The 69632-nt window shown below is 53.5% G+C and overlaps 2 protein-coding genes across 4 annotated transcripts; both read right to left on the bottom strand.

Annotated features, from left to right (window-relative positions):
• Nucleotides 1–13964: 13964 nt before the first annotated feature.
• SEMA7A (semaphorin 7A (John Milton Hagen blood group)) lies at nt 13965–37429 on the bottom strand. Of its 2 annotated transcripts, none has more exons than XM_052659637.1 (14): nt 37237–37429; nt 23406–23557; nt 22566–22607; nt 22137–22229; nt 21836–21920; nt 21562–21672; nt 20821–20960; nt 20050–20234; nt 19059–19167; nt 18776–18974; nt 15885–16012; nt 15540–15694; nt 15287–15348; nt 13965–14972 (listed from the first exon to the last, which is right to left on the bottom strand). In XM_052659637.1, exons 1-14 carry the CDS (start codon nt 37406–37408, stop codon nt 14611–14613), a joined length of 1995 nt encoding a protein of 664 aa, XP_052515597.1. In that variant the 5' UTR covers nt 37409–37429; the 3' UTR covers nt 13965–14610. The 2 variants fall into 2 exon arrangements, with proteins under 2 accessions (XP_052515597.1, XP_052515598.1); XM_052659638.1 differs by having other exon boundaries at nt 14727–14967.
• An 11070-nt stretch (nt 37430–48499) lies between these two features.
• On the bottom strand, nt 48500–62004 carry UBL7 (ubiquitin like 7). 2 transcript variants are annotated; one of them, XM_052659669.1, is made up of 11 exons: nt 61965–62004; nt 60409–60621; nt 58489–58608; nt 55010–55092; nt 54163–54247; nt 53589–53646; nt 52716–52849; nt 52410–52459; nt 52002–52169; nt 51220–51342; nt 48500–48742 (listed from the first exon to the last, which is right to left on the bottom strand). In XM_052659669.1, the coding sequence occupies exons 1-11, from the start codon at nt 62002–62004 to the stop codon at nt 48605–48607; spliced, it is 1212 nt and encodes a 403-aa protein (XP_052515629.1). In that variant the 3' UTR covers nt 48500–48604. The 2 variants fall into 2 exon arrangements, with proteins under 2 accessions (XP_052515629.1, XP_052515630.1); XM_052659670.1 differs by having other exon boundaries at nt 61915–61979.
• Nucleotides 62005–69632: the final 7628 nt, after the last annotated feature.

The raw sequence follows: 69632 nt of genomic DNA, 5'->3' as shown, positions 1-69632 counted from the left end.
AGTTTCCAGGTCCTTGCCTGAGCCGTTGGGGTCCTTTCTGAGCTGTTCTGTTCACCCTCTGCCCTTCAGAATCCACACACCCGCTCCACTCCTGACAGTCATATGGAAAGGCTCGTGGTTCCCCCAATAGGTCATTCTGCCCACTGCCTCTGCACCTTTGACCACGCAGTTTCCCTGTGCTCCTTTTTTCAGCTGACTCCACTTGTCCACAAAGGCAGAATCAAGAACCACTTTGACCAACGTAAGGCAATACCTCATTAGTTTCCATTCTTTTTTATCAATTTTTATTGGAGTACAGCTGCCTTATGATGTTGCTTTAGTTCCTACCGCACAGAAAATAAATCAGCTCTACACCTCATTGGTTTTAAATGCCCCCCACCTGGGTTCACTGCTATCAGGGCTCTGGCCCCCACTGGAGGGCTCACCCCCCAAGGCACGATGCCATCCTGATCTCTGTCCTCACAGGGCCACAGGCCTGGCTGTGGCAGCCCCAAGGGCTATTGCTTGGGCAGCTAAGCTGGCCCGGGGGACGTTTCAGCCATGCTGAGTCCCTGGTGACGTTAAAATCCCCATCCCACATTGCCACAGCAGCAGGGCAGTCCCGAGGAAAAGACAGTCCCTAGAGGCCCTTTGCTCAAGAGCTGAAAATCGTCCCCAAAGCCCCACGGAAGGTCCATAATAAGGAAGTGAGGCCTCGGGCAGGCAGGGCGGCAGGAGGCGCTTTGGGGACGGTATCTTCTGAACTTCCCCCCACCACTCACATTTCTTCCCAGCAGCCACTGGGACAGGGCTGGGGGCTGCCAGGGGACAAGGTGAAGAGATAGCTTGAGCCTGCGTGAGCTGAGCCCCCAAGAGGAGAAACGAAGTGTGGGGGCGGGGAATGAGAGGGCAGGGGTGGGGCTTAAGAGACACGTGGTCCCACCCATCCTTCAGAGCCGGCAGGCTGAGGACCATGAGGGACAGTCAAGGCAGGTCTGAGGTCCCTCTGCCAGTGCCCAGAGCCCCTGAAGGATGTACCCCAGCCCCGGAGAGACCCCAGAGAACCAAAGACATGGAATCAGATACCTCTCGCACAGAGCCACAAAGTTCCCTGACCAAGCCAAGGCCCCAAATGGGGACTATCTTTAATAAATCTGGGGCGTGAATTTCCCTCATGCTCCTCGGCCTGCCGGCTCTGAAGGATGGGAGACACCCCCTGGGGTTGGGGGTGCATTGGGGGTGTCTCTCAAGCCCCACCTGCCCTCTCGTTCCCCTCCCCCCACTCTGAGCTCAGGTCACCACGCGTGCTGTGCTTAGCTGCTCAGTCGTATCCGACTCTTTGCCACCCCATGGACTGCAGCTCACCAGGCTCCTCTGTCTGTGAGGATTCTCCAGGCAAGAATACTAGAGTGGGTTGCCATGCCCTCCTCCAGGCCAGGTCACCATGGGGAGATGCAAAATGTTCCAGCCTCAGGCAGGGCCTGGGACTGCCAGCCCACCCCGCTGGGCACCCCAGTCAGGCTGGTCCCAGCTGTCTGCTCCCCATCAGCACCACTGCCACTGGCTTTCCAGTGCCCTGAGCGTGCTGGTGGGGGAACCAGGGCCTCTCCTGGTGTCTGGGAGGACAGGGACTGCATCCCACCCTATCCCCACTCGGTATGGCCACACCTGGTATGGCCAGGGACTTACCGTGGGGACCGGTGAGTCACTGAGTTTGGAGTAAGAGAGTGAACGCATTTTAACTTAATCCTATAAAGTATGAATTCATTGAGTAAACATCCCCCCAGCCTTGCTCTGGGGACAGTCACTAGTTCCTGGAGGCTCCAAATGTGAAAGCGGAAGAGGCCGTCAACATCGTCACATTGTTGGTCAGCCAGGCCCCCCCAGCTCACCCCCGCCCACTGGGGTTGGGCCCAGCCAGGCCTCCAGTCTCCTCCCTCAGGCCGTGGGATCTGGTGGGGACAGGAAGGCAGGCTGACGGAGGTGGCCCATAGATGGTTTTGGGCCCGTCCCCTACCCCCACCCCCAGGAAGAAGATGGGCTTGACTAAGTCACCCCAACATCATCCAACGCACCCCCAACCCCAGGGTCTCAGGGGGCAAGTGAAACAACTGAAACTGGGGGGAGGAGAAACTGGTCAGAGCGGGCCCGGGGACCCCTCCTCTTCACCCCTCACTCGCACAAAGCTGATCAGCGTCTCCGCCCCCTGGCCTGGGAAAAACCTTCGAAGCTTGGCTTCCTGCTCCCCGGGGTCCCCTTTCAGGCTTCTGCCAACTCCTCTTCCCTGCCCCCAGCCTCATGCTACCCCAAGCCTCATCCCAGAAGAGCTAAGAGCATGACATACTGGGGGTTTGGCAATCTGGGCTCTGGTCTTCCCTCTGCCGCTGTCTTCTAGGCAAATCATTTCCCCTCAGGCCTCAGTTTCCTCCTCTGGCTCAGGCTGCTGACATGGGGCCGCTAAAGATGAGGGCTCAACACAAAGGGACAGGCTCTACTGGGTGAAGCTCAGGCAAGGAGGGTAATTTTCAGATCAGCAGCACCAATGCATTTGGCATCTGACCATCACACCTCCCAGGGGCAGGAAGGCTGGGAAGGGGGCCAGGGCAGGGACTGGGGGCCACGGCATAAATGTCACATCTGAAGCCTGCCCTGCTTGTCCCTCGCAGGTCGGGCCCCCGGTTACTCCTCCACTCACCACCAGCTGCCACTGTTTTATGTCTGTGTCCCCTTGGCTCTGCCAGAACAACCAGAGGCCCAGTACCCCTGCCTCCCTTAGCCCAAGCACAGGTCTCACACCAGCTAGGTGCTCAACAGTATATGTGCTGAAAGAATAAAGGCAAAGAATATAACAAGTGTTGGTGAGGAGGTGGAGAAATTGGAACCACACATAGCTGGTGGGAATGTAAAATGGTATAACTTCTGTGGAAAACAGTTTGGGCAGCTTCTCAGAAGTTAAATACAGAATCACCATATGACTCCACAGTTCCACTCCCAGGTAGGTAAATCCCCAAAAGAATCAAAAACGTATGTTCATACAAAAACTTGCACACCAATGTTCATACAGCATTATCCATAACAGCCAAAAAGTGGAGACAACCCAGGCGTCCATGCGCTAATGAATGGGTAAATAAAAGATGGCATATCCACGCCATGGACTCGTATTCGACAATAAAGAAATTCGAAGAGCTGATACATACTACAACATGGATTAATCCTGAAAACATCCTGCTAAGTGAGAGAACACCAGCCACACAGCCCACACGTATGGTTCCATTTGTGTGAAATGATCAGAATGGGTAAATCCATGAAGACAGAGAGGCAATTAGTGGGGGCAGGAGGAAGAGGAAGTGACTGGTCATAGATATGGAATTTCTTTTGGGGTGACATCATGTTCACCGTAATTAGATAATGATGGTGGTCACAGTGATGTAAATATAGTGGTAAAGAATCCGCCTACCAATGCAGGAGACTCTGGTTTCATCCCTGGGTCTGGAAGATCCCCTGGAGAAGGATCTGGCAACACACTCCAGTATTCCTGCCTGGAGAATCCCATGGACAGAGGAAGCTGGCGGGTTACAGTACACGGGGTCACAAAGAGTTGGACACAAATGAAGTGACTTAGCACACACTAGATTGTGTACTTCAAAAGGGTTATTTTATCTCAATAAATAAATAAAGGCAAACAACCTCCCTAGGGACAAGTTGAAAGGCCAAACCCGTCTGGCTAGCTTGTTTGCTCATCTATTTGTGTCTGTCTGAAAACACCATCCCCAGGAGCCATTCTTTGTCCCAGGGAAGACCACACCCTCACACCCCAGCCCTGCCCCCAGACTCAGCCTGCAAGGAGTAGTCAGGAGGAGAAGAGACCCAGAGAGCTTTGTCAGAGGATGAAGCCCTCTCCTTGCGTCCCAGCTTCAGGGCAGGTACCCTCATGACAAAAAGGCTAGGGAACTGGCTGCAGTCTGGGCTCTGACACGGGTCCCGTCTCCTCCTTCAGTTTCCCCATGAGGAGTCTGCCTCCCAGGGTAGGATGAGGTGCGACAGAGCCTGAGGCTGGGGCACCATCCGGAAGTCCTCTCCCCTGGCTTGCACTCCAACATTGTATGGACCAGCAGTTGGGAGGCTCTTCCTTTGGTCTGACTGCAGTATCCGGCTTGGAGACATTAGTGGGCAGAGGTTTCCACTGAGTCAGCCTGATTCAACCTTACTCAGCTTTGGGCCCCCATGGAGGTCCTTGCGCTCAAATGCTCTCGGTATGGTGATGAAGCAGGATGTGGGCTCCTGGTAGCCCCCAAAGCAGCTGTTCCCTGAAATGGTCCTGGTGGGAAACAGCAAAAGGAGAAGGCCAATCCCCTCCCCACCTTCCTGTGACAGCCTTCCAGCTAGAGCAGGGAGGCTGGGCCCCCACACAGCCTGTCTCTGTCCCTCAGAGGATCCACTGGCAGGTGACCCTCCCCACACTGAGCCTTTTAGAATGAGTGGTCACATCCTCTGATGTCCAACATCGGGTCTGAGCAGATGGCACGTGCAGAGCCCTGGTCCCCGGGGACTGACCCAGGCCTGACCTCTTTCATTTTGCCAGAGTGATCCCCCACCTACCTGTAGGCTTGCCTCTGCTATATATATCCTATGTCAACCACAAGCCCAGCAGAGGAGCTTAATACATCACTACACAATGAGTGAATGAGATCAGATAAAACAGCCTGAAACTCCGGTTATTGTAGGGACATGATTAATTGCTTTTTTTTTTTTTTTTTTGCTTTGAAGTTTTGGCAAACCGCTTACCTGTGCTTCAGTTCCTTTAACTAATAAAATGGATAGTATCAACTTCATAGGGCTGGTTAGGAGACTAACTAAAATGATTCATGTAGAACGTCTAGAACAGCCCCGAGCAAATGGCGTACATTTGCTATTATCCAGTCTGTACTACTATCCTCGGAATCTTGCCCTTTGAAGACCAGCCAGGTGGTTGGCTGACCAATGCCTTTCGCTGACAAAGAGTGGAGATCAGTGACACCTTTCAGGAGATCTCTGGGCCCCTGCTGGGTCAGCCCCCTGGAGGACCATTAGCTCCTGCCCCAGTGGTGACGGGCACCTCCTCCCAGGTGTCCAGCCCTGGCTCCTGCTGCCCTTCACAAGTCTACTGCACGAAGAGCCTGGACTTAGGTGCTCAGTAAGTGGGCAGCTCTGAACACACAGCCAGTCATGTGCTGAGGTGGGGTAGGCAAAAACAGCTCTGGGGACCACCCTGAGCTCGCACGCAAGGGCAGAGCAGGCCTTCAGTGTGTCCCGGGGCTTCCTGCCTACACAATCCCTTCTTTTCCCATGTCATTGCTTCAACCCTGGGAGACCAGGAAGTCTGGGTATTTCAGGAAAGCCCTGGCCCGCCCAGGAAACCAAAGTACCTGGCCTTATCTGGCCCATTGTCCTGAAAGCATGGGAACAGAGGCCCTCTGCACCCATGACCTCCCCATGTACTCGCCAGGGACATCCAGCCCCAGCTCTCCATGGGTGGGGTACACGTTCAGTTAGCCTTCCTGCCTGCAGCCACCTCACCCTGGGCCTCCTGTGGTCCAGTTCTCTGTTCCCAGTTCCCAGACGGGTCATAGATCATCTCAGCAGGCCCACAGGGAAGGAGCACAAAGAGGGGAGGGTCAGAACTCTGGGCGAAGCATCAGCTCCACGTGGCATCTTCCTGTTCCATCTCCTCTGCTCACCTCTCTCTCTTTCTCTCTCTATAGGTCTTGTTGGCCCAGTGATCCCCACTAAATTCCCCAAATATCAATGAGGGAGTTCCCAGCCTAGGTCTTCAAGCTCCCAGTTGCCAGAGCCAGAGAGGCAGGAACAGCTGAGAAATTAGATGTGGGTCTACCCTGAGGCTGTAGCGACACAAAAAGAGCCTCACGACCGCCCCCGCCTATCTGACTATGTGGACAGGACCCCAAGGGGGAGGGCTCTAGGAATGGGTGTGCACGTGCACAGATGTGCACGTCTGCATGTGTGTACACGTGAGCAGGTAGTGTGTGTGGCCCCATGTGCTTGCTATGTGTATACACAAGAGATAGAGAAGCCCGCAGTTCCACCTTGCCCTGGTTGCCAGGGCACCTGGCTCTTCTCTCATTACGCAGACACTCTGCCTGTGTTTCTACCCACGACCTGGGGTAGGAGTGACGGTGTCTCAGGGGAGGTGAGTAAGCAGCAAGTGGGGTTCAGGAAAAGATGCATCAGGGCTAAGATGTCAGCAATCCCACACCTTCTCACTGACAGAGCCAGTCTGGGTCTTCACCCAGGTCTGTGGTTTCTTCACATCGGAAATGGGTCTAAGGTCCCCAGGATGTTATCCAGGGCACAGAAGAGCTGCAGCTCTGGATTCCTCAGGTGGCTGGGGGAGGAGAGCACCTCTGACAAGCCCCAGAACCAGGAGCAAAAGTCCTAAAACTGTCTCGACCCTTTTTGGTGGTCTCTGTGAACATTGAGCGGGGGTTCCCACCTGCTGGGAAATCAGGGGAGCTGTAGGGGGTGAGAAACCTCAAACATCTTAAGTATCTCTTTCAACAACTTCGCCTTGGCCAAGAGCAGCGTCTAGATCAAACCCACCTCTGCTTCCTTGGGGGAGGGTGCTTGCGAGAGGTGCGAGGGGCTGGGGGGAAAGCAAGAATCCTGGGTTCTAGGCCAGGTTCTGATGGGCCAGGTAGCTCTGGCTCCCTTCCTCTGGCCTCATCGGTTCATCTCACTGCTGGGGGAAGCTTATGCCCACACTGGTTGTCTGCCTCTGAGGACTAATGGAAGATGTCAGGCAAGAAAATTCTTCAGAAATAAGACTCTGGGCACCTCATGGAAAGAACTGCTCCATGACCTGAGAATTTCCCCCAAAATCACTCCCCAGAAACAGAAAGTGGCTGTGACATCCGCTGCCCCCACTTCCTGCACCTGGGACCCCGCTTAGCTCGAGTGGGGAACCGTCATGGACTAGCAGCATCAGCTGCATTCTCACTCTTGCCGCCGGAAAGGCCCTCCCCTTTGTGGGGGCCCACAAACAACATCGTTTACACTCTGACCAGGATGTGCCCCCAGCCTCAGAGTGAGGGCTAGGTCCCAGCTAGGCGTCAGGATTCAGAGGTTCCGGTCCCAGCTCTGCCAAGTGCTCCAGATTGCCCTGAGTCCCTCCTTCCTCTGGGCCTCAGTGGGGAGCCCCACCTGCCTACTTGCAGCCCTGAGGAGCAGGCAGGGACCCCAGAAGCTCAGATCTGGGAGGCACCAGAGCTTCCCATAGACCATTGGTATAGAAGGCCCATAGAGGGGAGCAGGTGCCTGGCACTGAACACTCCTCCTGGCAGGGACAGAAGGGCAACAGCCCATACAGATGGGCTGCCACATCAAAAACGTGCAGCTCCGTCCCCATGGGGCAGGACAGAGATACCCGAAGTACCCATGCCTGAGAGGGAGGTAGCTGCCAGACCTGCCCTACTGCCTTCCAGCCCCATCTCGCTCAACCAGCCCTTCCAAATGGCTCACCTCTCCCCAGGTGTCTCTCATACCATTGGGTTTTACAGGTGCTGGTTGCACTGCCTGGAAGACCCTCCCCTCCTCTGTGTCTGGCCAACATCCCGTCAAGAACAGGAGAGTGAACAGAGCACAGAGTTGGGAGGTCCAAGGGTCCAGGGGTCCAGGGTCCCGTCTGCTTAGGAGGGCAGAGCAGTAGGCAGACCCTCATCAGGCCTGACAGTGGGCACGCTGAGCTTAGGGTCCCCAGGGGCCAGCATAGACCTCGGCCAGGGAGACGGGGGCTGGTGGCTAGGGCAGATCTTGCAGACAGTCTGGGTTGTGGAGGTGCTGGCGGGCACAGGGCCCAGCCTTGCTCGATTGGCTGTGGAGGAGGCTGGAACTGCAGACTATTTTTAGGCTCCTGATGGATTGGAGAGCCGAGGATGCTACAGCCCTTGCTCGCTGGGAAAAGACTAAAGCGGCCCCGGCTCAACCTGGGGCTCAAGCTTTCTCTTTTGTCCCTAGAGACCAGAAGCTGGGGCCGGGAAGTGGGCCGGAAGTATGCCCAGTACCCCCAGACATGCAAACACCCAGGAAGGATTTCCATATCATTTGCACACTGCTCTGCTTCCTCATCAGAAGGAACAAGAAGTTCCCTTTCAGAGGACCCTTGGTGGAGCAGGGCATTCACCCGAGTTCACCTCCAACTGCCCCTCCTGGGTATCAAGAAAGGCTGGAAAGGGTGATGAAGCTCCAAAATCGGAAAACACAGACAGGAGATTCTAGCAGCTTAGCAAATACATTCCATCTGATCACTCAGTTGTAGCTCCCTGGAGAGCAGTGTTGACAAGGCTTCATTCATTCAATCCACAGATAACCATCTGAATGTCTATTATGTGCCAGACACTATTCCAGGTGATGGAGGGTTCAGTTCAGTTCAGTTCAGTCGCTCAGTCGTGTCCGACTCTTTGCGACCCCATGAATCGCAGCACGCCAGGCCTCCCTGTCCATCACCAACTCCCGGAGTTCACCCAGACTCACGTCCATCGAGTCCGTGATGCCATCCAGCCATCTCATCCTCTGTCGTCCCCTTCTCCCCCTGCCCCTAATCCCTCCCAGCATCAGAACCTTTTCCAGTGAGTCAACTCTTCGCATGAGGTAGCTAAAGTACTGGAGTTTCAGCTTCAGCATCATTCCCGCCAAAGAAATCCCAGGGCTGATCTCCTTCAGAATGGACTGGTTGGATCTCCTTGCAGTCCAAGGGACTCTCAAGAGTCCTAACACCACAGTTTAAAAGCATCAATTCTTCAGCGCTCAGCTTTCTTCACAATCCAACTCTCACATCCATACATGACCACTGGAAAAACCATAGCCTTGACTAGACGGACCTTTGTTGGCAAAGTAATGTCTCTGCTTTTGAATATGCTATCTAGGTTGGTCATAACTTTTCTTCCAAGGTTAGCTGTGAGCAAAAATGACGAAATGCCCTCACAAAGCAGGTATGCTACCGCAGTGTGGCCCACTAGAAATGTATTTGAGCCACACAGATAATTTCAAATATTCTAGCCACCTCATGAGAAAAGTTGACTCATTGGAAAAGACTCTGATGCTGGGAGGGATTGAGGGCAGGAGGAGAAGGGGACGACAGAGGATGAGATGGCTGGATGGCATCACTGACTCGATGGACGAGTTTGAATGAACTCCGGGAGTTGGTGATGGACAGGGAGGCCTGGCGTGCTGCAATTCATGGGGTTGCAGAGTCGGACAAGACTGAGCGACTGAACTGAACTGAACTGAATAGCCAAATTAAACAGGAGTTAGAAGGAACACGGAAGAAGGACTTTTATAATATATTTTATATAACCCAATATATCCAAAACATTTTCACTGCCACATGTAACCAACATAATAATTTATTAACAAGATAAATTATTTTTTTCATATTACATCTTCATTCATATTATATTACCCCAGTTTGTCTTTTTATCCTTCTAATGCATTTCAGTTCAGTCGAGTTACATTTCAAGGGCTTGTTCTAGAAGGCAGTTCTAAAGAAAATTTCTCATCTGAGCTCAGGAGAAAGGAAAGCCATGACTGATTAGGTGTCTGCTATGGATCTGGGCAGGACCTCTGAGCTGGATAAAGTTGCAGGCCATGTGTTTGCCTTTGTGTTATCAACCCAACCCCGAGCACGTATGTGTTCTTCTGAGCCCATTCATCTTGCCCAACCTGAGAAAACTGCCAGCCTGACTTTTGGGATTTTAATCAGGTGTGGGTCCAGCAATTCTGGCATGGGCACCATCCTACAGAAAGATATCAGTACATCAACAAGGATCTCCTGGAAGTGAGCCTGTGCTTTTTCCTCTCATGTGGGCTGGCTCATGGCCACTGGTGACCCTGAGAATGTGGGTTTTGCTTTTGTTTTATTCCTCAAGGCCTCTTCCTCCCAGCGTTCAATAATATCAACAGAAGAGTGTTTCCTGAGCCTGAATTAGCCATTTCAGGCGCATTCCACCAGCTCACACCCATAGACCTCCTGGCCAGACCCTAGCTGGGAAAACCCATCCCAGACTCTCCACTTGGTTTTCCAGATAGTGAGAAGCTAAAATTGGGCTTTGGAGGCAGCTGGAAATGCCTGAGGATTGGGTGTGTGTTGGGAGCTGGGGGGAGGGGGTGGTCGGGGTGTGTGTGTCGGGCAGTGGTGAGCTTGGAGTGAAGGAGGCAGGGATACAGTGTGTGAAAAACTGGGTCTCAAATCCCCATCATCCTTATCATCATTATCGTCATCACCCACCCACCCCTGCTCAAAACCCTTCGGAGACTCCCTAGAACCTACTGGATAAAGATCTAGGGCCTTGGCCCCAGGAACTGATGGAATAATTTAATCTCACTTCCAGAAGCTCGCCCCTCTTCCATCTTATTCATTCATCTAACAAGAATGTATCATAGGAACTGTTCTAGGTGCTAGAGATGCAGCTGTGACCACAACTGACAACGTTCCTCTGTCTTCCTGGAGCTCACATTACTGCAACGGAGCCTATAACACTCCAAGTTCTTGCACACCCCCAGGTCTTTGCAGATGCTCCTCCCTCTTGCATTCGTCAGTGACCTCTCCACCATCTACTCACCCTTGAAGGTGCTCTCCACACTTTCCCCGACATCTCCCCCAAAATGGGTTGGTTCTCCTCCCACCTTGGACCCTCTCAAGTACAGTCACCACCCAGCTCCGTATCTGCCTCCCCTACCAGGCTGCAAGGGCTTAAGGGCAGGGCCTGTGCCTCCCCTCACCAGGACCCCGGGGCCTGATTCCAGGTGCCCTCCCCCTAAAGCTCCTTCTTCCCCCCAGCTCAGGACTGAGCAGTAGAGACATGGAGGCCGAGTGGGGTCTAGGACTCCTGTGAGGTCATTCTGCAACCTCTGCCTAGGCCCATCCTTCTCCTGGCATTCTAGGGGAGGCACTGAGAGAAGAAAAGGTGCAGACTGTCTCCAGCAGAGGAAGGTGGAGGACCAAGGGGAGACGGGGCTGGAGAAGATCAGGTTGCTTGGGGCTATGAATGCTGAGAATTGTTAAAGTGTTTCAAGCAGCAGAGAGATGAGAAGGCAGTAGCCTTGGCCCATGAGATGGCAGGACACTGATCACCCAGGGAAAACCTTAGTGGCCCTTAGAATTATGAAGCAGAGGGAGGCATAAAGGAGTTCCCCATCCCCTGCTGACTTCTCCAGGAAAGCTGAGCTTTGGTTTTCCATCTTGCTCTCTCTTTTGTGCCCCTGGGGCAGGATGCACAAGACAGAAAGCAGGACAGGCCTGGCTCCTGTCCCTGACCTGGCCCTCAAGAGGCTGGTGTTGCTGCCGTGATACTGTGTGGATCTCCATGCTCCCAGGGCCCAACCCTATAGTCCTCCCACCCACCACCCCCATGGCCCGCTGTGTGGCTGGCCAGTCAGGGGAAAACAGGGCAGTGGCCCAGGGCCCAGCCAGCCCCTCCCCACAGGCTCATTTACATGGGATTTACATGGGCTCATTTCATGCCTTGATGCACAGGCTTCTTGCCCGCCTGGCCTCTCCTGGGGTGCCTCCATAGAGACAAAGGAGTGTGTTCTGTCCCTCAGGTCCCCTGATGTCGGGCCCACAAGGGAGCCAAGAGACTCACCACAGGAAAGAGGGCACTTACTGGGGTCCAGAGAGAGGGCAGGGACCTCCTAGAGGTTGCCTGGCAATCAGGGCTTGAGACCCACTTTCCCCACTAGCCACTCCCAGAACCCACTCCTTCTGCTCTCTCCACCATCCAGGGATTGAGGAAGGGTCAGTCTATCCTGCTGCTGCTGCGGCCCAGCTATGACCTGGAAGAAATGATTGACCCAGTCATTAACCCTGAGCTCCTTCCAAAGGCCAAATTAGTCTTAGATCCCCTTACAGTGTGCAAGAAGGGGCCTCTCAGAGGCGCTGTCCAGCCCCGTCCTCTTCCACAGGAAGAGAATGAGGCTCGGGAAAGGCCAGGTCTGCCCAGGATCACCAAGGGTGATGGAGATCCCAGGTCTCTGCCACCAGCCCAGAGCTCACTGGGGTCGCCCAAACTCACGGCCTCAGCACCTGGTGCCACCTTGGTCACCCTGGGAAGGCACGTATGGGAGAGGGAAGAACCATGCAGAACCTGTAGCATGGGGCTGGCCCAGGAGAGCGCAGGGCAGACAGAAGGGGAGCGGGCAGTTCCAGCCCTGCAGGGGTCTGTGAGGCAGCCAGAAACTGGGCTCAGATTCAGAGAGGGGAACTGCCCCTAGTCTGCCACAGTCCCCTCTCCAGGAGTTACTGCTCAGGAAAATCTCCCAGCAAATCCCAAAAGGCCTGGATCAGACCTCCCTGGCAGTCTAGCGGTTAAGACTCTGCGCTCCCAATGCAGGGAACATGGGTTCTATCCCTGGTGGGGGAAGATCCCACATGCTGCATGGCACAGCCAAAAAGAAATCTCCAAAAGCCTGCATGAGGGGCAGGAGGGAGGGAAACAAAGGAGAGGGGAGGGAAGAATGCCTGGGTCCCTCTCTGCACGCCTCCCCAGGCCCCCACCCTCCATCTCTGGCCCTGCCATAGTTCTGTCCACCATTCCCATGAACAGCCCCTAGCTCCCCTCCCCATCTCCCACCCCTGGCTCAGGGGACCCCTTTTCACACATCCTTCGGGGTTTTAAAACCTATGGGCTTTATCTTGAAGGGAGTTCAAGAGTTTCTAAGGCACAAATCCCACTCCAGCACTGTCACTGCCCTGGGGGTTGAAAAGCCAAGCTCGCTTAGCACACAAAGCCTGCCCACCAGCGCCTCCTTGCTGGAGCCACCCCCTCTGCACACACACACTGACCCCTGGCCTGCCTGCTGGCCCTCGCCTGCCCTCTCTCCTCTGGCCCAGATACTTCCCTCACCACAGGTTTCTCCCACAGGGTCTTATTTGATCAGCTTTATCTCCCAGAATGGGCCCCTTGAAGGCAGGGAGGCCAGAGGCTGTTTCTAGCATGGAGAGGCCTGCCCAGGGAAGTGGTCAGGGGGTGGAGGCTGGGAAGGGGAAAAGGCCCACTCTTGAGGTGAGGAAAGGTGGGATGCAGGAGTGTCTGGGCTCCAGGTCCTTGCCTGACAGGCAGAGCAGTGCTCGAAAGCTGTGGGTTTAGAGCTCACTCCTGCCTCACGCTAACCAGGAGCCCTTCAGCTCCAAGGATCTCGGGAGAGGGGGTGAGGCTCACAGGGGCAGGAGGTACTAAGTCATGAACAGGAACCCCCATCCTTACCCCCTGACCAAATGGTGTGGAAGGCAAGGAGCAGGCACAGGTAAATAAATAGCTTGTTTATTAGTAATATGTTACATTATTAAAGTGCATTGAGAAGAGATGCAGGGGCCGAAGCTGGAAGGCCACCAGCCCCAGGCCCTGCCCCAGGCTGGCCAGACACAGCCAGAGAAGGGCCCAGCTCTCTGCTGAAATCCATGGACAGGGCTGGGGGCAGAGCCGCCCACCTGGAGAGCTTGGCCCAGGCCGTCCCTACAGGAATTCACAGTTTAGCCTAAGTTATAACAAGTCCTGAGCTGAAGGTGGGAGGCTAGGAGCATGGAAGCACAGCCCTTGGGGAAGAGGGCTGAGGGGAGGGGAGGGGACCCCCTCCCCGCCCCCCAACCCCCAATGCCAAGGGCAGAGTCCTAGAAACCTCCCCCTGAGGACCTGGCTCCTCCTTTGAAATGAACACGGTGAACCTAGGGCTCAGTTTTCTCCTTCATTCTCCCCTGTCTCCCTCATCCCACCCCCTCCCTCAACCACCCCGACCAGGGGCATGGACGAACGTCCCCTTCAGACTGGGCTCCCAGGGCAGAGCCAGCTCATGCTTCTTTCTTCAAACCCATGCCCATCCCTGGACTCTCATCCCATTCCCAGGAGCCGTAGACCGAGGCCCCCCCTGCCCCCCCATGACCCATCCCTCCCCCAACCCCTCCCTCCCCACCCTACCCCGCATGTAGTTTTGGTATTTCATACAGATGCAGTCAGAAGTAGCTATACATGAAAGAAGCCTAACATAAAAATAGAGCTTTTTCCGTCCTTCCGTCCGGAAAGCAAACATCCTTCAATAAACATGCAAGGCAGCTGCCTAGAGGGACCCAGGGCTGATGAGGAGGTCACAGAGGGCAGCCCTGGGCCTGCAGGAATACTAGCCTCCCCGAGTCCTGGCAGGAGGGAGAATGAGGGGGTGATCTGGGTCTAGCGAGTCCAGAAGGACTCGGGCCTCAGCCCTAAGGTCCAGAGATGGGGTCCCTCATTCCTCTTTTTAAACCCCACTCTCTGGCCCACAGGCTCTTAGGCCAAGAGCATCACTGCATTTCATCCGTTTGAGGAGGAGTTTTTGAAAAATAATCTCCAAAAGACAGTCTTGCATCAAGGCCCCAGCTTCACAGTCGGAGCCTGCGCTGTGTGGCCTGCAACACCCTCGCCCCACGGGGGCCCAACAGCCGCCTGCGGCTGGCCATCTGCAGGCCCGGTGTCCCCCGTCAGGTTTACGCAGTCCCCCTGGGAAGAAGTGGTGGACAAGGAGCTCCTGGGCCCAGCCGGTTCCGGGTGTGAGACTTTTCTCGTGCCTCGGGGCTGCAGAAGCCTGCAGCACACCCGGCCCCGTGAGGCTCTAATGGACCAGCAGGCCAAGGATGAGCGTGGGCAGGACACCCAGCCAGAGGCTGGTGGCCACAGTGCAGGCGTGGCCCAGCAGTTGTGAGGTCATGGCGCTGTCCTCGCGCAGCAGCTCCCAGTGCTGAGCTTCGCGGAGGTAGGAGTCCTCCTGGGCCTCGCAGTAGTAGTGGCCGTAATGGAGGTCTGTGAGGTTCTCGATGAACAGGATGCAGCTGGGGCTCTGGTGGCTGGGCTCACAGCTCTGCTCCACACTGTTCTCGTGGCGCCAGGAGTAGGTGGCATGGCGGGACTCCATGGGGCAGCTCAGGTAGTAGCGGGAGTTCTGGGCCAGGGAGACCTTCTGCAGCGGGGCCTGCTCTGGGGAGTGAGAGGGAGGGAGCCGTGAGGAGCGGTGAGGGCTCCCAGGGCAGGCTGTGTCCTCCCACACTGATAGGGCTACAAGGCCAAGGCTTCTAAATGAACGCGGGGACACCAGCCCCCCTTCTCCTCCTTACTCTCCCCTGCCTCCCTCACCCGACTCCTTGTAGAACCCCCACACCAAGGGGGCTCCTTCCACAGGACTGTCCTGCCCCATCTGTCTGGAGCCCCCAGGACCAGATTTGGCCTCCCTTGGACAGGGCAATGGGGCACGAATATACCATCCCCACTGGACTGCAGCCTCTGATAGGTACCTGGCTTCGGGTTGGGGCACCCCTTGTGTGGCTCGACTGGACTGATGGACTGCAGCACTGGCCTGGAGTTGGAAGGAAGAGAGAGGCTAAGAAAACAGGAGGCCACAGGCCCGGCCCCTTCCCTGGTCTCACCCCCGACCAGTAGCAGCAGTGGTGCCCACTCGGAGGAGGGTCTGGCCAGAAGGGACGCCGCCCACCAAGCACCACTGCTGTGTCCACTTTCTCCTAGGAGCAGGGGGCCCGGCCAACATACTCTTGGGAGCTGTAGATGGAGACACAGCGGTCCTGGTACCAGCCGCAGTAGGGGTCGCGGGCCATGAGGCAGCCGTGACAGCCCCCGGTGTAGACTTCACACAGGTCCAGGGGAACCTGGCTCACCTCCCACTGGGAGTTCACATACAGTTTCCGCTGGAAGGGAAAAAATGACCAGTCAGGTCAGGGACCCCAACTGAGTTCTAAGCCCCCAGGCTGAGGTCCAGCTGCCTGGCAGGCCCAGGGGCCCAGAGACCCTGAAAAGGACATGCGAGTCACACACAGACGGGCTCTGTCCTCAGGTCACGTTGGCCCCACAGGGCGGGTTGAGGGTGGGGAGGCTCACCCGGTCAGCATCCAGTGACATGGCCTGGATAGCGGCCGCACGGCGGAAGGGCTGGATCTCCAAGATGTTGAAGACAAGGCCGTGCTCCCGCTCCCCCGGCTCCACCACCTTGTGGATGGTGCCCTTGTCTGTGGGTGAAGAGCAGAGGGTCAGCAGGCGGGAGCCCCACCACAGAGCCAGGCAGCCTCCCCCTGGGCTGAGCTGACCAGGAAAGACACAGGTAGGCAGGGCTATTTAAGTCAAGGCTCAGGCGAGGGTCAGAGGACTGGGGTGGGGTGGGGAAAGGACAGCAGGACTGGGGAGGGTCTTAAGGGCCCAAAGATATCACAGGAAGTTTCCAAGACTGGGCCAGGGAGGCCATCCCAGGAGGCTCTGGGCTCCCCAAGGCCATAAGGGGAAGCCGGAGCACGGAGAAGAGAACCAGCAGTCCCACGTGCCCCAGCACTGCCAAGCCTCCAGCTACACGCATCGGTTACAGTACTTCATTTAACCCCCCATCCCCTGGGAGGAGGGTATCAACATCCCCACTTCAAAGGAAAGGAAATGAGGCTCACAGAGACCAAGCAACTTGCTCAAGGTCACGCAACTGGTGACTGGAACTCAGAGCAGGCAGAACTAGACCCTTCCAACCTCTTCTGTTTCCTGGACTTTCGGATGTGCTTTCTTTGAAATAAACGTTTTATTTTGGAATAATTTCGGATGTACTGAAAAGTCACAAAGACAGCCCAGAGTTCCCATATACCCTTTGTCCAGTCTCCCCGAAGGTCAGCATCTTGTGCGACTGTGAGGTCTGTCTCAGCCGAGCAGTTGACACTGGTTTGTTATGATTAAGTCGACTACAGACTTTATTGGGATTTCACGGGTTTTTCCGCTAATGTCCTTTGTCTGTTCCAGGATCCAATCCAGGATTCCATACTGCATACGCAGTCTTAGGGGATTTTTTTATTTTTCTAAAGTCTTAGACCTGAAAAGGACCTTAGGTTCCACATAGGGGATCCCAAGGTCATATACTAAGCTGCCTGCCTCAGAGCCCGGAGCTCTCTCCATTCACTCCTGTCGGGGACTAATGGGCATCCTGACCCCTGAGTCTTCCCAATCCTACCTCCCCGGCTGTCCCAGTTTCTAGAATAGCCTACCTCACTTTCCCTCCCTCCCAATTTCCCAGGGCATCACTTGCCCCAAAAAAGCAGTCAGATGATCAGATGACTGCCTGCCGGGGACATTGCCTCTAAGTGTCCACGATCCCCCCTCTGCGGGTTCTGGGATGTGGTTCCTGGCTCCCTTGGCCTGACAGGCTTCCAGCCCACGTACTACCTTCACACCCACACTGCCCTTCACCTTCTCCACACAGCCCGGTGACAACCTCTCATAGCTTCTTCCAGCTGTAACAGCCTCCCATTCTCTGCAGAAGGCTCAGAAAGTCCTATCTCCCATCCAGCCCCAATCCTTCATGCTGCAAACTCCAAAACAGTATCTCTCTGATGGCCCTCAGGGAGAACCGAGACAAATGCCCTCATCACTCAAGTGCATCGGCTTCCAGGTCTGCAGAAAGGGAGCCTACAGCTCCCTCAGCCCAGGACCAGCCTGCCTTGTCCTGGCTCCTGCTCCCAGTCCTACATCGTCACCCCCCTACACCCCAGTGCTCTATCCTGCTGGCTGGTCACAATAGCCGGGCCATCCGCTGCTGGAGCAGAGCAAGGACAGGGGTCAGTGAGTGGAGCCAGGGAGCAGAGCAAGGACAGGGGTCAGTGAGTGGAGCCAGGGAGCAGAGCAAGGACAGGGGTCAGTGAGTGGAGCCAGGGAGCAGAGCAAGGACAGGGGTCAGTGGGTGGAGCCAGGGAGCAGAGCAAGGACAGGGGTCAGTGGGTAGAGCCAGGATGAATGGAGAAGTCAAGGGGTGGTGGATCTCACAACTCGGAAGCCAAGCCTGTGAACGGGAAATTACTCTCCCCAAGACTCCTAAGCGCCAAAACACCAATGAGGCCACTGTGACCCTGAGAAAACCCCAAGGTGAAGCAACAGCAGGAAGTCACATAGGCGGTATGTGCAGTCGCGGGGGCTGCCTGAGGCCTAGACTCTAGGACCCCGGAGGCGTTAGGCACTGGGGGAGACACTGCATTTCTGATGGCACCAGCACCCAGTCCTAAGGAAGGCCTATAGCACCCTCCCCTCAATACTGATCTCCATGGCTGCTCCCAGAGCATCTTCGCCCACAGTCTGGGACCAGGAAGTGGCTCTAAAGCCACCGCAGGGCTATTTTCTTCATGGCCAATGACCTTCTGGGATGCAGGCTCATCTTTAAGAATGTTCTATTCTGCTTCTGCAGCCAGCCAGACCCCACTCCCAGAGGGAGCCCGTCTAGGGAAAAGGAGGTGGCCCCGCAGTCCTCCGCAAGACCCTGCAAAGGCGCTGCCATCTGGAGGCCCTTCCTCATATCTCATGAAACTCTTTGCATCCCACAGCAGATGTTTCCTCTTACCTACATAATCTCAAAGACAGCGAGAGGGGCCAGTTTCCTCACTCTACCTGGCAGAGGCCCATAGGACACCTGGGACCAGGCCCTTTCACCTGACTTTCCACATCTCTTCCTACCATCCTCAGGAGTCAGAGTGCTGGACCAAGCTACACCCAGCTTTGCTCACACTCACTACATTTCTGCCTCTGAATCTGGGTACCTTCCAGCCTTCGATGCCCTCCTCCCTCTGCCCCATCTCCTCCAGGAAGCCCTCACTGATTGACTCTTTCACAGCTACACATATTAATTCCTGACAGCTCTTAGCCACTCAGTTCTCCCTTCCAGGTATAACTATCCAACCAGATGTTAACGACATTACTCTTTATACTCATTTTTACCAAGCAGACTGGAGAGGGGGTCCCGGGTAGCCCCTCACCTGTGGTTAGGTAAAGCACGTGGAAGGTCTCCCCATTGCTGGCATGCATGCGGTGGACAACCACCTTCTGGTAGTGGTATTTAGAGTGGAACAGTGGTGTCTTCAGAGGCCCCATGGGCTCCACCCTCTGCACCACCTCAGGGTGACTGTCGGCCACTTGGAAGGTCTCTGTGGGTATCGGCTGCCGGTCTGGGAGGCACTGGGCGAGGAGAACAGGTCCAGATCAGTGGGGTGGCTGGGAGATGGGGTCGCAGCCTGAGCCATGGCGGGTGTCACTGCTCACCTTGCCAGGCCGTGGGTTGGGGAGGCTCGAGTGGTAGCCCTTGAGTGAGGAAGTGCAGAAGACCTTGTCAATGTCACCGAGGGAGTACACGCAGACAGCCGAGTAGTTCCTGGGGGGACACAGAGACCACCTCAGTGGGAGGCCCAGGACCGCCCATCTCCACTCACTCAGGCCAGCCCTGCACCAGATGGAGTGTAACTACAGCCTAGCGACCAAGCCTCCTGGCCTTCGAGCTCCGTGACAGCAGGGACTCTCCTGGAGGCCAAGGCCAGCGCCTGAGTGTTAGCAAATACCACTGAAAGAAGGAGAGAGGCAGGACAGAAAGAGGGAGGGACGGAAGTTCAGCCTAATTTCTCTCTTTTGCAATATAAAACCACAACCTGTATTCTGTCACGGAATCACTAAGTTCAGAGGTCAACCCCAGGGCAGGAGGAATCCCAACACATCCATCCTTGGGATGTTAATGGCCACAGAGGCCAGAACTCCATCCTCCTCCCAGCCCGCTGGGTCCATGCACACGGGAGCCCCAGAGCAGGGTCTTGGTTTCCCCACCCTGCCCCCACCCTCCCCACACACACCCTCACTTAGGCCTGCCTTGTTTTCAATCAATGAGAGTGATTAAGAGGTGTGATTATCAGGCACAGGCAATGCCTGAGCAGGTGTGATAGCACCCAGCACCCTGAGAGGCCTCGGCAGCCTTTTCCCAGGGCCCAGCAGCCGCTCTGCGCACACAGCTAGCGGACACACAGGCCCAGTAGCCGTGAGCATGCATATGGCACATGTGCACACAGCCGTCTATACAGACTCACAAACGCACCAGCATGCACATCCTCCTGAGCACTGTGTCCGCCCAACCCAGGTCCAGCAACAGCCTTGTCCCTTGAGCCTGGAATCCCTGTGCTTGCCATATCAGCCATCCCCTTGACAAGGCATAAGTGCTCTGATCCCCACTGGACACTCACCAGCCTAGCCCCAGGACAAGGCCACTCACCAGGGGTTGGAGAAGACACCGTAGACCCTAGTGTCCTTCCACTGGCCATTAGGGTCGGGGAGCAGGAAGACGTCCTGGAGCCGGTTGAAGTTCCTATTGGTGGCAGCATCACTGCACACCAGCATGGCTTTCAGGAAGGTGTTCCACTTGGACACCGACAGTGAACTCTCACCACCCTGGTCCCCCTGGAAGGGAGGAGAGGAGGGGGAGGTCCCTCAGCACCTGCCTGGGCTGCCCCACATACCCGGGGCACCTGATGCCGGGAAGGCCAGCATCCAGGCTTCTGAGGAGGAAAAGAGGCCCTGCAAAGGGCCAGGACCTGCCAAGGGGCTCCAGGTGGCAGGCCTGGCTGATCCAGGGCACAGGGCCCACAGTGGGGACCTGCAGGGTGCAGGGGTCAGGTCCCCATCGAGCACACTGGCTCAGACACACGTCTGCCCACTCTTACACATTCACACTCACACACATGACACAGACCTACACAACCCAGCATCTTCACGCAGGTGAAACACAAAACGTCAACACATGCTTGTTCCCACGCATATGCTCGCACACACTCTCCACGAATACACACCTGTGCACACCCTCACACATGCACGTGACCCCAACCATCACTACCCATTCACAGATGCACCGACCCTCCTGTGCACACCCTCTTCCTCCCACAGTCCCACAGACTCCCTCGCACACTTGCACACACACAGGCACTCACACACTCACTCACTCCTGTTCAGGCACAGACACTCGCTCGCCCACCCTGCTCTGGCTCACCCTGCACAGCTGGGCCACTCGGGACACATTGAGCGGGGCCTCGGGATTCTTGTCAGGGTTGTCCTCTCGGAAGAAGTAGTAGATCTTGTCATCATAGGCCTGGTCTTGGTGCACGATGGTGGCCTTGATGAACTGTGGGTCTGCCGGGGACAGATATGAACGGGTGTGAGGCCGGGAGCCTCTCAGAGGACCCAGCCCCCGAGTCTGCACAAACCAACCCACGTCCAATCACACCAGGAATAAACTTCAGAACGCCAGGTCCAACACCCCAAGGGGGCCGAGACTCTGCACCCCCACCCCTCACCTGTTTTGCCCTCTCCTACAAAGATGTCATTGGCCCAGGAGCAATGACTTCATGCTGAGGGACTCGGAGGAGTCCCTGGGGGCCTCTATGTCACCTCTGCCTAATTGGTAGAAGAGGGAGTGGGTGTGGCCCCACATGAGCTCAGCAGAGGGACACGCCGTGGCTCCTGAGGACCCCACACGGGTCTGGGGCTTCCTCTGATGTGTCTCCAGAGGGTGTCAGGCCCATTCTGCCCCCACATCTTCACCTCTGCTATCCCCCGCTCCTGGCCAGGACCACCTCCTTGGCTCTCTTGTCTCAGGACTGCACCCAGCTCCCACTTTACTGATGGCCTGTGGCCCCAGCAGCCCTCAGGGAGACTCCCCAGAAACATGAGGACCCCTGAGCATTCACACACCCTCAATGGCCCGGCCCAGCCCAGTGGGAGTCTGACTCACTCTGCATGACGGTGTCACTGGTGTACAGCTCTATCTCACCCTTGATGCGGCGGAACCTAGGGATCTTCCCGTTATATTCCTGCTTCCGGATGGTGGAGTACACCTCGTCCCCTGGGCACAGTGGGAGGGCCACGGATAAGGGCATGCAGCTCTTGGAAGTCCCTCCATGGGGCCTGGACCAGGCACAGAGCTGACTGCCCTCCCCCAGCCCAGCACAGCTGCCCTCAAGGCACCCGCCTGCTCCAGCCACGGCCCTACCGTCAAATGGCCCTACCGTCAAACAGAACCAGGGAGTTCTCATCAGGGCTGAAGGGCGCATAACCTTTCCTCTCCCCAAGAAACTCCACAGAGTTGTTCACCTGGGGGAGACCAAGGGGGTGAGAAAGCCACGTGGTCCCATGGTCATTGCCTCCCATGGGTGCCAGCGGCTCAGCCAGGGTCCCCATCCTCCCAGGAACTCTGTACAAGATGAGACCAGCCACAGAGCGCCGCCCCCACCTCTTCCCACCTTGGGGGGCAGAAGCCCATCCAGACAAGGGTGAGCTGACCAGGCACACAGGGAGGGCCCTCCTCACCAGGATCCAGCAGCTGGGGCGCCGAGCATTGGTGCCACAGGCCAGCAGCCCTTCGTTCTGCTTCTCCAGGAGTGTGATGTAGTTCCCACAGTCCTGCCAGGAAAGGCAGAAGGCAAGAAGTTGGTTGGAGGCCCTGGCAGGCCTAGCACTAGGATCCTCAGTCTTGGGAAAGAAGGCTTTAGAAATCTAAGCCCAGGAGGTATCTCTAAGGAGAGCCCGAGTGGGTGCAGTTGACTCCCACCCCCCTAAAAACAGAGGAATGGTTTAGGGAAGGAGTGTCTCCTGCTCAGGCCAGGAACCCTAGGACAGGGCTGCCTCTCTCCTCCTGGACTGCGGCTCCCAAGACAGGGCCAGGGCTCCTTCCTCAGGCTCTTAGGGACTTTTCCAAGGGGCCCAGCCTCCTCCCTGCACTCCCTTCTCCCCACTCACCTGCTTGTCCCGGCAGGACCCCTTGGTGGAGCCAATGTTCACCTGGGGGAACAGGGAGGGGGGATGTGAGTCCACCTGCCAGGGGCAAGATGCCCCCAACTTCTTTCCATGCATCCTCAGGATGGGCTCGTTTGACAGATGAGCAATTAAGGCTTCAAAAAGGGGAGTGATTTACCCAAGATCACACAGGCTACTCAGCCTGAGACCCAGAGCCAAAGCCCAGAGCTCACGAGCCAGTCCAGAAATCTCACAAGACAGGGTCACGGGGTTTGGGAGGCCAGCTTCCTGCTAGGCCTCCCTAGTCAGTGCTCTCCACCCGGCCAGGCCTGTTAGCTTCATGCCTGTCTCCACATCACCCCAGCACCCAGGCCAGTCAGGACCACTTTCAGGGAGCCTTTCCCCAGACACCACTTATGGGGTATAACAGGGGGCTGACCAGTTCTGGAAGACATGCCATCTCCCCCAGATTCCCTGAAGCCTCTCACCAAGGCCAGAGAGGAGATAAGATGGGGAAAGGGACTTCCCTGATAGTCCAGTGGTTAAGAATTCACAGGCCGATGCAGGGGACACAGGTTCAATCTCTGGTCTGGGAAGACCCCACATGCCACAGAGCAACTAATTTTGTGTGCCCGTGAGTCACAACTACTGAGCCCGTGCCCTAGAGCCCGTGCTCCAAAACAAGGGAAGCCACTGCAAGGAGAAGCCCGCGCACCGGGCTCAACGAGAGAAACCCCGCACGCAGCAAGCAAAGCCCAGCTCAGCCAAAACAATCAATCAATCAGTCAAAAGAAGATGGGGAAGGAAGAAGAGAGAAGGGGGCAGGAGAGGGTCCAGGCTCACCGTGCGCACGGAGGCGTTCCTGCCCTTGGAGAAGTCAAAGACATAGACTCTGTTGCGTCCGCCCACCCACACGGAGGAGCTGCCTGGCTCATGGAAAAGCACCGTGTGTGGCTCAGTTGAGCCGAAGTCCACGTGGTCCTGCCCTGCATGGCCTAAGGAAAAGACAACAGGCAGAAAACGTTGAGGCTGGAAGATCCCAGCCTGCCCTCCACGCACACCGCATCCGCTGAGCTATGAGGGCTTGGAGCTGGCTATGGAGACATTGGACTCAGAGCTGTGAGCAGGAAATGAGAGGAGCCCTCTGGTAGGGGCTGGCAACCAGCTGTCCTCACCCCAAAGCCAAGGGCCCTACCCTACAATATGTATGACCTCAGAGTCGGGACAGAATTTAAGGACCCCGGGGAAGAACTGACCCCCACCCCACCCCACGCCCCCGCACACGCACTCTGCTGCTCCCAAGAGGGCTGGGCTTGGAGAGGAGGTCCCTCAGCTCCGCTCTGAGGCTCTCTACCGCCTAGGACAGAGCAAGCAGGCACCTCCACCTCCCGCAGGAAGCAAGGCCTCTAAGAACCCCATGGACAGTTCAGGCTCCCAGGAATCACTTTGCTCGGAACCCTCTCCCCTCCTTCAGGAGGCCCTCTCTGACCCTTCCCAGCCTACCCCACCCCCTGAGTGAGCAGGTCAGTAAGGATCAAAGCCAGAAAGGAATCTTAATGTCCAGTTCCTCCCATTTTAGAGATGGGAAAACAAAGGTCCAGAGAGGGGCAGCCCAAACTCACACGGGCAGTAGTAGCAGGCCAGGGACCAGAGCTTCTGCCCCCAAGCTGGACTCTGCCCTGGACTGCCCTGGCCTGGTTTCACAAGGATGCCAGCTCACTCCCGGGGGGATGACCAGCCCCCACTTCCCCGCAGCTCTGGGATGGGGGCCCTTCGCGGAGCATAGCCTGGGCCTTTAAGTAGAAGGGCTGATTGGGACAGTTTTACCCAAAAAAGAAACCTGCAGCCACTGCCTCCGGGGAGAAGATGTCTCATCTCCGGTGACATCGCTGAGGTCGTCCTGGTTGCAGGGCTAAATTACAGGAATGGGACAGCCTGTGGCAGCGCCCTCAGCAATCAGCCATAACTAGCATCATCCCACCTCCGACCAGCCTGTGCCCTCAGCCTGATCACTGTTTATTCAGCTGCAGCAAACTCAAGGGCAGCAGGCAGTGACACCCAAGCAGGACACCCTCAGCCCAGACAGAAAAGAACTGCCCTGTCCTTGCCTTTGCCCCCAGGCCCCCTCAGTGCCATTTGAGCCATTCCTCCTGATTCTGCACTCAGCAGGGACAGAGCGCCCTCTCCACCCTGCAACCTCCACCCTCTCCACTTTCACCCCCTTTCCTTAAGACACATTCTTGCATGGCCAGGTCACAGAAGCAAGCGGGCTATTCTCAGACACCACCTCAGCTGTGGCCCAGCTCACTGTATAGAGGCCAGAACCAAGGGCCTTCAGGAACACTCTAGCTCAAGGTCGCACTGGAGGCAGGAGATTCTGGCTCATCCAGACTGAGTGTTGGTAGACAGGAATGCTCATGAAGACGCCAGCACTGCGGGCCACAGAGAAGCGCTGAGCTCACGGCCCTTGGGTTCACCTGGTGAGGGCTCAGCCAGGGCTGGCAGGCTCCCCTTCCCCAGCAGCTGGGATAAAATTAGAGTGTTAGAGTGCTTGGGGAGAGACACAAGGTTTTCCTGACTCAGCACCCTGGCTCCGGCTCCCCTTTCACCCGCAGCCTGAGCAGCCACCACCGGCCCCGCAGCCTAACCCAGAATCGAGACAGTCTGTGGCCCCAGCTCCCCACCTATTCCTCGAGACGCCCAGGCGGCCAGAAAAAGCTACATGTCTGGGCCTGAAGACGTGGGGCTGGAACCTGAGATCTGAGGCCCTCCAGAGGCCAAAGGGGAGGAGACCCAAGCTCAGGTCACACTGGCCGCCTCCAAACAGTCGCCTCAGCTCACAGCCTCAGAGGAGGGGTCTACACAGCCAATGCTTGGCCCTAGTCGTGGAGGAAGGGGCACAGGAGGGGCCCTGAGGGAGCCTGTGTCTGGGGTCACAGGGCCATCCAAGTGAGGAGGAGATGCAGCCTGTTCTGGGCAGTCTAGTCTGATGGGACAGCTGTGGCCTGGCCCTGGAGAGCAAGCTCTGCAGGGAGGCCTGTCCCTACCCTGGAACCCAGTTGGAGGGGTGAAACAGCCACACCAAAGCAAGTCTCCATGGCGCTCAAGCAAAACTGGTACAGACCCTGGGATGCTCACAAAGTATCGCTGAGAACACACAGGGAGGGTGAAGGCTGCACGGAAGTTGGGGGGCTGCTGGGTGCATATGGGGGTGCTGCTGGGTATAGCATGACAGGACAGCCCTGCACAGATCTGCAAGCGTGAGCTCTGCTGTGCTCAAATCCTGGCTGTGGCTGTCAGGGTCAGGAGTGGGAGGGAGGCAGGAACTGCTCACCTCATCTTAAGGGGAGAAACAGGAGCCCAGGAGCATTGCCTCCCTTGACCCCGAGGCGCCCGCCCCTCCCAGCTCTGAGCCTGGTGATGTGTATGGGGGAGATGGCACCAGCTCAGCCCCAGGACGAGGCCTTGGCTCGTTCCCTACCCCAGCCCCAGCCCGGCTCCCGCACTGCCCGAGGCCCTCAAAGGGCCTGATTGTGCAGGGGAAGTGTCTGAGCGGCAGCAGCTCGATGAATACATGAAAGGAAGCTTTGTTCAGGTCACAGGAGCGGGGGCTGGGGGGCTCAGGGGCAGGAGGGCTGCCTGGAAGTGAAGGCAGCACCAAGTCTTGGAGGCCAGGATCTGTGGCCCCTTGGCACCAAGAGGGGAGGGGGTGGCATTCAAGGCTCCACTCCAGCAGGGGTTGAACAAGGCCGGGGCCTGCTCCTAAAGAGATTCAGTTTTGTATCCCTAAATATGTCTTCTTGCTTCCTTAGGAATCCAAAAGGATGGAGAAGGCAGAAAGACCTATGCTAGATGGGTAAGAAACAGGCAGGAAGAGACTTCTAGGCAGTGGAAACAGCCTGAGCAAAGGTGGGGAAGCTGACAGTGTGGTGGGTGAAGAGACCTAAAGAGAGGAGACTGGGGAAGGTGGGCTGAAGCCCCCAGTGTGGTGATGGGGGAAGGGCAAGGCAGGGGACCAAGGCTACACCAACCCATGCCCTTCAGTCTCCGGACCTGCCTTCTCTTTCCAATGAGCAGGGCCAGGATCCACAGAGCCTCCGCTCCTCCAGCATCCCTGCACCCCAGGTCGCCCTGTCTGACCAGCACCGCCACCCCCCCCCCCACCACTTCCTATCCTGGAAGTCTAAAAGGAGCACCGTCTGGCACCGTGTCTCCCCCCTCACTCCCCGGCCTGACGCATTAGTGGCTGACTAAGTGGTAGCTAAAAGCTCCCAGAATAACCAGGGGTTCAGGCAGGGGAGAGGGCTAGGGACACACGGGATAGACATGGCTCCAGAGGCGAGCCAGGCACAAGCCCCCTACCCCCATGTGATTCTTTGCCAATCCTGGCTCCTTCTCGACCAAGAAAGGACACACTCAGGCTGCCCTGTACCCAGCTAGACTCCGTGACCACCTGACCCCCCTCAGCCCCAGACAGAAATGAGGGTCAAGAAGATGGCCAGGTGTCAGGGGGGCAGCCCTCCCCCATCAGGCCCTCAGCCAGACCATCCCTGGGGCTCAGATCCTGTGGGAACCAATCAGACCTGACCCCTCTGGTGGCCCCCATCCTCCCAGCACAATACCAGCAACAGACTGTCTGGGACAAGTGTGACCTTCTGTGGAGGGGGTTTTCCTAAAGCGGGGCTGCCTGCTGGAGCACCATTCTTCCTCATCAGCGCTGGGTGCTGTCATGCATGTCCTTACTGTCCCTGCATCCTCACTGCCCGTGAAAGAGGGCTGCTCAGGGGAGGGGGGAGTGGTCACTAGAATGGGGAGCAGTGGCATTATCTGTGAAGGGAGCAACAAGGGATGGGCCCACAGTCCGGTCTGGACAAGGACAGCCTTCCAAGCTGACCCACTGACCCAACAGGCCTTGAATGCTAACCTCAAGGAGCCCTTTGAGAGCAGGCATGGGGCAAGCTCAGAGAATGGCAGGAATGCGGTATCCAGCAGGGAGTGCCTGCAGCAGGCAGCCAGGGAGGCCCAGGCATGGGGCAAGAGCCAGGCCACCCTCCGACTGGAGGCCCAACCACAGCTGTCAGGAGCCTCCTCCCATAGTCGGGCCCCACCCTGGATCACCAGACCCACCTCACACCCTCGCCAGAGGAAGAAGAGGGAAGGCCCACGCAGGGCCCAGGAATTAGCCCTCAGGCTCGCCATCCTGTGGAAGCCCACAGGTCAAGGAGAAGGGAAGGGAACAGTGGCTGAGCTGAGGGGCCCGGAGGCCAGAGAGACGGTGCCACTGGCCCAGGACACAGAACTAGGGAGACAGAGCAGGGCCAGGCAGCAGCTCAGGTTTCTGGAGCTCATCGCCCTGCTCCAGCCCAGGACCACAGCCTGGACTTCCGTGAGAGCATCCTGATCTTCCAAAGCCGGCCATCCCCTTCTCTCGGCCACCCTGGGTCATCTCCTGCTCTCTACCCTACATTCCCTTGCTGGCCAAGGGAAGAGTCACTGACCGGGTAACTAGAGGGATCACCCATCCACCATCCTTCCAGGTAGGACTCTGAATGACAGAAACCTTTCCACTGGAAGAGGTGAGGGGCTAAGGAACAAATGTTTCATCGTTGCCTCCCGCAAAATGGCAGGGAGGAGGGCCCGGGAAGCCGCTCCTTGTATCCAGAAGCCCAGCTTATGTGATGGCATGGGCCTGTGCTAAGGAAGGGCTGTGCTTGCTGTTGGGGTGCTGGCGACACTCGGTGGCAGGTGGCACCCCTGAGGCGGTACTCAGGGTCGTGGGAGGGGTGCCTCTCTTTATCAACCGTGGGAACAGTGAGCTGTGTGCTGAGCCATGGGGGAGGGTCTTCCCACCCATCAAGGTCAGCCGTGGGTGGCAGGGAAGCATACCTCATGTACGGACTCAGCCTGGGTTCTCTCTGCGCTCCCTGTGGCAGCCAGGTGGCTGGGTGGCCGTGACTTGACCAGGGACTGGGCCTTCCTGAGTGTGGCTTCCTCCTCAGTGGATTGGAGGGCCTGGTACTTGCTAAGGTCTAGGTTTTATGACCCACCGTGACTTAGCAGCAGCAGCAGCAGTGACTCTTAGAACCAAACACTCGGGGTTAAGCTTGGGGGCATTTGGGGGAAAGCGTGGGGTTGTGAGTACTGGATAAGTCAGAGACGGCTTTCTGAAGGTCCAGGCAACAATGGAACCACATCCTCATCTGCCTCCACCAACTAGCTCACTAAATCCCCCCAACCACCCTGCAAAGAAGGCAGGACAGCACTTGCATGCCCATTTTACAGACAGGAAAACTAAGGGCCCTCCATGCCACCAAGGGCTGTGTGCTCTCTGCACTGTACCACTGTTCTCGAAGGACCAGAAGGCTTGGCTTGCTGGAGAGACGAGCTGGGGCAAAGGCTTGAGGGTAAGGAGCAGTGTGGAGAATATGCTGAGTGTGTGCTGGAGGCGGGGCTGAACAAAGATAGATTTGGGGGCTCAGGGAAGGCTAGCACAGAGGCCCAGCCAGACAGGGGAGGAGGCTCCAAGCCCAGGGAAGGCAGGAAGCCACGTCCTGTCCGGATTCTGCCCAGATTCCACTGGTTCTTCAGCTCAACAGATTCTAAAAGCCCCAGAGTGAAGCTGAAGTCAGGTGGTAGCTCTTTCAAAGGAGAGGATAGGCAGAGACACTAGGCCTGCCCTTGGGCCCAGGGCCAGAGTAGGAATCAGGGAGAGGGCAAAGGATGGCTAAACCACCCCAAATGGAAGGAGGCAGGCAGGACAGGGGGCTTGAGAAACAGAAGGTTCCTTAGCTCAGCCTTAGCCTGGGCCAGAGGGGAAGGAGGGAGGGGTCAGAGAGCAAGGGCAGCCAGCCAGCATGGGCAGTTAGGGAGAGCTGGCAGGGGCCAGGCTGCCAGGGCTGCATTTCATCAGCAATCAGAAATGCCAAAGGGGGAGACGACACAGGCAACGATGATACCCCCACCTAACTGTTTCACAGCATTTACTAAGTGCTGGGCAGTACTCGAGTGTCAGATGTAGTAACTCATTCAATCATCACCGACCTCTTCGAAGGGAGCTTCTTTTATTATGCCCTGTACGTTCTACCGATGAGGGCAGCCAGACACAGAGAAGTTGTGTAACTTGCCCAAGATCACCCAGCTCACTGGTGGTGTGGAGGCTGACACTCAGGCAGACTGAATCTGAAACCTGGGTTTATAACACTGGGCTCCAAAGGTGAGCCCTTGGAAGCTTCTAGGCCAGCCTCTCTCATACAAATGAGGAGACTGAGAACCAGAGAGGGTGGAACCTGGTCAGAGGCTACTTGCCTGACCTCTATCCACGATGCTCTAAAGAGAGTGTGTGTGTAAGAAAGCGTGGGTGTGCAGGCCTGAGGGAGGCAGGGACTAGGGACCTGGGGGTGTGTGCCGCACTGCGTGCTGACCAGTACACAAGCATCCCATGATCTCTGCCCAGAATAGAAGAAGCAGAGTGCAGCGTGGGCAGGCTATAGCGAAGGGAGGGTGTGCTCAGAGACCCTTCTTAACCATCCAACCAGCCAGGCTCCCGCCCAACCTGCACTGGTTAAAAAAAGAAAACAAAACACTGCTTCTACCTCCCAACTCAAGAACCCACCGCGGGTCCCAACTGCGTGTCGCAGCAGGGCCCACCTCCTCCGCTGGGCAGTCGAGGCCCGCCCGTCTCTGCTCCTCTCTGCCATGGCTGCATCCCGCTTCTACCCCTTCGCTTGCGCTCTCCCTTCCCGACCGCCTTTCCCCTTCTCTCTGTGCACACGGTCTTACCTGGGCTTGAAGATCTAGCCTCAACCCCCCTCTCCCCCCGCCGGCTTCAGGAAGTGTCCCAGACTGCTCCAGGCCTCATGGTTCCGTCCTCCCTCTGACCTTGCTCTATACACCATCTGGCACACACCATCTTCTCTCAGATCACATTGTTTGGTGGAATTTCACCTGGACTGTGGGGTCCTGAGGGTGAAGCCCAGTCCCCAGGGCCAATGCAAGGTCAGGACAGGCAAGTGCGGGCAGCTGAGGACGTTAAAAAGAAGCAGGACTAGGGTAGGCCAAAGCCCAAGGTCAGACTCAGAGACACCTTAGGACAGGCTCCTGGGCCACCAACAGGGTACCTTCCTCCCTCACTAGGCTGGCAAAGAGCCCTGGGCCCAGAAGACAAGGATACAAGCAGCAATCTATGCCACATTCTGCCCCACTTCACGTCCCTGCTCCCGTCTAGCCTGGCTCTTCCTCCTCCACCAGGCAGTCGTCCCAGGTTGCACCACCCCACACTGACCCTTCCTGCTCTCACTTCCTGTCCCAGTCCTTGGCTGCACCAGGCTCCTGACCTCCCCAGGTGCCTTCTCTAGTCACAGGCTGCAGGACCACCTCTCCAGGTACCAGCAGGCCCTCCAAGGGCAAACCCAGAACCTCTCCTCTGCCCTCACCGGAAAAGCAACTGAACACAGACCTAGACACAGAGCGGGGACTAGCTGCCCTCCTTCGTGAGGGCTGCCCCCAGGGGTGCTGGGTTAGAGCCTCACCCCTGACTGGCAGAAGGGGTGCGGAGATGCAGCAGCCTCAGCCTAATCCCCGGCTGCCGTGACGGTTAAACCCCGATTAGCCCATGCAGCGACACAGATCAACCTGCTCCCAGGACCTGAGGCCCAGCTGCCCCGAGGAAAAGAGCAGAAGAATGCGTGGAGCTGGCGCAAATCCAAAGTCCTGAAGGGAGGAGGTCAAGCTGCTGAGGCTCCCAGGAGCAGACAGCGCTGGGGCAGGGAGAGTCTGGGTCCAGCTGAACTGGAAATGGGTTTGGGGAGCCACAGCATGAAGACCAGAGAAAGCAATGGCCCCCCACTCCAGTACTCTTGCCTGGAAAATTCCATGGATGGAGGAGCCTGGTAGGCTGCAGTCCATGGGGTCGCTAAGAGTCGGACACGACTGAGCGACTTCACTTTCACTTTTCACTTTCATGCATTGGAGAAGGAAATGGCAACCCACGCCAGTGTTCTTGCCTGGAGAATGCCTGGGACGGTGGAGCCTGGTGGGCAGCTGTCTCTGGGGTCGCACAGAGTCGGACACGACTGAAGCAACTTAGCAGCAGCAGCAGCAGCAGCATGAAGACAGACAGACAAGTGGAGGGAGGCCAAGAGCTGAGGCCAAGGACAGTCCTGGGAGGAAGACACTGCCCTGGTCCCGGCTCCGCCCATCTCACTGGGTGATGCTGGGCCAGTCCCTGGCTTCTCTGGCCTCAGTTTCCCGATATGTGGAATGAGTGGTTAGCCCAGGTGAACTCTGACGTTTGTTTTCTGACATCAGGCTCTGAGAGTTAGAGTCATCCGAGAAGGCTCCTTGGAGGAAGTGAGATTGAACCAACAGAAAGAAGGAAGTGGGGCAAGTTGGGTGCTTGGAGGAATGACCAGCAGGGCAACAAGCAGCAGGGCAATGGCCTTGAGGCAGGAAAGCATGGGGAGTGGGGAATGCTGAGGGAAGACCTACGGCCAAGGTGGGGTGGGGGTGCAATAACGGGCTTGGAGGCAGGCTGGCCATCGGGAACAAGAAAGGGATGGATGAAATGGTCCCTCAAGCCTGGGCTGGCTAGGAAAGGGAGAAGCCCAAGTCCTCTGACATTTGGGGGCCACAGTCCCTGCTCTAGGAGGACCCCCTTCCTCCCCCACCCTTGAAGAGAGGTGGCTTCCGGGGCAGCCAGGACTGACCAAAAAAGGAAACCAAGAAAGGAGGAACCAGAGCTGTCAACTAGAGCAGAGGAAGTGCTGTCAGCCCCTTGTGACACAGCTAGACTGCCCGGCAGTGGCACTGGGGGTGGAGGACAGGACGTCAGCTGGGGCCTGAGCTGTCAACTCGGGGGCCACCCACTCCTACCACTGCCCCTTGCAGGCCACTGGGTCCCACCCCGTAGGCTGAGCCTCGGCGTCCCACCTGCCCATTAGGGGTCCTGGCTCAGCCTTCCTCAAAGAAGGGTGTCCTGCTCTCCCTGCTTCTCCCAAGTGCCCAGCCTGGGTAGTGATCCACCCTGGGTAAGGAGGTGAAGGTTCCTGGAAGTGGAAGCTGGGCAGAGGAAGGCCATCTGCACCTCCCACACCAGCAGGGCCTGGCTGACGCTGGGCGAGCTCCTCAGCCCGTGAAGCATCTCTGCTGAGGACTGGGCCTCCTCACCCGGGGAACACCTGTGGTCAGGAGCCAGCAGGAAAGCTCTGGGGTCCCTGGACCTGCCCCAGCTTCCCATCAGGGAGCTACGACACAGGGAGGTCTTCCCTGCCCACCATGGTCCTTCCTTCCTGCTGCTGGGCTGGCTGTGGAAGGCCAGGTGGCCTAGCTCAGACATCCCCCTCCTACAAGAAACCCTCCTGGAGCCCCTAGGCCAGGCTGACTCAATGTTCCTCCACACAGCTCCTTGCCTCTCCTTCGTCCTAGTTGCAAATTCTGGGATCTGAAATCCTGTCATACCAGGGTACTTCCTCCTGTCCCTCCCCTCTCAAGCTGGCTCCTATTCCACGTACCATCCTGAGTGATCACCTCTTCCAGGAAGCCTTCTCTGATTGTGCAGACTGGATTAGGTACCTCCTTGACCCCCACAGCTGCCCTCTGTGACAGGCCCTGACATGTTGCATTGTAACTGCAGGTTGACTTGCCTATTTGTCTCATCTACACAGAGAAGCCTATGCACTCATCTAGTTTCTCATTCCTGGTTCCCTAGGCCCAGGACCAGCACAAGGTTGGCCCCAGCAAATGATAAATGCCAAAAATACTGAATTACTATGCCCACCCCCGGAGTTACAGACCAAATGAGCCATTTCCTCCAGCTGATCAGCCATCAACTTATGAGGGAAAATGATAGGAAAGAACAGAAAACTAAAGGAGTTCCCCTGACTTCCCAGGTTTTGGTTTCTCCTCACTGCTTGGGTTTGAAGAGACCACTACAGCCTCCACCTGCCCCAGAAAGGCAAAGGATTAGTGTTCTGATAAGAATGTGCTCAGTCGCTTCAGTCATATCCAACTCTTTGCAACCCTACGGACTGCAGCCCGCCAGGCTCTCTGCCATGGGGTTTTCCAGCCAAGAATACTGGGTGGGTTGCCATGCCCTCCCCCAGGGGGTCTCCCATGACCCAGGGACTGGACCTTCATCTCCTGCATTGCAGGTGGATTCTGTTATCACTGAGCCACCAGCTCCTTCCTACAGGGAAGCTTTGGGCTTCCCTGATGGCTCGGCGGTAAAGAATCCACCTGCAATGCAGGAGATGCAGGTCCAGTCCCTGAGTCATGGAAGATCCCCTGGGGGAGGGCACAGCAACCCACTCCAATATTCTCGCTCGGGAAAACCCATGGTCAGAGCAGCCTGGCAGGTTACAGCCCACAGCGTCACAAAAGAGTCAGACACGATTTAGTGACTAAACAACACCTGCTTTGGAAATTTGAGGAAACTGAGGCTCAGAAAAAGTCAAGCACTTGCCCAGAGATACACAGAAAATCATCAGAGCTGGGTCCAGAACCAGGCTTCCAACTTCCCATCTCTTTCTCCCTCATCATGGTCGTCTTGGGCCAGTGCCGGACATCTTACATCCCAGCCTGCTCTTAGAATCTTCATTATTCAGGAAAGGGGGACCACAGAGCCAGCAGGAAACTCCCAGTGACATCACCAAGCATCTCTCCCAGCTTAGAAACTCCCCTTCCTCCTGGGACTTGTCCCCCCCTACCCCCACCCCCCACCCCCGCCCCGTTCTGCAAGGGGAGTTCACCTTGAAGGTGATGAATACATCTGAGTCCCCAAGGGGGCAAGGATTTCCACTGGAAATGGTGATGCTTGGGGAGCCCCAGCTGTGACCTCATCCCCTAAAGGAGGTGACAACAACCCCCTACCCTGGGGAGTGGCCCCATAATGGCTCCCCCAGCAGCTGCCGAGTCAACAATAACATCCTGTGTTTTAACTGGACAAGGGAGATGGCAGAACCAGCTGGATAAGTGGACACTGCGCTCTACTTCTTGCTGTGGACAAGCTGGCTCACCTCTGACCTTGGAGATCAGGGTCTTCTGGGTCTTCTCCATTTCCTTCAACCAGGGATGGAATGGGAGAGGGGTACACAAGCATGCCCACCTCCTGCCTTCACCTGCAAACCACTCCCCTCCAGCTCCTGCTGCAGGGAAGTCAGGTCCACAAAGTCACACCCTTGACTGACCCCTGTCTCAGTGACAGCTCTAGGGGGAAAAACTCCAGAGCCCTGACAAGCTCTGAGGGTCAGAGACAAGGACAGAGCTCAAGGGCAACTGGCAGTTCTGGGCCAACCTTTCTCAGGCTGGAGAGGCATCAGCCCCCTGACAAGAACAGGCTAGGACCTTCCCAGAACTCCCTTATCTAATCATCCCCTAGGACTTGGGGGTTCAAGAGGCAGAAAATAAATGACAGAGAAAGATCCCTCTATATCCATTCCAGTCCTCACACTTGTCCCGGCTTATAATTAAAACCCCAGTTTAGGCCTCATGGAAAAGCAGCTCCAGAACCACCATTTTCCTTGGTCTAGTCATTCCTGGAGGCCGCCATCCCCATCCCTTCACCCCACTGGTATACAGGGACCTAGGCCTCCAGCAAGGCTGGGAAGGTCCTCCTCTCACCCTACTCCTGGGTTTGCCCTGCCCAAGCCCATTCCTGTCCGACTGCCATGTGTCACTCCATGGGAAATAGGAGGCAGCTGTCAGCTAGGCATACCATTACCAGCTGGTGGTCCTGGGGGACAGGTGGATGGCAGGGTTTGTCTGGCCTGTGGGGTGCCTGGCACCAGTGAAGAAGATCACAGATTGCTCTTGGCCAAGAAAGGTGAGGGGCTGGCAGACCCAAGTGGAGGTCAATAGTGCGTTACCCAACAGAGGGCACGGCCAGTGCGGCTACAATAGTGAAATGCGTGCAGCGGAGAGAGCACCTTGGAAAGTGGGTAAGAGGACAGAAATCAGTTTTAAATAGCCTCAGGGTGGGAACTAAGTGCCCGACGAGATGGGAAGGCAGCATTAAGTGCTAAAAGGTGGGTGTGCATTAAATATGTGTGTGAAAGGGTATCTTGGGAAGACTGGGGGATGGGGAAAAGCAGAGCCAAAGGCAAGGGGTTTGGCACAAGGGGAGATTTCAGAACACTCAGGCAGGGGGAGATTTTAGAACACTCAGATGTGGCCATCATCCCCTTCAAAGTGCACAAACGCCGTGCTGTCCAAGACAGCTAAGCAGACTGAGGAAAGGCAAGGATGCTGAGAAGGAAGAGAGAGCCCAGGGTGGAGCTGGTATGACTGAGGGGCGTGTTGGTGTCCACCTTAAGTGCACAGTCAGGACTCAGATGCCCCGCTCCACTTGCACCAGGAATATCTTTGTCTGGGTAGCAGAGCTGGCCAAGAAACGGCCTAAATCTTTCTCCACTTCCTAACTCAGAATAAGCTCTGGTCCCTGCCAGATCAGAGCCCCCTCTCTGCAATGTGAGCTCACACAATGCACAGTGACCTTGGGCGAGTCACATTCCATCCACTGCAGCAGCAGCTCAGGCCACTTGCTTTTGGAGTGGGTTTTTCTTTTTTTCTCTCTTCTCCGCTAAGAATACCTGCCCCAGATAATGCTCAGGCTCTGGCAATCCCTGCAAACCGCCTCAGGCATCAAAGAGCTCCCGGAGGGGCCAAATCTACCAGCCCCCCAACCCCCACTGCCGGTCCACCACCACCGCAGGGGGGCCGCGCCGACGCCGAACATGGGGACAGAGCCCAGTGGCAGAGGGGTGGGGAAGCATTTTTGTGCATTGCAGAGGAGGGGAGCTCAGTCCCTCGAGGCATAAAACCCCTCAAACCACCCAGCTGGCTTTCCGACCCACGTACAGTGGTCTAAACTGAGACGCCCCTGGGGGAGACTCCGGTCCCCCAAGTTCACATAACCATGAGGGCCTAAAAGCTGCACTCCTTCCCCAGGTCCTCTGCCTGGGGGTCCCAATGGCCGCGCCCCACCCATCGGGTACTGCCCCCACGCTGGCGCCGAGCCCTGTGACAACTGCCACGTGCGGACAAGGGGGGAGCGGCTGGTCCCAGCACTGCAGAGGCAGAGCCCGGGTGCCCGAAGCCTCTGCACCGCACCTTGTCCGGGCTCTCCACAGGGTGCCCACCCCTTTACCCGGCCCGCGCTTGGGGCCGGGGCGGGGGGCGGGGGCAGGCAGCGGGGTCTTTGTTCCCGCAGCCCGAGCGCAGCGGCGGCAGCAAAGGGTCCGCGCCCCCTTGCCGGCCCCACTGGCTCCCCCGCACGCAGCTAGAGCCCGCAGCTCTGGAAGATAGAGCCGGGTGGGGGTCCCGGCGGAAGAAAGGATCCCCCGCACAGAGGCCCGGGCGCTGGAGGACGATGAGTGCCTAGGGCCGAGAAGAGGGCCCTCTCCGTCCCCCTGAGCCCGGCCGCTGCGGCTCCCGGCTGCGGGAGGACTTGGAGCGACTTAGCTGGGCTCCGGCCCCCGCCGCTCGCTCGCCGCAGCGTTACAGCCCGCTCCGGTGTGGCCGCGCGCACATTCACACACTCACCCGGACCCACACGCTACCGGCGGGGACAGCCCGGGACCCACAGAGCCGCGCGCACGCACTCCCTCCGGTGCCGCACACTCCGCACCCGCCCCGCGCGGCACTGGATCCCGCGCCCCGCAGCTCGAGCGGCGCCACCTACCTTTCCAGACAGCGGAGATGCGGGGTCCGCTCTTCGGGTGGCCTTGGGAGGCGGCGGCCGTCCAGACCAGCTGCAGCAGCAGCCGCAGCGGGAACCTGGACCGAGCCAGAGGGCTGGAAACGCGGGCTCGCGGGGCGCCGAGGGCGGTGCATCTGGACGGAGGCGGTGTCATCCCTGGAGCGGAGCGACGGCGGAGAGCAGCCAGACTGAGCCAGCGCCCGAGCGAGAGCTGAAGCCAGTGCGAGGAGGCGGAGTCAAACGCCTGACCCCACCCCGCCCCTCCCCCGCCCCTCTTCTCTAGGCTAGCCAAGGGGAGATGTAAGTGCCCCCCCTCCCCCTCACGCCCCAGGGAAACCTACACCACCTCTTTCTGGGCAACTCCACCGGCAGGCAGAACCCGGGTGGGCAGCGAGCAAGACAGACTTATGGTCTTCCGTGATGAGCTCCAGGTTCTGTCCCCTCTCTGGGCCTTAGAGTCGCTCCCCCCACACCATAAAGGGATTAGCCTAGCCTAAAAGTCAGGCAGGACCTCTCCTGAGGGCTCAGACAACCTCGCTAATGGTCAGCTAAGTGTTTGGACCCTGAAAGCTGTGGTTCTCAGAGGACAGGCTGGCCAGAGTGGACACAGCTCCTCTGAGCCTATAAGCAGAAGCAAGAAGCTTTTCCTTAAGCAAGGGGGGCGGGTTTTGTGCAGAGGGTCAATAATCTGTGGGGAGCACTCAGAGCCCCATCCTTGCTCTGCTGTAAGAACACGGAATTTTCATCTTGGCCTGGCTCCCTCCCCTCCCCTCTCCTCCCTTCCCCAGCCAGCAGCCTTCTGGGCTGCCTCCCCCCCCCCCCCCCCAGCCAGCTGGTGTATGCTCAGAAAATCCAAACTCATTTCCATGTGAGTGGAGGGGGATATAATTAAGAAGGCCCCTTCCCCAAGTAGAAAGAGAGGGAAGCATCTTGCATGCCCAGGACTCACTGCTGGGGAAACAAAGTCAGGCCAGCTTTAAGGGCTCTCTGCCCACAGGATGCACAGGGCTCAGCTGAGCAGGCAATCTGATGACCCAGTGGTGACCCCCTGCAGGTCTGACCACATCCCTCTGCAGTCATCTGAACTGCCCAGGCAACTCTGCCATCAGCTCATCTTTTCCGAGCCGCACATCTGCCCTTTGTAAAGGAGTCTCCTCTCCCTCAAGCCAGTCAGGATCCAGACCCTCCAACTGTGCTTCAGCCCAACCTAAGCGTGGTGGGAAATCCACTTACCCAGTGCTGGTGCTGTGCCCTGCTGTGCTATGTCGCTTCAGTCGTGTCCGACTCTTTGAGACCCCATGGACGGTAGCCCACCAGGCTCCTCTGTCCATGGAGATTCTCCAGACCAGAATACTGGAGTGGGTTGCCATGCCGTCCTCCAGGGGATCTTCCTGACTTAAGGATCAAACCTGAGTCTCTTATGTCTCCAGCACTGGCAGGTGGGTTCTTCACCACCTGCGCCACCTGGGAAGCCCCACCTACTGCTTACTGACCGTCTGTCCTCAGGTGGACTGCCCGTAGAGAAGACAGGTTGAGGAGGAAGTAGCAGAAGTGCACTGGGGCCCCCAAGACCCACACACCTAGCTGGACTTGATTCACACACTGCAGGCACCACCAAAGACAGGGAGCAGGCTGCCCTGGCCCCAGCCCCAGCGCCAGCCCTCTGCCCAGCCTGCAGCCACAGGAAAAGGCTATCACCAGGAAGTTCGGCCTTACCATTCCATACTTTGTTTCCAGTTATCCTCTCCTTCTTCCCCAAGTGCCCCTAAGACACCCCAACAGGCCAAAAGATGAAATTAAGATGCCTCCAGGGATAGTGCAGAACTAGGTTCCTGGCCCACTGGGAAGGGCCAGCAGATTCCTGATGCCCAGAGGTACAAGCCCCAAAGAGAGGGAGGCCATGGACAGCTGAACAGCCCAGCCGCCCCGGTCCTACACTCAAGCCTGTGGCCCTGAAGCCAGCAGCATGTCCTGGCCCAGGCTGACCTCAACACTGGCACTCTGTTTCCAGCCCAGGGCCCCATCAGCTGCATGGCCCCAGTGTCTGCCCTCTCTGCAAAGATAAGCAAATTAAGAAATTGCCTACCCTGCCTTTAAGAACTGAGAATTCAGAATTGATGATAACACTGCCCACACGCACAGCAACTCACAACACAATCCACTTCCACCTACATTCTCCCAGCCAGTCCTACATTCTCTGCTCTCTCCCTTAGTGAGAGAGAGAATATAACCCTGTATTAGAGAAGGAAACTGAGGCACAGGGAGGGAGAGGGATCTGCCCAAACCCAGATGATGGAAAGAAGCTAGGGACTCCAATAGCAATAGCTCATGCTGAGGTTACTATGTGCCGTGCATGTTTCAGAGCCTCATTTGAATTCATTTCATCTTCATAGTCTTAAGAGGTAGGTATTATTATTGGGCTCCTTTTGCAAACATGGAAACCAGGGTACAGAAAGAGGAAGAGGTGTGCCCAAGGTCACACAGCTCATTAGAGGAGGGCTGGGATGGCAGCCCAGTCAGTCTCTCTGGGACCCACACCCCTACCTTCTCTATCATAACGCTCTCAGTGCAGTCCACCCTTCTGCGGCTGCCTTCGGTGTGGGGCTGGACCTAAACAGTCCTCAGAAGCACCCGGACAGGGCCCAGGTTACCAGGTGTTCAAGAGGAGGGCAGGTCAGGGGCTGGGCTCAGCATCCCAAGCGATAGGGCAGCAGATGGAAACTGGGGCAGGTGCCAGGGAATTTTTTTCCAGGCTGGGGTGGGAGTGATGGGGTAGTGCTGAAGACTGTCCCACCTCTTGTCAAAGGGGGAGCCCTCTGGCTAGGCTCCTCCATGTTCATCTCAGCACCTGCTCCACCACCAGTGGACACCCTGGGCCAACCAACCTAGGGGCAAAGGGCCAGCGCCAGATGGCAGCCCACAACTGGTTGGCTACAGGCAGCCAGGGGAGGTGAGAACTGAGCCCATAAAAGTGATCTGGGGCAGTAACTCTAGTGGGAGAGTGCAGCTAGACTCTGGGCATGAAGGGGAAGAGGTACCCAGGGTGGGGAAAGCAGAGCGCCAGGGTCTGGCATGGTAGTGAAGGGAAGTCAGATCAGAATGGTCCAGGTACAGGAGCCTGCCTTCCTCACTGGGGCCCAAGGCTGGCTTTGGGGCCTGGACCAAGGATGGTCACAGCCAGTGATGGGAAATGGACCAGCAGAGGAAGCAACAGATGTGGATGCTGACATGTCTGAGGCAGAGGCACACTCCTCCTGCCTTCCGCCTCCCTGCAGCTCCTCCTGGGGGGAGTCAGGGGAGGAGGCTGGGAGAAAGAAATGAGGCAAGGGCTTCTGTCTAGGAGAAAACTACCTTGAACCAGTTCTCCCTGTGGAGGCAGTGCCAAATCCAAGAAGACCCCTTGCAGAATCAGAGAAATGGACACACACAGACGTGAGGTTCAGAGCTCCAAAGCCTCAAGAGGCCCTGGAAGCCTTCCGAGCAAGACCTTTCAGGGCTTTACTCAGAGCATTCCTCACACTCCAAGCTTCCTCTGACCCCTCCCCAACCCTGAGTCCACGACTACACCTGGTCTTCAAAGAAATGACCCACCCCTAACAAGAGGTCGGTGGGAGGTATGAGGATGGCAGGATAAGGAGCCCAAGCCCACAACAGCCCCTTCAAGAGGCTCAGAGCTTGGTGCCCAGCCAGGACCTACAGCTTCTAGTAACAGCAACTCTTCCTGTCCCCCAATCACCACCAGCACCCATTGCAGGGGCTGAGAGACCAGGGTGATCTGTCTACAGGGCAGCTGCTACTCAGCTTGAGCCCTGAGGCCACAGGAAAGTACACTCAGTGAAACGGGCAGCTAGTGTTCAACAGAAGCTAAAAATGAGTTTTTGTTGAAACTCCCGGTTTTAAAATAATTCACAAGTCAGATATTTATAGTCATGTAAGCCACGGCTGGGAATTCCAACTTACTGTGTGCTCATGATGTATAGGCCCATGACTGTATCACAACTGTACGCATGGCCACAACAGCCTCAGCCATCACTGGACTTGGCCCAGCTCTTGGTAGCCCATGTCAGGGCTGGACAAGGCAAGGCAGAGGAAGCCCTCCTCGGCTCATGCAGACTCTGATACCACACCTCATGCTTCCCTCAGTGGTCTGCCCACCTCTACCCCTCTGATTGGATGTTCCCCTCAAATGTCTATCTCGCTCCTCCTACCCAGGGCTACCTCTTCCTTCTAGGCCAGCTCAGAATCACCCTAAATGGAGAAGTTCTCAGAACTTCCACCACCTTTCTTAGTCCTGAGCGTCAACCCTTCCCAGCAGCATTTCATTCTTGCATCTCTGTTCCCTGTCCTAGTCATTCTTGACACAGTTTTATATGACTGGTCCTACCTTAAACTGCTCAAATCAAAGTCTGGCCAGCCAAGTTGAGACAAAAATTAAAAATCCACAGGGGGGACATTCAGCGATAAACAGGAGAGTGGCAGAGAAGACAGACAACTTTTCTCCTTCTATCACGGCACTTGGGCTAAGTCATGTCCGACTCTTTGTAACTCTATGGACTGTAGCCTGCTAGGCTCCTCTGTCCATGGGATTTCCCAGGCAAGTACACTAGAGTGGCTTGACATTTCCTTCTCCAGGGGATCTTCCCAACCCAGGGATCAAACCCACGTCTCCTGCATTGCAGGAAGGTTCTTTACCGCTGAGCCACCAGGGAAGCCCCGTCAGGGCACTCAGGCCACCTCAAAACATGATAGGTGCCCCCCATGGCCTCCAGGGGCAGCCCAGCATTCCTAGCCCCCAAACTCTGCCCATATGGCATTGGGCTTGTGGTGAGAGTGCCACCTGGTGGCCATTTCAGAACAGAGCGGACTGTTAGCAGAGACTAAATGTTGACGCTTGAACAACATGGGTTGGAACTGCATGGAACTGCATGGTTGGAACTGCATGGGATTTAACCAGTCCCCAGTTGGTTAAATCCTCACATGCAGAAGAGCAGAGTCAGAGGCTGGACCTTAAGTCATACATGGATTTTCAACTGCACAGTGGGTCAACACCACTAACCCTGCTTGTTTAAGGGGCAACTCTACATGCTCCCAAGACTTCCTGGAGTCAAACTCCTCCCTCTGCTCCACCCTACTTCTCCCCTCCCCTCCCCTCAGATCCATCTCTGAGGCTTCATTCTCGGTGCCCGAGGCCTGAGGCAGAGCAGGATCTTGTGGGAGTCACGCGGAATCCATCAAGACTAACACAGTCTCCTGACCAGATATGGCTGGGGGGCCAGTGATCAAGTCCCAGCTTGGCCACTGACTCACATTAAGCAAGACCCTATCCCAGGCCAGGCCTCTATTTCTTTGTTTACAAAATGAGAAAGAGAGGCTAAACCAGCAGCTCTCTGGTCTATCTGATCTAGACCAGAGTAGACAAAGCTTCCTCATTCTATCTTCTGCATTTGCTTCTTGTTTGTAGGCTGAAATAAACATGCTTTTAAATCTCTGGAGGATAGGAGGCGTCCCAGGACCCTTCCAGTTCTGATGTGATCCTTAGGCCTGCTAGGGCCACCTGAATGAGGAAAAGAAATGCATGCAAACACATGATTTCCCACACTCACTTTCTTTCCTGGACACCCCAATTCTTGAGGCCGTTCAGTCCAACCTGGGAGCCCCTACAACAGCCCTGTTGGATGTCATGTAGCATCTGCTTACATCCAGTGAGGATGCGCTTACCCCCAAGGCAGCCTTGCCCATCTCCTTAGCTCTGACAAACAAAGGCTTCTTCCCCAGTGGGAGACTCCTACCCAGTGACCCCAAATCTGTCCTCTAAGGCCTCTGTCCTCACAGACCACATCTAATCACTCTTCTTGGAATAGAGCCCTTCAGAGAGAGATTTCAACACAGAGGTCATGTCCCCTGAAATCTCTTTTTTTTTTTCAGGGTAAATAACTCCATTTCCAACTTGGTCCCACATGAGGCTTTACTTGGTCTCTCTAATACTGGTTGGTCCCTAGGACATCATCAACCAGTCATTTAACAAACACCTACTGAGACCGCCCTAGGCAGTCTGGTTTGTGACCATCTCCTTCTGAGACTGGGGTGTACATCAGACACAGCACCTAGAAGAGAGGAGTCAAGGACTGGAAAGACTTCTCCGCTCCTATTACAGCCCCTCCAGAGGCACTGCCTTGTTGGGCTGAGATACTGGGTTGCCAAATCTTGTTGATCTTAGCTTAGGGTGGTCCTTGAACCAATTTCCATCCATCAGCAGTGGCTTTCTGAGAGACTGGTTGAGAAAGATTGAGTCTGGATCTGGGCCCAAGAGGGGAAGAAAGGAGACCCCATCATGCAGAAGAGCAAGTGGTGTTCTGGTTTCCTCCCACAGGACCTCAGAGTGTCCCTGTTTCTGTCCCTCCTGTCAGGGGTGCCTCATCGTCAGGATCTTGACGCCATCGGTCATCTGGAACATTCAACAGCCCAGCTCTGAGTGCCTTGACATCTCTGGTATACATATTGTCAATGTCCACTTACATATGTTGAGGGAAAATGTCAAACAGCACACAACTGAGGCTCCAAGAGGTTAGGTTCTCTATGGAAAAGAGACCTACACTTTAGTCAGTCTGACTTAGAAGCCTGATTTCCCTCCAGGACTCAGGCTTCCACTTCCAGGAAGGATAAGAAGTAAGCAGACCCTTCAGGCCCTTTGAGTGGCTTCCGGCCTGCCAGGCAGGCATGAGGCCCCAGGTGCGTGCGTTGATGGAATCGCACGGACTCAATCCTGCCTAAGTTCTAGCATGGCCCATTTCCCGGCACAGTCACGTCCGGTTAACGGGAAGCACTCGTCTGTAAATGGGGATAATAAGGTCTACTTTTCAGGGTTGTTGTGAGGATCAACTCAGATGGCATATGCGAGTGCCTAGCTGTGACTGGCACAGAGAGGGTGCTTGATAAATGAATACTGTTGCCCTGCATTGCTGTGAGCTGCTTTTGCCAAGGTGGAGTAGGGCAGTGCCTGGGCCTCCGCAAAAGGCATTTCAGGCATACAAGAGGCAGAATTCTGTTACCAGCAACTGCAGAATCTATAGGAGCCAAAATGTGGCCGGCCCCAGGGGAGCCAGGGGCACAGCCAAGCTGATCCAACCCCAACCCAGGGCCTGAGCGGGTTTGGAGAGGCTGGGTAAGCAGATAGAGGGAGGCCTAAATACCACTCCCCCACCCCCCATCCTCAACACACATTCACTGCCAAAGGCTGTGGCAGAGGCTATGAGAGGCCACCTCAGGGTAGGACTCAGAGCTTGGTCGGGGGCCCAGGCCATATGGGGCTGAGGCAAGGAGCAGAACCGGGGCCCATGTGCCCAGCAAGCTGTGCCAGCCCAGCCCATGCCAGCCCAGCCAAATTTGAGTTATATCAGGAGAAGGGATCTGTTCAGAAAACTCATCCATCTCTGCATATTTGCATATTCTATTTTGGGGTCGCTTCCTTTTTTTCCCCTTCGCTTCCTAGAAAAGTTCTCGTGATCAATTCCAACTTCACCTCTGCTGAACTGCAAACGCTCACTCTCCATCCTATCTTCCCTCCAACCACCCTCTCCCTGGTCAGGTACTCCAGGGCTCTCTGTCCTGCCTCCGCTGCCCCCACCTACTCAGGCCTCAACCCCTGCAACTGGGCTCTGTGCCAAGGTCACCATGGCTCAAGCAGTCAAGTCCAAGGTCAGCCCCTGGGTCACCAAACTTCTTAGTGGTACTTCATACCACCTGACCATGCCCCTTTTGTCCAGTTCTTTCCAGCTTCTTTCTGTCCAGCTCTGATGACTCCTGCTCTAGCCTTCCCAGAAGCAGCCCATCATCTCCTTCCGGGTCCCACGCTGAACAGTCACTATTTGCTATAAAGTCTAACTCCTTAGTGGGTGTCCCTTTTCCTGCCTTTCCTTGAAAAGCTGAATGCCCTTCTCTCTTGACACAGGCCCATTCAATTTAAGACTTCCTGATCATTTTCTCCAGCCTAGAAACCTCCAGCTGTCTCCCAGACACCCCCACCTGGTGTCTCATGGCCCCTCCAGCTCAGTATATCCCAACTGGTCTTGTACACCGAATCCCAAGCCCAGCGCCTCACTCCTGCCGCACCACCCTCTACCCACTCACATCCTGCCTGGCCCCCAGATCTGGTCTTTCACATCTCACATCCCTCTCCTCCTCCCAGCCCCCTGCTGCAACTCTAGTCGAGGCCCCCACCATGTCCCATCTGCAGGCAGCGAGCATCCTAGCTGGCCTCCCACTCCCAGTCTCACTTCCCACAAATCCGGCCTCCACGCAGCTGTCAGATTCTCTCACACGAGTCTGGTCCTCCACTGCCCTGCCTAGAGTCATCCACGGGCTGCTCTCTGCCTTCAGGATGAAGCCTTAGCTCCTCAGCCTGATGAGACCTTCCCCCCACCCCACCTCCCACTTCACTCTCAGAAGCCATGGGCAGCAGTGGGAAGGTTGCCAGCTTCGGAGTAAGTGGACCTGAGCTTCCAAGGCTGATCTGCCCACTGTACCACCATGACACTGGGGACAGGTAACCTCAACCTTGGTGCCCCCATCTAATAAGTGGAGCTAATCATAATATACTCACCTTTGCCAAGATGTCAATGCTGACTCAAGTCCCTCCCGCCCTACCCACGCTTCTTCGCATCTGCCATACTGCCCATCACACTGTCAGTTCTAAGTGGATCACAGCTTCCTCACTGGTCTCCCCTGCCCAAGCTCGCCCCACTCCCCATCTCTTCAAACACAGCAACCAGCAGCCTTTCTAAAATGTAAACCCAGCTCTCCCCCCAATGCAGATTCTCCTGTGACTTCCCACTGCCCCTAGGATAAGTCCTAACTCCTTACAAGGCTGAGAGTGCTCCAGCCTCTGCCTGTCTTGAAGTCCACCCTCACACCTGGGGCTCCAGGAGCCGCGTCCTCCCTGCTCCCAGCCCACTCTGAATGTACACCTTCTGGCCCAATTCCTCCTCACCTGCAGCAGGCCTCACATCAGATGCCACCTTCTCCAGGCAGCTGTCCCTCACACACACACACCCCACCCTAACCCAACCGAGCTCCATTTCCTGTGAGCACAAGCCCACAGGACCAGCCTGGCCTATTCTCATCAGGCTTAGTGTAAACACGTTTGTCTGTCTTACCAATGGCACGGCTCTGAGAGCACAAGGCCCTCATCATGTTTAACTGGCACAGAGTAGAGACTGAATGAATGTTTGTTGAAAGGATAAAGGGGACAATAGCGAGGAAGGAGTCCTTGGCCCTTGGAAAGCCCCAGGCTCAGTGGGGGCACTTATCAGACCCAAAATATATTATTTAAAACATGGCTACAGGAAGCAAAGCCAACATACCCAGACCGTGGAGGAAAGAGCTGACAAAGAAGGGAAAGGGAAACTGTGGGGACAGTTCAATTCTGGGAAGCAGTATAACTGGTATTTGGGAGTCAGTTCCAGGGACAGGGCAAGGCAACCCAAGTGTTCCGCAGCATAATGGCCGGGGGGGTATCAAGGGGACCTAGCACAGTCCCTGGGGGCCGGGGGCAAGTTGCCACAGCACGGAAACCAGCTCAAGGCAGGCTGTGTCATGGGGACAGGAAGGGCTGTGTCAGCCCCATTTGACCAGACAAGCCTGTGAGGATGGAACTGGCCTTTGTTTCCATCACAAACAAGCCAGACACATCAGGTTCGGGGACAGAGCTTCCTGGTCTTTGCTCCCGACCACAAAGAGGCAGTTGGGTTCCAGGCAGACCAGTGAGGCACGAAGAGGCCTGGCACCAAGAAGCCTGGAGAGCTCTGAGTCCTTTCAGCCAATGCAAACACCTCTCAACATTAGCTCTCGGGAAATGTGGAGACTTCCCATTTTCTGGAAGGAAAAAACAATGTTCAGACCACATGTGGAACAGTGGAGCCTCCCAAGGACTTCTCTGTAAAGTGTCACCGAGACTGGAGACCATCTGGAAAGAGGAACAGGACTTGCGAGGGGCCAAATCCAGGAGGACATGTCCAAGGGCAAGTGAATTCCTTGTGTGTGCTCATTCTCTAATTGTGTCCAACTCTTTGTGACCCCATGAACTGTAGGCTCCCAGGCTCCTCTCTGCTCATGAAATTCTCCAGGCAAGAACACTGGAATGGGTTGCCATTTCCTACTCCAGGGGATCTTCCCAACCCAGGGATCAAATCCGCTTCTCCTGCATTGACAGGTGGATTCTTTACCACTGCACCACCTGGGAAACCCAACTCTCCTGAACTGAAGCCCAGCTCACAGAGCAGAGGGAGCAGGCTTGCTCTGCGTGGTCCCTTAAGACAGAAAGGGAGCTAAGAGGTAAATGTTCTGAAGAAGCAAGGACAGAGTAGGCAGTCCCCATCAGGGGTAAATCTTCTGTCCCAGGAGGTGACAAGCAGAAGATGAATGGCATGAACATGGAGGCTGCAGATGAAATCTCTGCCAAAGGCACATGGCAGGAGCAGCCCTCTGAGCAACTTTCCACCGAAACACCAGCTGAATGGAAGGGTTTTTTCCTGACAGAGTATTCAAAGCACATGAAACCCACCCGCTCAACTTGGACATGTCTGCGACGCACCAGGGAATGCTGTGCCAAGGGGAACGAGAGCTCAGGCAGATGGAGCAGCAGCTTGGGAGTTGGTGCCCTCTCTGCAACACGAAAGCTGGGCCGTTGGTGTTGGTGTTGTTGTTTAGTATTGTTATTTAACTGCTCTTGTATTTATGCCTTCAGGACAGAGAAGTGGGCCCTGCCTCCTGGCACGGCTCTGAGGCCTGGATCCTGGCATCATTACAAAGCGGGTATCAGAGTGCATGGTGAGACTAGGCCAGGGGAGGGACAAGGAATCTTCCACAAGCCTTTGGGAGAGGGAGCAATGGCAGGGGATTGGCGGGTGGGCTTCCACCCGGCCACTCCTCAGACTGGTCATCCCAGGAGCACAAGGCTCTCCTGGCCACAGCCGTACACAGCAGCCACCCTGGAGACTGGGCAAATCGGAGGAGGCCACACCCAGAGCACCAAAGGGCCTGGAGGCTATCACTGGAAACTTCTGCCAAAACACCAGTGTGGGCATCAGGCGGCATCTCAGGACATGGATCTCAGCTTTTCCACCTGGGGCCCAGAAGCAGGGGCCAGCTGATGCCGTGGCACCAGAACCCACACACCACGCTTGCCCCACCACCACCTCTACCCACTCAGATCAGCCAGAAAGGCCACACACTGGACAAAGCAGAAGGTCGACCATCAGGTGTATTAGGGCGAGTGAGATGGGGCACCTTCAAGAGTGCTTCCCATGGGCAGCCGCCTTAGCAGTTTTCTGGGGGTTCAGGAGGAGCAGGGAGTTCACGGGGCTCCTCCGGCAAAGATGAGCTCCAGGGCCGCCTGGATGTCCCCCCCGGTGGCCTGCAGGGCCCGCAGGCTCAGCTCATCGTCCTGGATGCCCATGTCCCTCAGCTGCTGCAGCTGGGGCTGCCACTGGCTCTGTAGAAAGATAGGACAGGCAAGAGCAGTCAGTAAGGATCCGACAGAGACCTGTTCACCTCTAGCAGAAGGAGGTGTGTTCCTCTAGAAAAGCTGCTGACATGAGGTTCCATACAACACAGCACATCAGGGAGGTCTGCGGACTGCCGAAGAGGCCTATGGAGAGGCCGGAGGGTTTAGGGAACAAATTAAAAGTTTTTCCAATTAAAGAAGGGGAAAATGTATCATAAAGATCAAAAAGAAAAAGCATAAACTATACAATATCTAAACTTCAAAAGATTACTTTCTTTCTCTGCTGTATCTATAGACACACACACACTTTTAAATTAACTTTGTTGTTTTAGTATGATACACAGTGCCTGGTGGCTCAGTTGGTAAAGAATCCACCTGCACTACAGGAGGCTGCCTGCAATGCAGGAGACCCGGGTTTGATTCCTGGGTCAGGAAGATTCCCCCGGAGAAGGAAATGGCAACTCACTCCAGTATTCTTGCCTGGGATATCCCATGGACAGAGGAGCCTGGTGGGCTACACCCCGTAGGGTTGCAAGAGCCGGACACAACTGAGCGACTAAACCATCAACACCACGCTGTGAAAAGTCTCACACTCATCTGCTCGTTTCCCCGATTCCTGATAACCTACTTTATTTTCTCTGAGGAAATATAATAAATATACATTCCTATACTTACCCTTTTCTTATATCTCTCCTTTCTTTCTAACATATTAAGGTATCATAGAAAACGCTTGTGGATGTCCTGAAATGTACCACAACAGGGCAGCTTCCAATCTTTGCCGTTATAGAAACGCTGTGGTGACTGGTTCTGTACAAATGTCACTCTCTGCATGCACATACATCTCCGGGATAAATTCCGAGCAATGGGACTGCAAGGAATTACAGGCTATCTGTACTTCCTTTTTGGTGAACAGTCTGTTACTATCCTTCACCTGCTTTTCTACGAAGCTGTTGGTCTTACATCACTAGAACTTCAATTCAGGGAGTTTTGCCCTTTGTCTGATCTGTGTTACAGATTTCTTTCCAGTTTGTGATCAGCTTTCAGACTTTGCTTGTTCTTTTTGTATGTTGATTTGGTTTTCTTTGCTTTGCAGAAATTTTCACATTTATAAACTCAAAATATATGTTACTTTTTATATAATGGTTCCTTGATTTTTTTACTTTCAGCTATGAAAGGCCTTCTCTATGGATTTAAACAAATTTAGTATTTTTAATATCTCTGTCTCATGAAAGAGGAAGTGCACACCTTAGGGGAAAGGATGTGTTCACACTGTGGGAAGGAGAAGGCAGTGAGGATGAAATGCAAATACAAAGAAGCAGGTAAGCAAGGGTGAGGATGTGAAGGATTTTTAGAAAACCACAGAAACTGACTCAAGTTCCGTTTACAGGCCAGGTGGAGACATACAGGTTTCTGAGCTGAAGAGCAGAGCGAACAAGGATCAGGCTGCAGATGATGAAGGAACCAAAAAGGCCAACTGTCCCCGGGTCCTGCTCCTGCTCCTCTCACTGTCCACCGAGACACGTGGGGCAGTGAGAACCACACGGGCTGGACCCTGTCCCTGTCATTTAATGGCTTCATGACCGTGGACCAGTTCCAGAAATGACGTTCATGCCCCAGGCTTAGGAGCAAAGAAAAGAGTAAAGCAAACAGCTTATGCATAGAGGCGTGCAATAAAATGTGAACGCCTTGGGTCATGCACTTAGCTGCTAGCTAAGCTTCCATGTTCATGAGGCAGGGGAGTTGGTGTCGCTCCCTGGTGACCTCCAGACAAGCCTCATCTCCTTGCGCAGGCATTCAAGGCCCTCACACTCAGGCGCCTGCTCTCCCTTACTCTGGCTCCATCTCAGGACCCTTCATCTTGGATATTGCCTTCTGCTCCTGCCGATTTGCCATGTGTACCTCCACATTCCCTCAAACAGGTAGCTGCCTCTGCCGGGACACCACATCCCCTCAACCAAACATCCCCTTCTCTGCCTGGCTAACCTCTAATTAATTCTTTGACAGTAGGTACAACACCGCTTTCTCAGAAAAGTTTTACCTGACCTCAAGCCTGGGCCAGCTTCTCACCCTGTTGTTCTCTCAGTTCAGTGACTATCTGGCGCCCCTCCATGGAGGGAATGAGGACTGGCTCATCACTATCCCAGGAGCTGGACCAAGCCTGGACCAGACATGCTCAAGGCTCAGTCGATGCTCACAGGATGGATGAGTGACTCCTCCACTGAAACAGCCACTGAAATATCCAAGCCAGGCGGTCAGTGGAGCCAGGCCATGGGCACTGGGTGAAGGAGTGGAAGCTGCAGGGACAGCCGCCTTTGCTGGGAGCACCCTCTCCTGTCACGCTGCCATGCCCCAGCTGTTCCTGCACCAAAGCAGGCCAAGTGGGAAGGGCCTCCAGAGGGTAGAAAAAAGCTCAGCGTCCAAAATACCAAAGAAGCCGTGTGAACATCAGAAGGGGGAAGACTGACCTGAAGGCTGGGCTGCCCCGAGGCCTGCAGGGCATGCTGCAGGGCTTGGCTGAAGAGATCGTTGGTGATGGGCGTCCCTGACTGGACGCTGGAGGACATTGGGGAGGTCCCTGAGGAGTGGCCCTAGAGACAGACCAAGGTCAGCGCCACCCTCAGAGCCAGCCCAGTCTCCCAGCACACACCCACTGCTGTCCCATCACCCTGCCTCACCGCTGCCTCCCAGCAGGGGCCAGCATGAGACAGCCACACAGAGCTGCCTGAAAGCCCTCTACATGCACAGGAAGGGTTCTGTACTCTTTTGCTCCAGGGAGATGGAATGGGAGTCCTGACTGAGCCTAGGACCCACACTAGGAGAGGAGAGATGGCCTTGCTGGCTGGAGTGACTATGAGTAGGAATGCTTAAGCCTGTGATGTATGCCTGGCCACTTTCAGGAGTAAGTAAGGGACCATTATGCAACATGAGGTTCTTCCAACTGCTGAGAAGAGTCAGTCAGGCCTGGGATGAGCCCCAGGCTTCTAAGCCTAAAAGCAGGTGAGGGGAGGTCGTCTGAGCTGCAGTGGGAAACCCACTGGGGCTCTAGGTAGAGCTCAGATCAAAGCAGATGGAGCACAAGGATCAGCAAATGTAAACCCACTCTACCACTGGGCCCTTCTTCCTGGGGGCCCGGCCTGAACCTTCCCACCCCCTCTCCCCATACCTGGGGGCTCGGCCTGGACCTTCCCACCCTCTCTCTCCATACCTGGGGGCTCGGCCTGGACCTTCCCACCCCCTCTCTCCATACCTGGGTACCAGGAGTTGGCGTGTGAGAGCTGCTCTCCGGAGTGCTGGCCAGGGCCAGGGCAGTGGCCAGCTCGCTCTGGGTGATGGGCCGGGGCCCGGCAGCTCCACTGTACCCCAGGGAGGCTGGGCGGGAGCTGGGGGTGCTGCTTGAGGGCGTGGACCTGGCACTCTGGACAAGGGAGGTGCCCAGATCAGGGCGGCAGCCCTGAGTGGTTCTCAGAAGAACCCCACCCCTGCTCCAGGAACAGTTCTTGGGGAGACTCCTCAGGCTGCCAGGGTCACAGCAATAGTGTGGCACACCTGGGCCCCCACAGGGCCTCTGACCACCCCCTGCTGGGCGTGCCAGGTCCCGGGGAGGGCGCCTCCCCAGCACCATCTCCCCCAAATGGCAGGCAGCCCGGTCACTTACCGGGTGAAAGTCGTCCTCATCATCAGAGAGCCCTTCAAACAGGAAGCCACCTGGAGGAGGGAGGACAGATTTCAGGAGGAGGAACAGGAAGGCACAGGCGCTGCTCCAGCGTCTCAGCACTACTTACTCCAAATTCATGTTCTCATCTCTCCCCTGGAAAATTACAGGACAGATGCTCTCCCTGACTCAAACCCAGAGTTCCGAAGGAACACCCTCTGCCAGCACTATACATAGCTGCGAGTAGAGCAAAGCCCTGGGCCACTGCCCGTTCCCCAGGGGCCTGCATCCCGCAGGCCAGGGGCTCACCTGGCATGTCCCTGTAGGCGCTGGAGGGCATGCCCCGGGAAGAAGAGTCGGCCCCTGGCAGTGGGGTGCTGCCTGCCACCGAGTGCAGGACCAGGACAATGGCATTGACCAGGGCAGGGTGAGCAGGCACCAACCTGAGACGGAGCAGGAAGAAACTCAAGGGTGACTAGGAAGGAAAGAGCATCCTTGGGTTTGACAGGAATTCTGGGCACCCCTCATAACAGTCAAGTCACCCCTGCTTGTCCTTAAATTTCCCAGTCTTCAGCACCTCCCTCCAGGCAGCTTGTCTTCCTGCTGCTCTGCCTCCAGCATCATCAGGCCTTCACCCTGGGGCCCCCACAGACGCTTCACTCTCCTCTCTGGCAATGCATGATGGGACACGCACAGCCCAGAGGCTCAGGGGTAGTCTCCTGTCTTGACTCCAACACCACTTCATCGGGCAGTCTTTGACTGGTCCCTTCTCTCCCGAGGGTTTGGCTGTTTTCTTCACTTGAAGATAAAGGGACATAACCTCTACTTTCCCTTCCAACTTTAAAATTTGGGGGCGTATGCACCTATTTCTTTCCCAGCTTAAAATCCTTCACAGGCTCCCTAATATCTACTGAATGAGATCTAAACTGAGCCCGGCCTGCAAAGCTACCTCCCTCAGGACGCTGCTTCACCTCCACCTCTGCCTGCCCCTGCTCTTGGGCTTTGTCCTCACCTCCCCCCACCCCATCCCCTCCTCCAGCCCTGGCTCATCGCCACCTCCTGGCACATTCAGAAGACAGATTTGGGGGATGGGCTCCAAGAGCAGAATCCAGGGCGACCATTAGGCTTCTGGCCCGACCATGAGGAGAGAAAAAGCGCCCTTAGTAAGATGGGTATACTTACGTATCAAGCATGTTGGGGTCAGCAAAGACAGAGAAGAGGTCCTTGTCCTGGAGAACCCCTGAAGGAGAACAGGGCTCACCTCAGAGACAGGAAATCTAGCCAGATCCAGTGGGGAGGCCTTGGAGCAACCAGCCTAACAGGGATACGCGTGGAAAGTGGGTGCAGCAACGTGCCAGCAGCACAGCCCACATGCTCTCCACGTCGCTCCCTGTGCCCTGCACGGAGGCTACACACTGCACAGCGCCCCAGCCTCTTTCCCTGTATCTCTAGGCTCTTCCCTCGCCCATCAAGGTGTACAGGAAGTCTTCCCTGACTGCCGTGGTTTGGGCTAACTGCTGCCCTCACGTGTCTTCCTCACAGTCTCACTTCTGGTGTTAGTTCGGCCACGATTTCTCTGTGGGGCTGCAGCTCTTGGAGGGTTGGGTATATGGAACACATCTGGGTTACTCCCCCTCCTGCCACAAGACCAGTGAATCTTCACATGATGTGTCAAAGCTTCTTTAAGGTAATTGCCTCCTCCTGGCTTCTTCTTCTTCAACAGTTCCTATTTCCTTCAGTTCAGCCTTGCACTTACCAAGAGCAATGGGGTCACTGCTGAGCCCTGGGGTGGCCACAATGATCTGATCCAGAGATTCCTTATTGCTGAGCATCTTAAAGACCTGCAGGAGAAATGGGGAGGGCTGAGCACTCCCACTAGCTCGGTGCACTCAGAAATACCCACACACAGCTGAAGGACTTCCTTCCTCTAAATGCTTGCACACACACCACCACAATGGAATAGCCCCAGGAAAGAGATGAACCTCTTTTTTTCTCTGAGATCATGGCTTACTGGAAGGGAAACAGCATAAAAGCAAGATCACAATAAGCCTTCAATCTATGGTCCTTTCCCCCATTTCTAGTTCTAATGCTTTCACAATAAAAGCTCTTAGTATAAGCCCAATAACAAAGGTTTCTCTAGATTCCAAAAGTCCTTTTCAATCTCCAAACAACTATCATTTTGCATTTATATATATTGGGAAGTTTGCAGCTGTCTTCATCTTGCTTATCAACTCTCCTACGGAAAGTCATCAGTGCATTTTCCCAGTGAGGGGATCCTGGGAAGGAGTGTTGGGCAAGCAGTTCAGTCCAAGTCAAAGAATGAGGCCCAGCAGAAACAGCATACGGATCCTTTGACTGTAACTATATTCAATTCCAAGGGGCCAATCAGGAGAGGCTGCATCATTATCATTAGAGGGAATCAACAATGCCTAGCTGAGAGCCTCTTTGGGGGAAGACAGGGTTCTGCTGGGACCCACAGACAAGGCGAAACCTCCCCAAGGAACTCTGGGGAGCCATGGCAACCAGCTTCCGGCTCCCTCTCGGCATCACCCCTCTCCAGCAGGCCTCCCAAGAGTCTCACAGGGGGTTCAGCACACACTCACCGCCTCCCTGTAGGAGGAGCTGCTGTGCAGGGCAGTATGCAGTACTCGGAACTCCCTCAGGGCCGCCACTTTGTCCACAGGTTCTGGGGATGAGACACTCAGTTACCCTATGACCAGGGCCTCACCCCTGCCACAGACGCAGAGCATCACTTCAGCCAGAGTCCAGGCGTGGGTTCTCTTCCCTCCTCACCCCACTAAGAATGGGCACCCAATCAAAAAAAGCTACACCACAGACATGAAAACTGCACTCTCTTTTTAAGCCTCTTCAGTAGATAAACAAATTCAAGTTCTAGCAGAGGAGATTCTTACCTTAGGAAAGAGACTGTTCTGATCAATGTCCCACTGCAGGAATTCTAGACTTTTCACACTTGGAAAGGAGGAGGGTATAATGAACTCAGTAGACTTTTGTGCAGTGATTTAAAATAAGTGCTGCAAGCCATCTGAACAATATGGAGCCATGTTGACACAATATGTTAAGAGAAAGAAATAGAACATAAAGTTGTATGGGTGTTCTCTAGTAAAACTTTATGAGATGTCAGTGTGCGTGTGGGCCAAGGCTGGATGGGAACAAGCCAAGGTGGCAGGATCGGGGGGGGTAACTGTTTTCTCCTGGGTATTTTCTTTCAGGCCTCTGATTAAAAACAAACAAACAAACAAATAAAAGAAGGACCAAGACAACACTGTACCTCTAGGCTTCTGAACAAACTTTCATCACATGTCCAAAAACAAGCATGTCACTAGGACTCAAAGTTGCTTTTTGGTCTTTGGACGTTATGACTCGTTCATATGGGAAAGTCTGGCAGTTGTCTTAGTTTTACTTGGTCACTTTACTATTTAGGACATCCGCCCACTTCACAGATAATTTAGGACATCAGCCATTTCATAGAAATTTCGGTAAAAGAAGGGGGAGTCCATCCTGGATCACACTTTAAAAAGTGTGGTGGCCCTCACCCAGGAAGGCTACTTGTGACTATATGGCCTTGCACTGCTCCACTCCAAAGGCACGATTCCCAAAGCAAGGAGAATGGCACCCCTGGAGTTGTGTGGCAACCACACCCTCACCTATTGTTCTAATCATCAGGGTTGTCTCTTTCGAAAAATATTCACCTGAAGTAAGTTACCTGGCTTATTCGTTAAACAAATTTGTGCTAAGCATTTACTCCACGCTTTTGGAGTGAATCTTGTTTTGTGCAAGGGACCGGAATGTGAAAGGTAAGAGTCCCTGCCATCAAGGAACTCTTAAGACAGTAGGAGAAATGAGACAGAATCAAACACACATACACAATTACCAAATACCACGCTGAGGGCTTCCACAACAGAGACATGGACCACAGTGCGGGCATTAGGTACATGGAGGCAGACAGCACCACTGACAGGGAGGACCACACCCCCCAGGAGAGAACGTTTGAGAGGAGTATTGAAGGTAGAACAGACGGTGACTGGGGGAAAAGGTATTGTAGGCCTAAATGAGAACAAGTGCAAAGGCTTGGGAGAATATAAGTATGAGGTGCTTTGAAGGAACACTAAGCTGTTTCTGTGCTGGAGCCCAGGGTACACACCCCTGCTCAAACAGCAGGCCTACGTGAGATCCTAAATGGATGTGCAACCTTCTGCAGAGAACCACCAAAGGGATCCAGGTGGGAAGGAAGCAACTGACACTTTCTCCTCCTACAGGATCTAATCTGGTGGAAAATAAAGAAATGTGCTTCCTTTTGAAAGAACACTCAAGGATAAAATATCTAAAATGCCATCACAAAAGTTTCTTTTCAAATCCAAAAGTTTATTTTCCCCTCTGAATAAAAAGTCCGTTTGTTTCAAAAATAAATTTCCAGGGGATAAAAAGGACTTAAGCCCATAATCAGCTAAGAGTTACAGGTTGTCTCTTTAATGTTTCTGAGCTAATCTCTTCCTTTAGAAGTGGGAGGCAGCCAGCCCAGTGGAAAGAATACTCTTGAGCCAGGAAAATCTGGATTCACATCCCAGCTTTTGCATTCATTTTTCTAAGCAGATGACCTTGAATGAAAACCTTTCTAACTCTCTTTTTCTTCATGTATAAAATGCTAATACTGTTACCTGACCTGCTGAGCCACTTGATTAAATGAGATATCAAACAGCAACAATCTGGCTGGAAGAAGCAACAAATGCTCCTTTCCGTCTGTCAATCCCCTCCAGCCAAAGACCAGAGGGGCACACCTGCAGCTGTGCAAGGTGTGTTTACTGCTCTTACAGAGGGGACGCGCACCACCAGAACCATGGGGCATCTCAACAAGAACATGTTAGAAGGGACTCAGAGGATTTGGCCTTTAGTTAGGGGACTCGGTGGGGAAAGCTTAAGGAAGCAGGGTTTTGTTGTGGATTGGAGGCTGTCAGGAAGTGGGGGTGATTTTATGATTAGGTATCTTAATAATTCTTATCTAGAAGGAAGGAAAACTAGAGCAAGATGAAAGCTGAAATTAATGAAGAAACAGCAGTCACTCCTAATAGGTAGGATAGAGGGTAATTTGGTCATTCCTGTGGTTGGTCAATGTGCAGGCTTATGGCTCTGTTCAGAAATGAGAAGAAATTTTGTTTTTATCTGGATACGTTACAGCCCCAGAGTGAGTGGCCTTGTAGATGCTGGTGACCTGTGAAATTGTTCACGATTCAAGGCCTAGCTGAAGGCCAGGCCAGCCCCTGGATACCAGAGACTGCCTTTCTCTTTCTCACTTCCCATCAGGGTACAAAAGAAGATCTTTTTGTTCTTTATGTTTAGAATTGAAAAGAGGGAGAATTTCAAGCTGATAACCAGTCACAGCAATTGTGAACATTATTAAAATATGCCAAACTGCCCGTTTTTAACAAAGCTAATCTCCTACACAGCTTAGCTTTATCCTCAGGGAGGCTTTTAAAACACAGATGCGAAATTTAAATTATGAATTCTAAGCAGCACCTTTTATCAATAAGTCAGAAAGGCATGAGAGGCTTTGTATGTTTCCTCCAAGAGCTACTTTCATACCATTCGAATATTCTCAAACTCCAGGAAAATAAATTAGCAGGAGTGAGGTGACTGAACAAATCACCCGCCTGAGGCAGTTTGTGGGAAGATTTGCGAACATGAGAACACACCATAACATTTAGGGGAAGGCAAGGAGTTTCCAGCTTCTTTCTAATGAGAACAAAAATAACCAAAAAATAAAAGGTTCGCTGAGAAACAAACTGTTGCCCTAAAGGAATTTAAATAGATATATCCTCTCCATCCCACTAAAACAACGGGTAATGAACTTAAAAAGTGCCTTCTGTTACTGGCCGCTGGCAGCAAGAAAATCAAAATTACACTGTTCATCAATGTGTCTAATCCAATAAATGATAAAGATGTCCTTTATTATCATCTCAGTAAATCTCCCCTATGTTCCACCCAGGCCCTTGCCTCAAGGACACACAGACCCTCCTTCCCTTGCAGACATTTCAGAAGCACTGCCTGTCTAAGAGCCAACACTCACCCGGTTTCTGGTCGGGCTCAGGCCAGGACTTGCGCAGAACGTGGACTGTGGATCCAGGCTGAATGCCATAAAAGTCAAGGGTCTGATCATCTTTTAGCTTCCGGCCACAGTATATCAGATCTGGGGGGAGGGGGGGTAAAAAAAAAAGAACCATTCATTTATATTTTACTCTTCATAACAATTAAAATGACTTTTGTCCCCTAAGAACCTTATCTTGATTGGACAGATAGCTAGAGAATGGTATATGCTTTAAATAGTACTCTTACTTAATAAATACATTTTGCCAGCCTGGATGGGAGTGGGGCCTGGGGAAAATGGATACATGTATGTGTGTGTGTGTATATATATATATATATATGGCTGACTCCCTTCACTGTTCACCTGAAACTACCACAACAATGTTAATGGACTATACCCCAATGCAAAATAAATAAAGTTTGAAAATAAATAAACAAATACATTTTAATAACAATTGTTACAAGCACAAATTGATAAAATACAGAATCTATGCACAGGAAAACTCTAGAGCTTAACATCATGGAGACTGCACCATTTAAATGAATGGGAAAATGTAACAATAAAAAAGAATGAACCCCGTTTTTATGGCTAAAAGCACTTTTTTGGCCAGCTTATACCATTTTGCCTGTTTATATGCCATTGTATTAATAATATATGGCTTCCCAGTTAGCACTAGTGGTAAAGAACCCACCTGCCAGTGCAGAAGACTTAAGAGACATGAGTTTGATCCCTGGATTAAGAAGAGCCTCTGGAGGAAGACATAGAAACCCACTCCAGCGGGGCTGGAGAATCCCATGGACAGAGGAGCCTGGTGAGCTACAGTCCATGGGGTTGCAAAGAGTTGGCCACAACTGAAGAGACTTCGCATGCATGACTGAAAATATACTTTTTGCCAGTTTATACCATTTTTCTAGTTTATATGCCATTGCATTAATAATACAATTTAATTATATTCTCTTTCTGAAAGTGATGCTGGAGTCCAGGGTTTGATCCCTGGTCAGGCAACAAAGATTCTGCACACCACACAGCATAGTCAAAAATAAAAAAGAGAAAGAAATAAATTACATTTAAATTCCTTCTTCCTCCACCTAGAATGCCCTTGCCATCTCTCCTTTTTGGTGGGTCAGACGGTAAACTGTCTTGCTTACAATGCAGGAGACCTGGGTTCGATCCTTGCATTGGGAAGATCCTCTGAAGAAGGAAATGGCAACCCACTCCAATACTCTTGCCTGGAAAATCCCATGGACAGAGGAACATGGTGGTCTACAGTCCACAGGGTTGCAAAGAGTCAGACACCACTGAGCGACTTCACTTTCACTTTCCCTCTAACCAACCAACCAACCAACCAACAATCCTTCTAACCATCCCTTAAGACTTACTTCAAATGCCATATACTAAGGGCCTTTCCCTAGCCAGCACCTCCTTCCAACCCAAGTTCTTGCTCTTTCAAAGAATGTCATAGTTAAGGAATGTCATGATGAAGTATTTCAGTATATTGTACAGCTAAAATGGCAACCAACAGTTTTATTATATGATTTGTTTCTATTCACCTAACAACAATCACTTCCCAGCTTAACATTTGTTTTCGTTTAGTCTCTAAGTCAGACTCTTTTGCGACCCCATGGATTGTAGCCCATCAGGCTCCTCCTCCCATGGCATCTCCCAGGCAAGGATATTGGATTGGGTTGCCATTTCGTTCTTCAGGGGATCTTCGCCACCCAGGGACTGAACCTACATCTCCTGCATAGGTAGGCAGATTCTTTACCACTGATCCACCAGGGCAGCCCAGTGTTTACATTATGAGACAACAAATCCCAAACTCTTAATTTACCCTTGTGATTCCAGAATGATTCTCCCCCAAAAGAATCAGAGCAGAAGCCCATCCCCAGTACACAGACTCACCAATCAGCTCAGGGTCTGGAACAGACTCCTGGAGTTTGCCAGCAATAAGCTGCTTCAGAAATGAAATACTATATCCCCCCAGGGAGTATTCTCCGAGCTCTGTCTCTGGCAACCGAAGAACAGATTTGGGGGCAAGTGGCTGGTCAGCCAGCTTCACCGCCAGGTGCCAATCTGAGAGAGACATCCTCTCTCTTTCGCGCTCTCTCTTTCTCCCTGTAAAGGAACAAAGCCTTAGTGGTTAAAGGACAGACCTACACCACCCCCACCCCACCAAGGGGTTGAATGAGAATTCTCTGTGACTCTGTTGGAAAAGCTCAGGCTGCAGCATCAGGAGGCCTGAACTAGAATCTGAGGTCCTCTTTTCACTCATTCTATGGCAGCAGGAAACTTCAGCTCTCTAAGCCTCTTTGGCTTTACAGTGGACATAAAAATGCCATCCCACCTAACAGGAGCGTTGTGAGGTTCAAATGAGATCATCCAACCCTCTCCCTTACATTACACACATTCCGTGTTTCTTCATCAACTTTTGCTTTAACCACCACAACAGCTTTACCAGAAGCTCCCTGCCTCCTGCTTCTCCCTGTTAAATATCCATGCTGCCACGCATCATTTTAAAATGCAGATCTGATCAATATACTCCTCTGTTTAGGAATCAAATCACTTCTATGAATAAGTCTAAACACCACAGCCTGGCTTTCAAAAACATTCACATCTGTTCTCTCTACCAGCCTTCCCCTCTCAAGAGTTCTGGACTGCCCCACCCTTCCCAACACTTAAGTCCACCCCCACCAAGCATGAATTCAAAACAAAGCTCTCCCCCACTCTGCTCATCTGCTAACTCTGCATATAACTCCTCTTCCCTCTTCCCTCTCTAATCAAACTCCGATCAAGAGAAACTCAAACACAACCTCCTCTATTCTCTCTCTTTCCCCCCTCTGTTGTCACATTCCCTCATGACAAAGGGTTACAAATACCTATACTATTTACTTCTCAATCGTCTCTGCATCTCATTCTTAGAGGCTCTTGAAAGCAGACTAGAATTTTGTCTTTATTGACTCAATGCCCGGTATTTATGGGTATCCAGAAAATGAATCAGAAACCCGGCGGTTGGGAGAAATAAGACAAGACAAGCCCTTGTTAGAATTATTATTGCTTCCAAAGTGGCTTCTTTGGAAGAGGAAAGAAAAGGTTTCGAGGCTGTGCAGCAGATCCTAAGGCACCCTCAAACCTTCCACCTCCAGGTTGATGGCGGGGAAGAAAATGGATCTTTTAATATACTATGTATCATTTAACCCTCACAACTGTTCTGAGACAGGCATTTTCATCTACATATTACGGCCGAAGGAACCGAGATCTAGAAAGGTGAAGTCTGCGGCCCAAGGTCACTGACAGTTAATATTGCGACAGGGACACTATCTCTTTGGTGACGACCCCTCCACTCCCACAGAACCAGCTATCTAGTCACCACAGGTCGATCCCGCGCGGCCCGGGACCCAGCGCCCTCACCCGTCCCGCGGAAGGAACCCGGCCGCAGGGCCGCCGGTGTAAACACTCACTCAGGTCCTCTCGCCGGAAACCGGAAGCTCCGCGCTGCATTCTGGGAGTTGCAGTTCCTGAGGCGGTGCCCCACCACCCCGCCCCACCCCCGCCCCTTTATAAACAGCCGGCCGGCAAGGGGGAGCTAGTTGTAAAGCTTCCGGTTTCCGGGGGTGTGGCTCCTCTGCAGTTTGAAAGTCCGGGCGCGAGGGTGTCTTCGTGCTTGCGCGTGAGAGTCTTATGTATCAGTCAGTCTTCCAAGACACAGGTTACGGGAACGAGGTCTGACGTGAGGTTTGCGTGCGCGCGTGCTAAGTCGCTTCGGTCCTGTCCGACTCTTTGCGACCCCACGCACTGCAGCCCGCCAGACCCCTCTGTCCGTGAATTTCTCCAGGCAAGAATACTGAGGTGGGTTGCCACGCCCTCCTCTAGGGGATCTTCCTGACCCAGGAATCGAACAGGCGTCTCTTTTGTCTCCTGCATTGACAGGTGGGTTCCAGGTGTGATGTTTACAGCCCCGCGATTCCTTCAACGTCCTGGTTCGCATGCAGAGTCTGCAGGTTACGCCAGGTCCGTCCAGCGCTGCAGATGGGAACGCCGGTTTCCGGACTCTTCAGCCCTGGGTCTCCCGCTTCGACCCGTCGTCGCTCGGCAAGGACCCTTTCCCGAGCGGCCTCTTCAGACTCCCTGTTGAATATCCTTGTTCAGACTCGCCCCAGCCTTGTAATCCTCACCAGGAAACGGCCTGTCTTTGAGTGAAGTCAGCTTCCTTTGTGCTCCTCGCTTATGGCTTTTCGTGGCGAACATGCCTGTGAAGGCATACTAGGAACCCAACGATGAGTTCCTCTAAAAGTTGGTACGTTGAGAGAAGTTACCAAGGGTATCCTGGTACACCCCAACGTGCAGTAGTGGGGTTTATATCAGTCATTCATAGAATTAGTTCGGGAAGGGGAATTTCACTGAACTCTCAGAGAAACTGCATGCCGTCGTCCATGGTATCCGCAGGGGATTGCTTTCAGGAGCCCCTCGTGGATACCGAAATACGCGAATACTTAAATCCTGTGCGTAAAACTGGTATTGTACAGTCGAGTGTATTTTAGATGCATAGTTAGAATAGATTTTTTTGCCCAGAGGTTAGAATTAGATAAACTATTCTGTTCGAACTCTCCTGGAGGAACTCATTCAAGGACTAAAGAAAGCCAAAAAAAAAAAAAAAAAAAAAAGGTAAATATATAAGAAAATAATGAGGTTGATCCTCGCAACTAAAGACTGATTTGGTGTGCACAAACGTAAATGCAGGACTGCAACATTCCAGTGTATGGACTGAAACTAAAGCAACAACTGAGCAGGATAGCTTGACTGTGGAGAGCAGATAAACTGCAGGTTCTGGGAGGGCCTAGCACTGGAGCTAATTACTACTCTATTCCTCAGTAAACTGAAAAATTAAAGCAATGGGAATATCAGACCACCTTACCTGCCTCCTGAAAAATCTGTATGCAGGTCAAGAAGAAACAGAACTGGACATGGAAAAACGGACTGGTTCCAAATTAGGAAAAGCGTAAGTCAAGGCTGTATGTTGTCACCCTGCTTATTTAACGTATATGCAGAGTACATCATGTGAAATGCCGGGCTGGATGAAGCACAAGCTGGAATCAAGATTGCTGGGAGAAATATCAATAACCTCAGATATGCAGATGACACCACGCTGATGGCAGAAAGAGAAGAGGAACTAAAGAGCCTCTTGATGAAAGTGAAAGAGAAGAGTGAGAAAACTGGCTTAAAACTCAGCACTCAAAATTCTTAAAGTGATGGGAATACCAAACCTCCTTCTTCAAAAAACTAAGATCATGGCATCTGGTACTATTACTTCATGGCAAATACATGGAGAAATAATAGAAACAGTGGCAGACTTTATTCTCTTGGGCTTCAGAATCACTGCAGATGGTGACTGCAGCTATGAAATTAAAAGATGCTTGCTTCTTGGAAGAAAAGCTGTGACAAACTTAAACATCATGTTAAAAAGCAGAGACAAAGGTCCATCTAGTCAAAGCTATTTTTTTTTCAGTAGTCATGTATGGATGTGAGAGTTGGACCATAAAGAAAGCTGAGCACTGATGAAGTGATGCTTTTGAACTGTGATGTTGGAGAAGACTCCTGAGAGTCCCTTGGACTGCAAAGAGATCAAACCAGTTAATCCTAAAGGAAATCAGTCCTGAATATTCATTGGAAGAACTGATACTGAAGCTGAAGCTCCAATACTCTGGCCACCTGATGCAAAGAACTGACTCATTTGAAAAGACCCTGATGCTGGGAAGGATTGAGAGCAGGAGGAGAAGGGGACAACAGAGGATGAGGTGGTTGGATGACATCACCGACTCGATGGACTTGAGTTTGAGCAAGCACTGTAAGTTGGTGATGAACAGGGTAGCTTGGCGTGCTGCATTCCATGGGGTCACAAAGAGTTGGACACAACTGAACGACTGAACTGAACTCTTTTAATATAGGAGATTTTCACAAATATCACCCCATTTTCCTAAAGCCTGGGTTCCTCGTTGTTGCTGTTGTTCAGTTGCTAAGTTGTATCTGTCTCTTTGCCACCCCATGGACTGCAGCACATCAGGCTCCTCTGTCCTCCCCTATCTCTCAGAGTTTGCTCCAATTCATGTCCATTGAGTCAGTGATTCTGTCTAACCATCTCATCCTCTGCCACCCCCTACTTTGGCCTTCAGTCTTTTTCAGCATCAGGGCCTTTTCCAGTGAGTCAGCTCTTTCATCAGGTGGCCAAAGTATTGGAGCTTCAGCATGAGTCCTTCCAATGAATATTCAGGGTTGATTTCCTTTAGGATTGACTGGTTTGATCTTGCTGTCCAGGGGACGCTCAAGAGTCATCTCCAACACCACAATTTGAAAGCATCAATTCTTTAGTATTCAGCCTTCTTTATGGTCCAATGTTCACATCTGTATGTGACTACTGGGAAAACCATAGTTTTGACTATATGGACTTTTGTCAGCAAAGTGTTATCTCTGCTTTTTAATATACTGTCTAGGTTTGTCATAGCTTTCCTTCCAAGAAGCAAGCCTCTTTTAATTTCATGGTTGCAGTCATGTGCAGTAATTTTGGAGCCCAAGAAAATGAAATCTGTTGCTGCTTCCACTTTTTTCCCCTTCTATTTGCCATGAAATGATAGGATCAGGGAAGCCTGGGGTCACAAAGAGTTGGACATGACTGAGTGAACTGAACTGATGGGATCAGATGCCATGATCTTAGTTTTTTGAATGTTGTGTTTCAAGCCAGCTTTTTCACTGTCCTCTTTTGTCCTCATCAAGAGGCTCCTTAGTTCCTCTTCACTTTCTGCCATTATAGTGGTATCATCTGCATATCTGAGATTATTGCTATTTCTCTTGGCAATCTGGATTCCAGCTTGTGATTCATCCAGTCCAGCATTTCACATGATGTACTCTGCATATTAGTTAAATAAGCAGGGTGACAATATACAACCACGTACATACTCCTGTCCCAATTTGGAACCAGTCAGGAGACAGGTAAGATGGTCTGGTATTCCTATCTCTTTAAGAATTTTCCAGTTTGTTGTGATCCACAGAATAAAAGGCTTCAGTGGACCCAATGAAGCAGAAGTAGGTGTTTTTCTGGAACTCCATTGCTTTCTCCATGATCCAACAAATGTTGGCAATTTGATCTCTGGTTCCTCTGCCAGCTTGTATATCTGGAAGTTCTCAGTTCATGCACTATTGAATCCCAGCTTGAAGGATTTGGAGCATAACCTTGCTAGCATGTGAAATGAAGACCCTGCCGTCATCTTGTTTTCCTCAGAGTGGATCTAAATATACTAGGTGCTCATGAGGTTTTTGTTTTGATGATTTCATTATCTGCTCCATAAGAGAATGAGCAACGACTGTCTTACCCTCCACTTTATCTTCAGCAGTTGACCAGGACCTGGCACTTAGTAGCGAAGCAATAAACAGGTATTGAGTCAATAAGTCATCTACCAAATGTGGTTGTCTTGCTATGGCTTGTTGCTCCCAGGAAAGGAGGTAAGCCTCTCTGAGTTTTGTAATGATAGATTATTAAATCAGTAAATGAATGAAGACATAACCCAGGACCAAGCAGGTTCTTTGGGAACCAGTTTACCAAGTAGGTGCTGTGGTCAGAAGCAGGGTCAGATTCCAGATAGAATTAGAGGTCTGGACAGAAGACAAAGAAGGATGACCATACTTGGTGAAAAAGAAAGTGTCCAGGCCCAGTCCTTCAGTCAGTCTGTCCATATTTGGAGACAATACCCTCATTAGCTTTCCCTGAGAAAGTAGTGAAAAGTTTTTCATTAATCCTTCAAGAGACTATTTGCCCAATCATTAGCTATTGGAAAGCAAATTATAAGAGTGTACATTTTTAAAATAACTTTATAAAATTAATATGGCAGTTTCTAGGTCTGGCAAGATAGCAAATGAAAATCATCTGCAAGTACTCCTGCTACAAACAAAAATGTATAAAATAATAAATTTATTAAAAATCACACACAGGGAGCCTAGCACTCTGTGATGCCTAGAGGGATGGGATTAGGAATGGGGGTGGGAGGGAGGTTCAAAAGGGAGGGAACATACATATATACTTATGGCTGATTCCCATGTTAGATGGCAGAAACCAGCACAACATTGTAAAGCAATTATCCTCCAATTAAAAAAAAAAAAAAAAAACACAGTTGTGGGGAATCTTCTGATACCAGACATGAAGGGGTAACTGGAAAAAGGCAGTGAGCTTTGGAAGCTGATGATCACCTTTACAGAGAGGTAAGTGGTCCTGGAAGCCTTGCTTGGAGATTTTTGTTTTAACAGCAAAACACTGGACTGGGCATCTGAGCAATTAAAACTGATACCACGTACCACTACATAAAGTTGAAAATGTTAAAAGAGCTGCATCCTAAGTAAAAGGGTGGAATACAAAAAAAAAAAAAAAAAAAACAAACTCAAAACCATGCATCAGCACTAAGACAAGGAAAGTTCTCTGGCTCGGAAGACAGGGCAGTGAAAGGGGGGTTGATGTAAGAAGGAATAGTCTTCCCTGAGAATTTGAAACCCTAGCACTGTACTTTGTGTAACTTCGTGGCCAAACTTTCCCAGAAATGTCCAAAAGATTGGTCCTGAGATCTGCATTTTAACATAGAGTTAAACTGGGGCATTCTATTAAGAAACTAAAGACTCAGTGGCAGGAGGAAGTGTGTAGTCAGTAACTTTTGTGTGAGTGAAGTTGACTAGCTGAAGTCTGCTTTTTTGATAAGAGGGAAAAGCAGACCACATGTCACTTGAGGTCTACAGTTTTAAATTTTTAATCAAATTCATTCTTTTACAGAAAGCAACCAAAACCAGATCTGTATGAATAAAAAATATAAAAGCTAAGATCATGGCATCTGGTCCCATCACTTCATGGCAAATAGGTGGGGAAACAATGGAAACAGGGAGTAACTTATTTTGGGAGGCTCCAAAATCACTGCAGATGGTGACTGCAGCAATGAATTTAAAAGATGCTTGCTCCTTGGAAGAAAAGTTATGACCAACCTAGACAGCATATTAAAAAGCAGAGACATTACTTTGTCAACAAAGGTCCGTATAGTCAAAGCTGTTTTTTCCAGTAGTCATGTATGGATGTGAGAGTTGGACTATAAAGAAAGCTGAGCACTGAAGAATTGATGCTTTTGAACTGTGATGTTGGAGAAGACTCTTGAGAGTCCCTTGGACAGCAAGGAGATCAGTCCTGAATATTCATTGGAGGGACTGATGCTGAAGCTGAAATTTCAATACTTTGGCTACCTGATGCGAAGAACTGACTCACTGGGAAAAGACCCTGATGCTGGGAAAGATTGAAGGCAGGAGGAAAAGGGGACAACAGAATTAGATGGCATCACCAACTCGATGAACATGAGTTTTGAGTAAACTTGGTGATGGACAAGGAGGCCTGGAGCGCTGCTGTCCATGGGGTCACAAAGGGTCGGACACGACTGAGCAACTGAACTGAACTGAACTGAAGCATCTGAATAACGACAGTTATTATGTTCTAATACCAATACTTCAAATTCCAACTCACACTACATATTCTTTCCTAGTTTTCCCCTCTATAATTTTACCTCCTCCAAAATGGCTCCCATTTTCTACAATATATTTACCTGCATTTGCTCATATTGAAATCTGTTTTACTGAGGTAGGAAGTAGATGGACCACCCACCTCTCCCTGTGGGCCAGGGTAAAGCTACTGGAGATTTATTCCCTTTGGACTGAAACTCCAAGATGAGCATCAGTTCAGTTTAGTCACTCTCTGCAACCCCATGGACTGCAGCATGCCAGGCCTCCCTTTCCATCATTAACTCCCAGAGGACTCACTCATGTCCATTGAGTCGGTGATACCATCCAACCATCTCATCCTCTGTCATCCCCTTCTCCCACCTTCAATCTTTCCCAGTATCAGGGTTTTTTCAAATGAGCATAGCAAGACCATTAAGGGAGGAGGCTAGGCCCTGCCCAGGTCAAATATTTCTCATTCTCAAAGTCAGAAGACCTCCATGACCACACATGCACAGAAAGGCTCCTTGGAGGTCAAAGGGGAGTGATGTCAAGAGATGCTCTATCCACAGGCCTTTGCAGTAGACTCCATCTGGGAGAGATGCGTGCGTACACATGGGAGGAAGCAATGCCTCATAAAAGTAATTCAAGCTGCCACACTGACACAAATCAGCCTCCCTCCCTCCCTCTTGCTCTCTCTCTCTCTCTCTCTCTCTCTCTCTCTCTCTCTCTCTGAGTCTGCCTGTGTGTCTATCTACATGTACTGTACTCTTTTTTCCCTCCTAATAAATACTTGTTTCACTACTTTCTGTCTTTGTGGCAGTTCTTTCCTGCAAAGCTGAAAGGCCAAGGCCCTTGTCACTGACCACTGGTCTAGTGATTAAGATTTGGTGCTCTGACTGCTGCAACCTGTCCTCAGTCTCCAACTGGGGACCCAAACTCCGCTTCAAGCAGTTGCAGGCCAAGGCCACCCAAGATTAGTATCATCGTCACAGTGGAGTCTCTTCAGCTTCTGCCTGAGTCATCTTAACGTTTAACCTAAAAGGTTCTGATCATTGCCTTACCATCTGGCATGGCAAGAGTTTACATTTGCCTCATCTTTACATTTCCTGCACCAAACAACAATGAGGCATTTCTTCAGAAAGTTCAGATTGTGTTTAGTGGTAAATTGAATTTCAAGACCACAGCCTGGCACTAGGGAGACTCGTTTCTACTGGATTGGTCATTATTTCTAAGCTGCTTTAGTGGAGAGAGCTAGACCTATGTCTGTGTCTCTATTTATGTCTAAAGCTATACTTAAAAGATAGAAATAGGGATAATTTATACTGCTACTTCACATTCAAGACTACAAGCGTCTATGTAACCTTTTTATATTACATAGGCGTATTCCATAATGACTCACTCTATCCCACATTGCATACACAACAGTCTCCAGCATGAGAATCTGCATACTACAATCACTGGTACAATTACTGAGAAAAGTTTACATTTATATTTGCATATGCCCCTTCATGCTATACCTGCTACTTCCCTCCGCACGTTAGGTACGCTCCCCTCCCACCCACAGCTGACCTTGGTGGGCCGAAGGACCCTCCCCAGTGGCCCAGCACACAGCTCAC

This window comes from Budorcas taxicolor, chromosome 21 (genome assembly GCF_023091745.1).
Source record: "Budorcas taxicolor isolate Tak-1 chromosome 21, Takin1.1, whole genome shotgun sequence".
Classification (NCBI taxonomy): domain Eukaryota; kingdom Metazoa; phylum Chordata; class Mammalia; order Artiodactyla; family Bovidae; genus Budorcas; species Budorcas taxicolor.
This window is presented reverse-complemented; position numbering and strand designations above follow the sequence as displayed.

What these genes read in the sequence shown, in the direction of transcription:
- SEMA7A (XM_052659637.1), bottom strand. Translation starts at nt 37,408, where the DNA reads ATGACACCGCCTCCGTCCAGATGCACCGCCCTCGGCGCCCCGCGAGCC. An exon ending in GGTCCTGCCGGGACAAGCAG is followed by an intron (nt 22,230 to 22,565) that starts GTGAGTGGGGAG and finishes CTTTCCTGGCAG; the next exon opens with GACTGTGGGAACTACATCAC. An exon ending in GAGTGGCCCAGCTGTGCAGG is followed by an intron (nt 20,235 to 20,820) that starts GTGAGCCAGAGC and finishes CCTCCCTTCCAG; the next exon opens with GGGGACCAGGGTGGTGAGAG.
- UBL7 (XM_052659669.1), bottom strand. Translation starts at nt 62,004, where the DNA reads ATGCAGCGCGGAGCTTCCGGTTTCCGGCGAGAGGACCTGA. An exon ending in TTTCCGGCGAGAGGACCTGA is followed by an intron (nt 60,622 to 61,964) that starts GTGAGTGTTTAC and finishes GTTCCTTTACAG; the next exon opens with GGAGAAAGAGAGAGCGCGAA. An exon ending in CAGTGACCCCATTGCTCTTG is followed by an intron (nt 53,647 to 54,162) that starts GTAAGTGCAAGG and finishes GTTCTCCTTCAG; the next exon opens with GGGTTCTCCAGGACAAGGAC.